We start from the raw sequence: 72,089 nt of genomic DNA on the forward strand, positions 1-72,089 counted from the left end.
GATATTTTCTTTTGTTTTCTCTTAGATGTTGTCACCTTAATGGTTCTTTACTTGAGATTGTTCATCAATAATGGATGATATTTTTCTTGTCTTCTCATAGAAATGAAGTATGATACATTATTTTGTGACACCAAACTATATACATTAGCATTTATATTCAGATAGTGCATTAACACTGATGAAGCACTTAGACATACATTTTTATTATTTGATGTGTATTATTACTCTGTGAGGTAGGCTGGACAGGTATTATTCCTTTCTTTTTTCTTCTTCTTTTTTTTGGTTAATCTATTGGAGAATTCCGAAAGGCTTAGTGACTCATCTAAAGCCACACAGATGCCCAGTGGTAGGTTGAATACCTAGATTCTCTGTTTCCCAGTCCAGTACTTTTCCCACACTTCCTTTCAGTATTTCTACTGTTTTCTGTAGACTCCCACAGCGTGATCTACTGATACTTCACCACCTACAGTCTCAGCCTTAACCCTATTCCCTAACCCATTTGTTCAAAACAGGATGTGGGTGTCCTGCTTCAGTTCCAACTTTTAAGAAAGATCACCCCCTTACTTATGACTGCTGGACTTGCTAATGGATTCCATCATCTCTTTGCTGCCCCACCTGTGTCCTTACTGTGGCTACCTGAGTATTTTTATTTCCCCATTCTTACTGGCTGGCTAAGCCCTTAGGAAGAGGATGCTGCCTTGGTTTCTAGTTCTAGGTTCTGACCAGGTACCCAGCACCCCCACTTGCTCTTGGGATTGAAACTATTTTGGGGGCTCCAGGCTGTTGACCGTAGCCAGTTCTTTTTCCCAGGGGAAATGGTGACTGTTCAAATAATAACTGTGCATTCCAGAAAAACAGCATAAGTTTTTGGAAAATGTGAAAGAATTTACTTTTTAACTAAGTCAGGTGTACTAAAGAAACTGGGTGTACTTATTAATTGCTTTACAGTCCACCTTTTCAGGGATGATATTTGCAGACAAGGTACAGAAATAGCAAAAGGTTGAATAGTGAGACCACATCTCAACTGCTAATCATAACAACTCACACCTTCTTATCCCTGTTTCGTTCAGTGATGCCCAAACTGATCCCATTTTCATTTTTGTAACCTCTTGCATGCTTTTGGAAATATCCCGCATCTTTTAATAATTACCAGCTGAGGTTTTAAGACTTAAAAATGAAAGTTAAACTAAAAGATCTACATGATATACTGCATGGTATATTCTCCTTTCCAATTTCTAAAATAATTAATTGGTAAAATCTTAATTCTGCTTTCAAAAATTTATTTTAATAAGATGTTTTGAATGATATAAGGATCATTTTTAAATTCACTGCACAATTGTGGGTGAACTGACCTTACAAAGTTTAGACACTTAGCATTCTTTCACATCCTGCATTTAAGACTTGGGACTAGGAAGTTATTCTGTCACGTCCAACTTCATTGCTTACTATTCTTAAAAATTGTTAAGAAAGAATTTCATCCCAAAGATGTATAAGTTTAAGAGAAGAAACCATTCATAAGTCATTATATCAGTACACTTTACACATCTGTTTTTGTAGGGAATGGGCTGAAAAGATTTATCAGAAAGAAAAACAAGACTTCCTTCGTTCAAAGAACTTAAGATATAATAGGAGTAATTAGATAATATTCTTACATAATTATAATTATAAATGTAAGGCTAGCCAAAGAATTATAATATAAAGTAAAATGCTTAATGAAGATTGGCTTCAACCTTATTTTTGACCACAACCTTTGTTTTGCTAAATAATTTTAATGTCATTTTTGCTATCACCAACCTTGTTTATTATTAATACGGTGTGATCCACTAGTGGTTTACCACTACATCTACTTAGCATAGTAATAAAATAATGTGAATAAACATTATCATTCAAATCAATTGTTAATTATTGAACAATGATGTTTAAATACAGGTAAAGATTCCATATATAACTTGGAATATAAATTTCTTTTCTCTTTTAATTATGCTTAGAACATTTAACATGAAATTCACCCTCTTAAACATTTTTAAATGTACCTTACAATGTAGTTGGTTTGGGGCACACTCAAGGTTCATGCGTCCCTCAATTAGTTTCTAGATTTCTCACAAAGAGAATTTGTTCGTATATTGTTGAATTCATGTATCCATGGCAAAGGAGGGTCCAGGGCTTTCTATTCATCATCTGGTTCTATACATTTCTTTATGTGCTTTAGGTGGTGAAATTTTATCATTAGGTAAAAGTACAAATGCTATTTATTAGTACAAAGGAAAACTGGTACAAATAGTTACCAATGATTATTAAAGCTATTAAATGTATCTATAAAAACAATTATTAAAAACTGACAAGTTAAATAAATATAAAAATTAATTGACAGCACAAGTGATAAGACAATTTTATGAAAACAATATCATATTTGACACAAAAATTTATGAAAATTTAAGTTATAACATGAGAGAATAATAGAGATCAGATTGTGGTATAATTCAAATCTTATAAAAGTTGTTTGTGTACTTGTATTCATAACATTAAAATAACCTTTAAGAACTGGTTTTGTATTCATAACATTAAAATAACCTTTAAGAACTGGTTTTGATTTTTACTTTTTAATTCCTTTTGGTTATTAGTCATTTAAAAAAAGGTTTTATTTGGCATTGCTTCATATTATTTGAGAATTAGTTAAGAGCTGAATGTCAATATTGCCATCTCAAAACTTTATTAAAAAGAATAACTCAAAATCATGTATAATAATATTCATAATGAATTATCCAGATAAAATATAGAATATAAGGAGGAATATGAAGAAAAGAGAGGAAAAAAAGAGATACTCAAAATACATTTTGTTTCCACTAATCAAAACGCAGACAAAACTTAAGATGCTACAGAAATTCTTTAAGATAATTTTTATTAGTTTTGAATCAATGGTGGTTAAATTTTTAAACAAAGGCCTAGTCAAAATGATTGTTATAGAATGGCAACCAGGAATCATATTAAGCAGGAGCTCTAAAGGTGGAATGAGATCCTTTACCTTGGGAATATTCAGTCTATTAAAAATATAGATGAGGAAACAATCACAGCAAAATGTTAACTGCTATAATAAGGGGAGAGAGAGCATACAGGCATCGTGGAGGAGCTGCTAAGTTATCTGAGTCTACAAAATGGTTTTATAAATTATAAAATTAATATGATTCACAAGAGAAAATTTGGATGAAAATGAAAATTATAGAGAACAAAGTATTAATTACCCTTACTTCCACTACTCTTGCACTGATTCTTAAAGACTTCAAGAGAGTTTCAAGGAGAGAATGCAGCACATGCAAATGTATGCAGGAAGGAAAGCTCCTGATAATGCCAGGAAACTGTAGTATATTAAGAAGATCATAGCCAAGGATACCTGCTGTATAAATTGCTAGACAAGTTTAGAAAGGTATACATGGACCAGATTTTGAAGGAAAGCGAAGATGATGCCAGGAAATTTGAACCTAAACATTTAGTTTATTAGCAGTCATTAAAAATTTTAATCAAAGGAGCAACAAGATACACTTTGCAGTTTAGAACTATTCTTATTTCTGAAACATGAAGTTAGACTCCAGGTCTTTTAAATTTTAGTATGATGCTTAGCTAAAACATATAGTTCATGAGAGAGATTCAGATTGAGAATATACATTTTTAAGTTTAAATACTATGCGTATTTAAGCTAAGGGACTGCTGAGATGACCCATGGAAAGACAAATACAGTGAAGTCTGAAGAATAAGTCCTGGGCATTCCAGCATCGTGAGGCAAGGGAGAAAAGGGAGCAGCAAAAACGATAAAGAGTCTTGGAAATTCTGGCTATTTTCCTTCAATATGTGCATGATGGAATTTTAAGTGTGATTGTAGGTGCAATTTTTTTGATTATAGTAAGAACATTTAACATGTGATCTATCCTTTTAAAATTTTAAGTGCACTATATGTATATATTAGTAGTACCGTTAACTACAGACATGATGTTATACACAGATCTCTAGAAGTTATTCATCTCATGTGACTGAAACTTAGCTATTAAATAAATGTAACAGTTTTATCCAGCTATTATTCAGGTCTTCTTGTATAGAGTTTGGGCTCTTTGCATCTCCTCAATAATAATACTCGCATTTCACACTAGCATCTATGTACATAGTATAATATAAAGACTGAGGGCTGCTACTTTCTCCTAACTCCCTAGCTGTGCCTGGGATGCTGATGCTGCCCTTGCTACCATTAAGTACACACTGTAGCCTCAGGGACACCCTTGATTTTGTCACAGTATTTGACGATCTCAGATTGTTTGGAATTCCCTCATTATCATGTTTATTTCTCCTCATTTTAAGCTTATGCTTCAGGCTTTCTGTTTTTAACCACAAATCTATGTTCCCTGGTTGAAGATATTATATAAATATATGTGTATATATAATCTGTATGTGTATATATGTATAGAAATATGTATACATATATACATGCATATATAAAATCTTTAGGTAACTGGAGAGTGTAAGATCATGAAAACATTTTTATTGTTTGGGGTTATTCTGAAACTTACTGTGGTGGGAAAAAGAATTGAGTGTGTTGCCATAGTTGTGATATAGGGAGCAAGAAGTTGTAATTTGTGGGAATAATTTTTTTCTGTAATGAAAAAATTAAACAAAAATAATAAATTGCATCCTTAAAGTGGCTTTCTCTCTCTCTCTCTTTCCTTCCTTCCTTCTTCTGTTCCTTCCTTCCCTTTTTCCTTCTTTCCTCCCCGCCATCTCCTCTCTCTCTCTCTCTCTCCCTCTCTCTCTCTCTCTGTCTCTCTGTCTCTCTTTCTGTTACTGTATAAGACTGCTAACTGAGAGAAACCATAATGTACACTTTTCTAATTTAGGGACATTTCTAGTTATCCTGCAGCCTAAGGAGGTGTTAGTCAAATCTGATCTTGCTCAAGGAGCAAGTGCTATTCCTACTCGTTGAGCTGTAACGCTAAGAATACTGGGTTGATTTATAACTCAGTGTACCAAATGCTCGAATTATACTCTGCACAGGAAGTTGTTCTGTGGTATTTTAGATGGGAACACAAAATTGAGCAACATAGAATGTAGGAACTTGTTGTCTTTGCCTTGATATTTCTGCAGAAAAAATCTACCAGAGTTTAAAAATTAAATTTTTCCGACTGTTTGATTTTAAATGGAAGTCTATGAAGATGCGCCATATTTTTCTTTGGTTTTGATTTAATAAAGCACCCAACACGTTTCTGTAATGCTCTGGAGTTAAGCACACACATATTGAGAAAGCAGGATTTTCTTAATTCATGCTGTTGGCTGTTAACAGGTACTTTTTAAAGATTTATTTCCAGCTTAAACTCAGGCAGAGTGGCAAAAGCTTTGAAAACATGGGTCCCAGAACCAGACAGCTTTGGGTGCTTTGAATTTAAATCTTGAATGTGCCATTTCAACTGTGGATCCTTCCAACACTACTAAGTTTGTATGTTTTTCATTTAATTTATTTGTAAAATAGGGAGTATATAATAAATTTCATAAAGTTATGGTGTTGGTTAACTAAAATTTTGTTGCCTAGGACATTAGTTACCAGGTAATGTAAGTGCTTAGTAAATGTTTCAGATTTCTTGAGTCCAGACTGTGTCTTCTTGACTTGAGTTCCTTTTTTTTGGTACATTCTTTCAGTCCACCTACAGTTCTACTATTTTATTCCCTTATGATTCATGGTATTTAGTCACAAATACTTGAAAAACTTATTTTTCTTTCTTGAAAGCATGCATTAGCTTTCCTCTCTTAGTTTTTATAATGAAGCCTAAACATCTTAACTCACTGGAAATTGCCCCAATTATTCAGGCTATTAGTAACAGCAATAGATAAAATTATGTAAAATAGGCATATGCTATTTTTGAGATCAATTGGAAAAAAAATGTTAGCTGGTAAATTACTTTTAATTTACCATAGAATAATATCCCAGAGAGGGAAGCTATATTCTCTATTCATAAATTTTCTATGTTAAACTCAGTACATTTAAATATAGTGTTTTGTGATTTAAATTAATTCATTATTTTATGTTTTCCCAAGTGTGGAGTGAAGGACATCATAACGTTTTAGGATTCCTCCTTCCTCGTCATTGGCTCTTTCTCATTGTTTTTTGTTGAGTCCTCTTCTCTCTGACCTCTTCGTTTTGCAATGCTCTAGTCTCAGTTCTTTTGATCTCTTCTCTTCTCTGTCTTCATTCATTATCTTTGTAAACCCATCCAGTCCCTTGGTTTTAAACACCATTTATGTGCTGACAAATCCCAGTATTTTATCTCCAGCCTAGTCTCTGTCTCAAACTCTGGATTTTATATTCAACTGCCCATTTATAACCTCCACTGGATTTTAACAGACATTTCAAATTTAGCACTGAGCTCCTGATCGTCCCTCAAATCCTGCTCCACTAACAGTCCTTCCTTTCTTGGTAAGTGGTAACTCAATCCTTCCAAATTCCTTGGGCTTCATTCTTGATTCTTCTCTCTCAGACTTCACATTCTGTTCATCAGCAAATACTTTTAGCTCTATATTCTAAATATAATCTTGTGACTTCTCATCACTTGCACTATTTCCCTCCTGGTCCACGTCACCTCTTAGCTGGTTTACTGCCATCACCTCTAAGCAGGTTTCTCTGCTTATAGTCTTGCCTTTCTGTTAACTATTATCAACACAGGAATTTTAAGAGTGGATCTTTTAACACTAAAGTCATATAATGTCATTCCTCTCCTCAAAATTGTCAACTGGCTCCACCTTTCAATAAAGTTCTTACAATGGTCTACCACGCCCTTAGCTGTATCAATTCATCTCTTAGCCATCCTCCTGCTTACTCTGCTTCAACCTCACTGCCTATCTTTGTTAACAATTTGTCCTTCTCCTGCATCAGGCCCTTGGCCCTAGCTGTTCCTCTGCCTAGAATCTTGTTTCCCCAGGTATCTTCTTCACTCCCTCTCTAACCTCTTTGAATAATACTAAGCAGTAAGACCTACCTTCACCTGCCATTGAATAGTGCTATCTCCTTCTACTTGCCACACTTCTGACTCCCACGCTCAGCTTCAGCGCCTTCTAACATACTACATAATTTACTTATATTTTTAGTTACATAGTGTATTGTCAGGCTCCTTGTATGAGAATGTAAGTTCTTTGTGGGCGGAATCTTTGTCTATTCTCCCACTGCCAATATATCAAGCCCCTCAAATATTGACTGGTATATAGTAGGCACTCAATAAATATTTGTTGGCTGAATGAATAAAAGATTGCAAATGTTCTTCCTTTTATACAAAAATTCTGACATTCTGTATGTCAAAATACCAATGAAAAATTAGGATCCATATTTTTGCAATAAAACATTTTTATTCAATAGCATTTACTTAATTCCTTTTTCTATGTACTCAGATACTATTTCCCATATATAGGCTCATACAATGACTTCAGTTAAAATAGCAATTTGTTTCACAAACACCTGATATTTACAAATTTGATCAATGAATCAATCAATACAGCACATTCAGAAGCAAAAACTACCTTCAAAGTTGGACATATTCTACTGATCATTGGTGACAATCACCTGTCTCTGTCTCTATCGCTGTCTTTTTTCTGTCTCTGTCTCTATCATCTCTAACTATCATCTCTATCTCTATCTATGTCTTTCATCTCTGTCTCTATCTTTATCTACCTTGCCTACCTACCTCTCTGACGGTACAATAACTTGGTACTTATATCACAACCTAAAAGAGATGAAGTATTGAAAGAGGTGTGTAGCTGGGGGCAGATGTGCACAAATACCCTCCAGCATTATATACAGGTGGGCAAGACAGAGAGAGAGAGCACGAATCCAAATATAAAAACCTGAATGTTTGAAGTTTTATGTGAACTAATATATACCAGTTTGATTACTCAGTTCTTTAATTCTAAATTCTGTGCTGTTTTGTGGCAGCTGTTTAAAACAGGAAGAATACTTTTTTCCTTCAGGCTTTCTCTATAGCTGTGTAATTTAACCTGGATAAGCAGTTTCTGTTTCCCTTTACTTATGTCTAAAGTATCCAGGTAAGTAGAAGAATGACTAATATACCTTCTAAATTGCTCAGATTTGGTAGATGATTTTAAATCCACTGAATTATTCTCAGCTTTACTTTTTGCTAGCAAATTTTCTCTGAATAATATCAATTACACAGAACAATATAAATCATGAATAGCCTTCTAAAGTCCTCTATTCTGTAATGCGAGGATCATTTTCTTTTTAATGTTTTCTAAATAAATCACTTTTTTTCTCAAAAACAGTAGTAGTTCCTAATTTTCTTTTATCTCAATTACTAAGTTCTTAAATAATGCACTGAAGATTAGTTGATTTTCTTTCTAAACTACTCCTTTTACACTTAACTTTCAACTCAGATTTTCTGACATGGCCAAAACATCCTGCTTTCTGTTCTCAGTGCACAAAACAATTCCCCTCAGCATTTACATTCATCTAAGCGCTCCACATGGCATCTAAAGTAAAACCTGGTTACAAAGTTCCATAGGATCCACACCTGCCGAGTCTTGTCTCAGACTGCATCAGCCTTGCCACTGGCCACTCAGATGTGTTTGTTCTTCAAGTACGCCATCCCCATTCTCTCCTTTGGATTTGCTCCAGCATTGTCTTTGCCAGGAAGACCATTTTCTGATCATAATAACACATTTAATAGCTCACATTTATTTAGCCAATACTACACGCCAGGGACTCTTCTAAATTTGGTATATATAATGACATTTAAACTCTAGCAGTCTGGATGTGTAGGTAATATATTCTGATTTTATAGATGAAATTAAAACAACAAACTGAGGCATACATAGATAAGTATCTTTCCAAAGAGACACATTTGGTACAGAGCTGGGAGTGAAATTCAAGCAGATGTTTCCAGCCTGAGAGTTTAACCAATACACTACACTATGTGACATTCACATGCCTAGAAACAATTATTAACATCTCAGCTTAAAAATGACCTTCCTCAAGAAGCCTGCCATAAGCATCCAGTCATTTTGTATCTTCTTATTTAAGTTTAGTTTCTACATAGTTGTTATCATTTATTGTTTTTCTTATTTGTTTATTCATTTACTTATTTATTATTTCTGCCTCTCCCACCAACACATCTGGAACACAGCTTCACAAGAACAATGTTTAGCTTCTCTCCAGAATCATCTGGCATGTTACTGGAGCCCAACAAGCATTTGTTGAATAAATGAATTAATAAACCTTCCTGATTCATGTCTTTTCACTAGATAATGATATATGTTAAAGAATTGGGGTTGATTTTGTTTTGTGGGGTGAGATGAGATGACAGGGAATATTTCCTAATGTGTTGTGTTTACATGTTCTTGATTGTCATAAAAACATAATAGACCTATATGGAACATTTTCACTCTGCCATTTTGACTGAGGATTGTAGAGAATGTATTTTACTTTATGTTAAGGAATATAAGTTTAAACGTCAATCAGAATTGTATAAATACCATGTTTCCTCCAAAATAAGACCGGTTTTATATTCATTTTTGTTCCAAAAGACACATTAGGGCTTATGTTCAAGGGATGTCATCCTGAAAAATCATGCTAGGGCTTATTTTTCTGGTTAGGTCTTATTTTGGAGGAAATACTGTATTAATAAATGTTACTGCAAAAAGTTCTTTCTGGAACTAATTTTATTAAGCATACAGAATTTGGTGAATTTTCTCTAGAGTGTAAACAGTTTTAATTTTTACCACCTGTATAGTTCACTAACATTTTCAGTAGTATCAATTAATGAATTTCTATTTTTTTTTGTTGTCGTTGATATTAAATTGTCCCAATTCTAATTTCTGTCACTGGGAACATTTAAAAAGTTGTTCCCATGAAGTCCATTTTCCCATGAATTGGATTTACAGATAGATTTAAATTATACCAGAGACTTTATTATACCTTATATATTTTGGTCAATAAAAATGTTAATGTCTTCCTCTCTAACCATTGTTAACTGTATTTTGTATTGAATTATTCCTTCCTGTAACATGATCTTTGGATTTAATAAGAAGTCTAATGATGAACAAAGATCCTGGGCAAGGCCATCCTGGAAGAGCTACAGGGATGTAGGGTGAACAGACCAGGAGAATTCAATAGGACTAAACATGCCTTGCCATCGAATTTCAACCAATTTTTCTAAGCAAAAATGGAAAACTGTGAAGTGTTTTAGTAATTACTCATTAATACAATTTTATATTATATAATATACTGAACTTTAGTTATTCCTTTTCCTCTCCTTAAACTAGCATGACTTCATTTATAAACCCTCAAAGACACACTCAACAATTTAAAGGTTTTTTTTTCTTGAAATTACATAGGTGTATTATACCTGTTCCTAGTTTACGTTTTGATAAAGTGACTCAGTATTGCAGTAAAAAAACTAATAACAATAATTAAATGCCATGGCATTTTAGAAAGCATTAATGCCAATATGTGTGATCTATTATTGAAAAACCAATAGGAAGAGGTCAATGACTAAGGGACCAGTCTCATGTGGAATAATGTGAAGTACAAATGAAATCAGGACTTGAATTTTTTATTTCACTGGCTTCCATTAATAGGGCTTCTATTATTAGATGTTTTAAGAGAAACAAATAAGTCTTAATCAATAATCTATTATATAAACTTGAATTTAGAGGAGCAATTTTTTGGAATATAATTAAATTTGGATACTCAACTGAAGTAACCATTTTATTGAACAATCTAAACTGGAGGGTACAAACATGAAGAAGTATTATTTTCCCGCCAGTCTTTACCTTTGCTCATGGGAGGACAAAATTCCTTTTCCTTTCTCTCATTGGTATCTTGAGTAGACCCCATAGCTTTCTGGTCATTTTAAAGTATAAAAAACAAAAAAAACAACAACACCAAAAACAAACAAACAAACAAAAAACACACAAGTGCAGTCTAATTTAACCCAGTTTAAAACTTCAAATTCATATTTTTCCTTTCTAAATTTAAACTTGACCCTGGGCCAATGATGGTGGTGATCACAGTAATGGCTATTCTTTCCTTCATCCTTCTCTTGTTCTTCGGGGTCCATTTTTATCCATACACAGAGAGGAATACTTTAGAGAAAAAAGCACACTCCTCTCTGTTGATTTTCCTGCCCTTTCTTCTAAAACCTCTTTGTGGCAAGCATTTAAATGATGGCCTCTTAAGTGTCTCATGAGTTGGTTCTTTGGAAGCACCTTTGGGAAATTCTTCATTTTATCAAAGTCACAGATGAGGGAGATTGTTTTCTGGCTTGACCTCTTCCAAGCAATTTCTTAGATGGTCTTATTTCTGGTTGTTTATCCCTAAACTCTTGCCAGGATCTCTTAGTGAAATAACAAACAGACAGCTTAATCTCAGTTACCTTCTATATTGTCCATTTGACCATCATGAGGCACATATTTGCTGCCACCCAAAGAAATGAGAGACAGACTGCATCACTGAAGCTTTTTCTTTATACTGCCCTATCTCTCCACTCTGCTGTATTCTCACATTATCTACCCTCCCTACATTCCTCCCCCACTGCAAATGGACAGGTGCAGACTAGCAACTCTGTTGCATAAACAGATGCTCAACTTGGAAATTAGATGATTGTTTTTATTGTAGCTCAATTATATATGTATATAGCACGAGAAATCTCAAATATCTCAAGTCTTTTGTTTATGTGAAATGTTGGGAAGTAAAGGGTAATCGGGACTTCTGCCAATGTTTAGTAGATCTTGTACAAATGTATATGGTGGCTTATCTTAATCTGTCCCAAATTCTACTTGGTTGTTACAATATTTTAAAATGAATTTATTGTTTATAAAATCCTATCCCTGAGCACCTAAACTTTCTATAACTAGAAGAGAGTGGCCAAAGTGTCTTTATATTTGTCTCTTGCCTAAAAGAGACAAATGTGAAAAAGTTCATTTAACTTTGAACTTTTCACCTGAACAATGAGGTAAGAATGTCATTCAATTATTCAATAAATTTTCACTTTTTTTTTGTATCAAGATGGATCTTGAAGGTTTTTATTTTGTTTTGTTTGGTTTGGATTTTTCCTGTTGATAGTTTTTTATTTTTTTTCATTTGGTTTCTACCCCCTTCCCTGCGTCCACCATGCAAAGGCAACATTTGAGATTTGCTGCTTTTCCTATTTAACACCTCTTACTCTGTCTAAACAACTTATTTCCACACTACTTTCAAAACAAACTTGGAACATTCCTTGCATTTCCTAAGATGGCCATCAGTGAGGGATAACAGATCTTACTTATGAGCAATACTTCAGAAAACAAAGAGAGTTTAAAGTGAGATCTAGCAAATTAACAGAAAAGAAAACATTCCTATTGCTTTTAAAATTAATCTTTTGAAAATATTAGCACTCAAAAATTCTTTAAAAATTCTGATATAATAAGAAAAAAAATTCTTTGTAAAGATTTTTTGATTGTGGTTTCCTTCCTAAAATATTCTTTATATGCTCACTAAAATGAGAAATAAGAGTGATTTTTGTAAGAGTGATGACTTACATTGAATAAAATATGTTAATGTTTAAATATAAGCATTTATGTCATTTATATCATATTGGGTACCAACTTTTAGTTAAACATTTGATTGAGTAAGAAAGTAATAATGATTCCTCAATCACTCATATACTTTGTATAATAATTAGTGTAAAGTCTTATATTTTGTACAAGGCTGGGAAACCAAGAAACATTCAGACATTGAAACTGCAATGCCTGTTTGGATTCAAAGTTTGAGGAAGAAATAATCTAGACGTGATTGTCCAAAATGTATTGAGGTCGAAGTAATCTCTATTACACCTTTGAATATTAAATACAACTGCTTACCTGAAAATTGTAAAACAAACTGGGAAATTTGAATGGAGGCATTTTTGAAAAAAAATAGAAAGAGTATATTTGGGGGCATAAGATGGAGTTGTACTTCAGTGTCTGTGACTAAACTTGAATGTACTCTTTATTTGCAATACTTTGGCATTTCTTATTAACAAACTTGACATAATTTTTTTCTTAATAGAGAAAGAGCTTAAATTTTAGTGGAGTACTTTATAAAATGAGTTGTGAAATCTGTCATGATCTAATGATGCAAAGTAAAAACAGTAAGGAATATCTGGCAAGTGCTGGATGCTTTTCCGTATGCTATCTTATTTAACCCATTAATCATCTGTCTGAAGCCACACAGAGATTTTAGGCAACTTGTCCAAAATCATAGAGTTAGTAAGTGGCAAGACCAGGGTTAAAATCAGAGGCTTGTCTTTCTTTCAAGACAGTGCTTTCCCAATAGGCCACATGGCCTCCCAGGAAGTAGAGGGATACTGCTTACAAAATGGGACAGAAAGGAACTCTGAAAGAAGACATGCTCTTCTGGGCCCGTGCAGACAATGACTCTGGACCTCACAGAATGGGTCTTCGGGAGGCCACGGCCAGGGAAAGATCGCTGGAAAAATATTTCAGGACTGAATGTGTTTGATGCCTTTCAAATTATTTTCTTATAATTCTTCAAAGAAGCCTTAAAAATAATTGAAAATGAGCCATTTTAAGAGTATCTAGGACAAAAAGTTTAGGAATATAAGCCAGAAGCAACAGCAAAGTTTCAACATAATGTTGGTCTCATTTGTACTATAGAGTCAATTCACTGCTACTTTGTTTGTTTGTTTATTTTTGTAATTTCTGTAAATCGTCACCTAAAATGCATGAAGAGTTTCTGGTCTTATATATTAGATTTTATAGATTTAAAGAAGGAACAAACTAGTGTGTGTGTGTGTGTGTGTGTGTGTGTGTGTGTGTACCTCCTGTATATATAAAGATTGAGGTCATAAAGGAGTATTTCGTTTAAAGTATTGCACTGTGGTGAGCATCTGTCTCATTCTCTTTACTATTCATATGACCTGGGGGGATGGTGCGTCTTTGATAATTTACTACTTCCCAGGTAGAATACATTTGAAAAAATGCATAATATGACTTTTATCACTTCTTAAATAGAAACTATATTCTGAGTGATAATCTTGCCATTGGAAGATTTGTGAGTTGATCTTTTAAAATCTCATGCTAGTTTTTAAGATATCTTGCCATATATCCACTTAACAAAATAGAAAAAAAATATATAAATTGGTTCTGATGACTGTGTTACTATAGTCATATAGTGAGTATTAGGGAAAGTAGCTCAAACATCTGTATTTAAAAGAAGAAAGGGTTTGTGAAATGAACAGCATTGTAATAGTAAACTGAATTATAACTGTGGTGATAATTAAATGTGAGTGAAATGTTAGTAATAAATTCAGCAGGATTCAATACTAGTGATAAAAAGCTGAGACTTTACAATCTTTAATTTATCTTTTTAGTCTTAAAATATTTCCATTGTGTCACAAACCAGTCTCCAATAATTTTGGGGAAAAAGTTACTATCTTTTTCTATTTCAAATTCAAATTTATGCAAGTAAATTCATTCCAAGAAATCTGTTGTCCTCAATTTTCAGCGCCCTTTAATTCAATAACCCATCACTTACAAGTCTCAGGGATTGTTTCTTTTCCAAATACATTCTTTATTTTCTTCTCTGCCTCCTTCTTCCATTATATATATGTCAACATGCTTCCAAAACAACCACTTCATTCAGCCAATTCAGTGAAAAAAGAAATCAGTCAAGTCAGTTGCTAGGTTCCCAGTAGACAAAACATCTAGCTGATTGACTAGATGTTTCACTTATCAACTGTTTGTTTTGGCATTATTTAGTCATAGCCTTTGTCTCCTTTACTCCCTTTATTGGATCTGCTCTAATTGCTTTTGTATTAACTTTTTTGGCATTCTCCTAGCTTCTTCCTTCCACTTTTGATTGTTTAAACAGTTCTATTTATAAATGCATTCTTCAATCAATCTGTTTGATATGTGTTCTAAGTGGTTTAGCCCAAAGTATATAGGCTATTTATCTTGATATTCAAAGTCTGTGCTCAAATAACTTGAGTCAAAGTTTGAATTGGAATGAGATTCAAGGCCTCATGTACTAACTTGTTTATTTTTTTATATCTGAGCCAGCTTTCTAGTATTTTTAGCAAATAATGTGTGAGAGCAGGAAAAAAAAATAAAGACAATTATCAAATATTCAGGTACTGACACTTTGCTTCTTTATAATCTCACTTTAATCATACTTGTTTTAGATTCCACAGTCCAGACATCATATCCCTCTGACAAAACTTGATGCTGAGGAAACACATTCTTCTGTTTACTTTCTTAGTGCACCTAAGCAGCAAAAGTTGGCTAAAGAAAAGCACACAAGTGCTCAAACGGAGCTCTATTTAGATCTTGAAGGGACACTCAGCACTTGCAGAAAACCACTACCCTTAGTAAATTCACCTTCCAATTCTTTTCTCTTCAAGTCTTTAATAAATGCTTCCCTTGTGATATTCATATGACGATTTCTCAAAACATTCACAGAGAAAACAAGTGTAATCTGATGAAAACAACATCTCGTTTCCACCACCAGTTTTGAAAACTTGCCTGTGTCTACACCTGCTTACTTAGCCCTCCATTGTGTAAGGAAAGAGAAAGTGTCTCTGCTCCTTTGGCCAGCTCTTCCCTTCTGCCCTGGACCTTATCCCCTTTCTTCTCCAGGGCTTTGCTCCTACAATTATACCACCTACCTCTCTTCCCTGGAATCACCAGTGTATCCCTCTCTGCAGGATCCGCCCACACACATCTTAACATCGCTCATCTTTCAAAGCAAAACAAAACCAAACTCATCTTTTAAACCCACAATCTCCCTCAGCTACTGTTTTGATATTCTCTCCTTAACAGCAAAGCTCCTCAAAACGTGAACCCATTCTTGCTCTCTCCAATTTCTTACTTTCCATTTTCTCTTCAATCCATTCCAACAAGATTTTTTTTTGTGGTTGTTTGTTGGTTTGTTTTTCCAAAGGTCTACTAAAGCAGAAACAAGTTGGTCAGATGCTTACTGGAAAAACAAAAAAAAAGTTTGAATGGTATTCAAAATATTGTTTTAAAAGATAATGTAGCACAAGACTCCTTCATAAACTAGATTATGTTGTAAACTTTTTTTCTTCTTAATCTTGTAGGAGTGTTGATTCTTAAGAACTAGAGCCTGTTCTAATTCCAATGTGCTACTGGAAAACTGCATAAAGGCATTTGAAAGCTGTTTCTTTACGATACGGATTTATATTTTATTCTTGCTTGAAATATATTGCTGCACTGAGGGTGCATGATTTTCATTAAGAGCATCATGATGTTGAGAAGTTTTGATGATAACCTATCTCTAGTTTCAACCTTCTTAATCCGAATTGTCCTTTTTGGGTGGCTGTCAACCAGAAGGAGTACCTCCAGAGTGGTTTCCCTCAGATTCAGAGAAGAAAAGTTTGGGAAGAGGCAGAGGAATTCTGTTCTGCTCCTGTCCCAGAGCTTCCTGTAGGTAGATCTGAAAATCAAGGGCCCTGCTGGCATTCCGCAGGTCCTGATATTCACCAAGGTGGCGGCCCATTTCTTCCTACCTCTTCTGATCTCATTCTGCCAATAGTGTTTGATAGTTAGCAGCTTCCACAGGAAAGTTCTCTTCCATCTCACACATCTGGAGCTCCAGAGTCTCGTTAGTTTTCTTAAGCCATTCACTTGGCAGGTGAGGAACTGGTCTCTGGTCATCTTTGAGTCCTGCTTCCCCTGGTGAGGAACTTGTCTCTGATCGTCTTTGAGTCCTGCTTCCCCTGGCACAGGGCATCATTTGTTCCAGTTCCGTTCGTAGACTCGCAGAGATCAACAGATTGGGATCTGCCCCATTCTTCAACCTCCCAAAGTTCTTGGCAGCCACACTTTCATTCTGCTGCCACACAACACACAGGGCAGTCACGAAGTCAGGCTTAGAAACATCCACAGCAATTTGCCCCTGTAGCTGCTGAATCTGGGCCTGCAGCTCATGGACTTCATCATTGCGCAGTTTATCCAAAAGAAGTGCAGTCTTCTTTCATCAAAAGTCAATTAAATGCCCAAATGATCAGTTTCCAATTATTTCCTCTACCTCTAAGGTAAAGAACCAAAGAACGGAATTGTGTATAAGTATATTAAAATGCTTGACATTGTTATAAGTACATCTTTTTGAGTATGAGGTTACTTTGAGATCTAGAATTGGTTTGATCCTCTGAGTCATCAATTGATTCCGTCCTGTTGTGGTAATTTTACTTCCAAAGAGATTCTAAAACTGTTTTTTTTTGTTTTGTTTTGCTTTTTTGAAGCATCAAGCAATTAGAAAACAAGTACGGGTTTGAGTATCCTTTTTATTGAGTTGTCTTAACATAGACTTTTCTCTTTAGTTGTGAAAAATTCTTTAAAATATGCATGACTGGATTTTAAATGGAGTTGTCAGAGTGATGATTTCTTACAGCCATTACTCAATTTTATTCGGTTAAGGTTAATTTGCATGCTGTAAATAAGCAACTATATATATTTGGTTCTTATATTGGCCAGACCCCCTGAATGAGGGGGAGTTGCTGTCATCTTCACTATCATGTTCATTGTGGGGAGTCTCAATAACAACTCTCTTCTATTGCAAACATCAAAGATTTTAAATTTAAAATAGTTTTTCTGTCTTTTGTGCTTATTTCAAACATATACATCAAACTGTTGATAACAAACATACCATGTTCTATTTTAAATATAGTTTTAAGCTACTATCCCATAAAAGTATTACAACAGCCAGCCAGAAAATATATATATATATATATTTGTTTTTATTTTTGTATTATCAAAGAACTTGCTTTTGTAGGAAGTATGTACAATGGTATCAAATTTGTTATTGGATCAGGAAATTAAGGGGCTTTGTAGGAGCCAGTTGTTTACTTTTAGATATTTCAAATAAGTATAGATAGTATTTCAGAAGGTGATACATTGGTTTAAAAATACAGCAGTGGGGGTCTGCTCTGATTCGTGGATAAAACAGATGGATTAGAAATAGCCATGTGGGCAAAAGACTTAGTACAATCTGAATTTACTACAGTCTCTTCATATTGATGTGATTATTGCTGTAATAAAAATAAGCTTCACCATAAATAAAAATATCAAGCAAATATTCTTTATAGTATGCTATAAATTTTTCTTTTTTGAAAAATGGTATTCCTTTGGAAATAATATCTATTTAAAGAAAGACCAACCTGAACATTATCCTGTGTCTTCATAAATAAAAACAAGAATGGAAACACATAGGCTAGTTTGCTTGAACATCAGTTTCTTATTTTAACTTTACAAATCCTACCAATGGTTTTAGCTACATATCTTAATTAGTGGAAACTTGTAAAATCATATCACCATCGGGCAAAATCACTACAAGGACAAAATATTTCAGATGTGCCATTTCAAATGTAGCTTTCATTTTGCTGTTGCTGTTTACCTCAGTTGCCTAACATATAAATGCTGTGCACATTTAAGTAATCTATTTTTGCCAAATGAAAAATGGTCACTGTGACATGATCTGCTAGGCAAAAAACCACTGTTTCTTTTGAAACTATTATTTGGCCCTCTGTGATGTGTTCACAAGTGATATGAAGGTAACTTGAAAGGTCAAAGTAGAATATTAACAATTATCTGTGAACTTCCCAATCAGAAAGTTACTTTTCTGACAAAGGAATTAGAATACAACCCTTTCCATTTCTACATCCTGGCAGAGAACAGGGAAGTAGAGCTGATGTTCCTGGTTATAGAGAAAAAAAACTAGTATGTTTTTAGGGCCTCAAGGAGGAAGTTAGACTCCATGAAAATGAAGTGATAAAACTGTACTTAAGATGAACTTTGCACAAGTTTGTAAACCAGCACGGAAACTGAAGGCTTGATATAAAGCAGTGACTGTCCTTCTATAATTTCATGAAGCACATAGAAGAGGATTAGCTAAACCTTGGAAAAGAGAAATACAACCTGGACCAGATGGAAGAGAGATTATTCACTTAGCCACATTATGTAAAAATTATTCACCTGGTTTGCAGTGAAAAGGAACGGTGAGCTTATTCAGAATTCTACTGTATAGCTTTCAGATTATTATTTTATATATTTGTTCTTTAACAGTACAGTAAAATGTATATTTTCCTGATTTTGTAATTTGGATTTGGTCTTTCTCAATGATTCCTTTTATTTTATTTATAAGGTCCCAAGAGTCACCATCATCTCTAGCATTCTGTACCAATTACATTCTACCTGACCGTTTCAGTCAAGCTTTTAGTATACAAAGTGAATAAACCCACATGAAAATTAATCCTTAAGCAATATTTATTTCTGATCTCATGTGTGTATTAAAATGTGTATGTGAGCTTGTGCGCACGTGTGCACACCCCCTGTCCCCAACACACACATTGACACATAGCAGTGAAGCTTCCATTGAATTCAGTCAGGGTTATCTTAATTCATAGTAGAGGTCCCATCAATATCATCACCTTTACCATTATTTTAGATATTAGGACCTTATGTAATGCTAAAGACATAAACTTGGAGCATAAGATAGCAAGAGTACTAACTATTAATCGTATGAAATTTCAGTTTAGTATATCTAAAACTTCTGGTGTCCTGAAACTTTTAGTAAGGCCTTTGGGTAATACATTTGTTAAGTGAAATTCTTAGAACAGGCCAACTTCTGGGATGAAAGGGCCCCTGCCTGGTGACTTCTGGGAACCCCATTCATGGCAGCACTACCTTGCACACGTTATCCATCTGTACCGCCCTAAGCTAGTAGTTACTTCTTTGAAAGCGGTGTATCTGTAATAGAGAGAAAATTCTTTCTAATGAAGGAGAGGTCAGTTACAGTACAGTAAGTACCATTAACAATAAATAAACATGATTTCACTGTGGAATAAATTCTGCTACCATGTACTAAACATTATGAAAATATTTTTCTTATAAACTTTGTGTCATGGTTGTTTTAAAGAAAGTAGCTTTCCTGCTGTATACAGTTCAGCTTTCAAGAAGGTGAAACCTTTACATCCCTTCTCAAACAAATAAACAGTGAAGTGTTATGTGAGAGTTTTTGGCTAAGAATATCTTTCAGTTGACAGTGAAATTTACTTTAATAAAATGAGTCATTTAATTTCAAAAAGCTTTTACTTGCTGCCTTCTGAGAGGTCTTGTGACATGCATCTGAGAAACAAAAGGACAAAACAATTTCAAATTCCATCTCCCCGCCTGCATTAGTTTTGCAGAAGGATACAAACAATCTCTGGGATGTTTGTAATGGGATTTTTATCTTTTTACTATCAAGCTTACTAAAAGAAGGATCAAGGGCAGCTGAAGCAAAGGAGTATTCTAATTTTCTTTTGAATATGGAATATTTGTCTTTTAATTTCAGAAGTACATGCTAAGAAAGACCAAAATGGCTGCTATCTTGAAAACTGTGTGAAGAGCATGACACATTTAAAATATTTCCATAATTTTATTCAATGTAAATGTAATACTACTTCAAGTATTTTCAGTACTAATTGATCTACAAATGTTTTTGATCCATATACTGTTATGAAGATATGTTGAGATTATTTTAATATTAAATTAAATCTTTGCTTGGATACATAAATTAGAAAGTGAAAGAATGGTACTTCAAGTTCTAAGTTACACTTACAGATGGTTATATTTTTCCAGCTAGATATAATTAATGATGCGTTAGAAACAAGGAATACTGGTGTTTATTTTACTGTCTCACCTTAGAGAAGTTTAGGCTAGTAAAGCTTTTGGAATTCTAAAATGTCCTAGAGTATAACTGAACCAAATGTATGTACCATGTTTGACAGTCATAATCTTCCCATGAGGTTCCCCAGGTTACTTGTTTAGTAATAACCCTTTTAGCTTAATCCACTCCCCACCCACCACCACTTCTACTCCCTGCTCCTCCCCACCCCATAACCATCACCCACACACCGAAAGGCTCCTAGAATGACATTAAATGTGAGAATGCTAAGATTTCTGCTAAAATGTTCATTTCTTTCCGGTTGCATACTATGCATATACATAAAATTCATTAGCATTGGCAAGAAACCAAACTGAATGAGGATGTGAGAGGAGCGGAGGGTGGTGTTCACCATCCTAGAAGCTGGAAATTCAGTATTCTTGATTACAGAGCTATCCTCTGCTTCACGACCAATGCCCACTCCTTAGGGGCTAAGCCCTGTATTAACCATCTGATAATAAATGGCATTATTACAATGGTTCTGATTACAATGGTTCTGATTTCAATGGTTCTTCTACCAAAAATACCACTTTAATTCCCAGAGTCTCTGCTATTTTTCCTTCTTCTGCAAAAATTTCTCAGTGTACCTTCGTTTTGGGGAAGGGGATGGTGATAGGTCAGAAAAAGAGTGACTTGGGTTCTTTGAGGACTTACAGCACCAAGTTGACTGCTCTTTCCGGGCAGTTCTCCCTACTGCCCCACCCTCATTCCCTGCTCGCCTCCATTTCCGGTGCTCTCCTGTTCCCACTTGGTTTAAGTTTGCTTGTTCTCCATTGTGCCATATGCTTTTAGTTTCTTGTAGTTGACACTTTTATATAAATGGGGTTTCTCGGGTTACTTGTTTAGCAATGCCTCTTTTAGCTTAATGCCTTTTATGACATTATAAAAATTTAGATGGTTTTGAAAGTGGCTACCATGGTTCATATATTCTGTAGCAATGAGAGTTATTTTCCGTTGGATGCTCTAAATTGAGGCATTTTATTAACCTTTATTTGTTTAGCTATTCCTAATACAAGTAAAGAATTAAAAAGTAATATGGATTAATTTGGGGGGTAATGTACAAATAAACATTAATGAAAACATATTTGTGATAGATGAAAAATTACATGTCAGTGTCACAATACAGTTACTTGAATTGGTTTGGTTTCTTTTAAGGTCACATGTAAAAATTCTTTTGTTGAGTACATATTGTATGATCACATTTGTATTAGATTGAAGAACCAGCATATCTAAAATATGATAATGGAAATCAGAAAAGTTGTTGTTTATGGGTAATGGAGATTAAGTGTAAGGGCTAGGAGAAAACTTTTAGGTGATGGGGTTGTTCAATATCTTGACTGGTTACACAGATTTTGTTAAGACTTACTGAATTGTACACCTAAGATATATGCATTTCACTCTGTAAATTTTATCCTACTACAGTGTGAAAAAAATGTTTTCTGTAATTGTAATATTAATTCATCAATGTATCAGTTGAGTATCTTCATCACTATGCTATCTTTTAAATTGCTTTAGTTATTTTCAAAACAATGAAAACTTTTCTTGAATTTTCTGCTCTTTATTTGGATTTAAAACAATTTTATTGAATGTAGTATTTTCTCAGTAATTCTTAATTGAATTTAAAATAACAAATTAGTATAATTTTATATATTACTTAATAGGTATTCCAAGTATGACTCTGTTTTTCCAGTAGTGCTTTTTTCCACCTCTCTTTTTGGACAAGCAGATTCATCTTTTACTGTCTTGGCAGCACTTTAAATTCACTCCTTTTCCTTCAACCTTTCTCCCACACATAGAAAATGTGTTCTGTGAATTAGACAGATAAATACTCACTCCTGAATACTCACATTGCAGTCCCCGGCAAATACTAGACCTTCTGGGTACGTGACTTGACATTTTTCTAGGCTATGAAACATTTAATTAAGACCTTCCTGCAATTCTTTTGGAGAGGCATTGCAGAAAATTACATTCTGGATTCATTTGAACACATGATTATGTAAGAAGCATATGGAGGACTCTACATATAGAGGACATTGTTTTGAAACTCATTTTGTGGTGAAGACAGCAGTGGTGTCCTTATGATTTTGTAATGGTGACAGTAATGATGAGGTTGGAGTTGGTGGTGATAATGCTAATTCTGAGCCATTCACTCTGCTGAGCTCTTTTAAATATGTTATTGCATTAATCTTTCCGACACCTGAGAGGGATAGATATTGTTATCATTTTCTTCAAAAATCGGAAACTGAATCTTAGAGGCTAATCATTGTGGCTTGTTCTTGCATAATTCCTCTAGCAGTGCTGTGGTTAGAGTGAAAGCTGTCTAAGGGATCCTCCTGAAAAATGGATCCATGTTCATAGAAAGTAAAGTACAGACATCTAAGAAGTCCTACTCACCTCATCCTGCTGACTGCCCCTTACAGTCATTCTGTTTGGTGAAATGAAATCAAACAGCAAAGGTCCTGCAAAGAATATGCTTGGGGTCAATTGTTGCAGAGAAAGGACACTCCAGAAAGAGATAAAATTATGTTTGAAAAAACTGCAGTGTTGTTGGGAGGCCGTACACCGTCCTTTCCTAATCATTTACATACATAGACTTTTCTTAGCAGAACTTGGATGCTTAGCCAGTGTGTCTGGTACAGTGGAAAGAACAGGGAAGAATCTAATAGCGTCTTACTTATAGGACCCTAGAAGCAAGTTGAAGAGGGAAATCTGAGTAATACTGAAAAGTAACTAATACTTATAATAGAAATTAATTCTGGATTAGTATCATAAAAATTTCAAAAAGGCAGAGAAAGAGAAATACTTTTTAAATGGCCAGTCCACAGAAGGCTGAATTTTAAAGAAATTAAGATACAAATACGAGGACAAGATTATGGTTATAAAAAAGAGTGGACCTAGGGGAAGAGAATATGGAAAGGAGTGGAAAGGAAGATATGAGATTAAAGTACCTGTTTTCCTAGAAACTTTGTAAGTCACCACTGGGTAGCAGTAACAGAAAACTTTCCTTTTCCTAAGATCTGGGAATGTGATTGCTGCTTTAATTCTGCTCAGGGGAATTAGCATGTGTTTGTAAAGCTTATTAGAGGTGCATGTGTGTGGGGAAAACAAAATGAAACACTGTGTTGACAAGAGCTGTCTGTAAATGTCTAGGTTTGGACCAGCTCCACTGCTCTTGGCTTCATACTTCTGGCCTATACAACTCAGGTCGAAAATATTACTGAAAGGTTTAAAATACTAGTTTTTAACTGAAAAAATAAAATATATATTTCATTAAGTAAAATACTAAACATTTTATTTTTAAAATGTTGGTTGTTTCCTTTTCTACTATTTGCAGAATGCTTTTAGAAGACTTGTAATATTTTCATATTAAAAATGTAAAGGTTTTCATTTGACATGGAGGTTGGAGCAGTAGAAAAACAGGGAAAAAAATCACCCAACAGTATTCTTCAAAGATGACCCCTGTTAAGGTTTTCTTTTTCCTTTCTTTCTTTCCTTCTTTCTTCCTTTCTTTCTTTCTTTCCTTCCTTCCTTCCTTCCTTCCTTCCTTCCTTCCTTCCTTCCTTCCTTCCTTCCTTCCTTCTCTCTCTCTCTCTCTTCCCTCCCTCCCTCCCTCCCTCCCTCCCTCCCTCCTTTCTTCCTTTCTTCCTTCCTTCCTTCCTTCCTTCCTTCCTTCCTTCCTTCCTTCCTTCCTTCCTTCCTTCCTTCCTTCCTTCCTTCCTTCCTTCCTAAAAGTTCCTAAAAGAGACTTTTTTCTTTCCAGTCTCTTTTAGCCATGAAGAGAAATTTGGAGTGGTAAGCTGAGAACACATTTAGTTTTGGAATCTACATATCGGAATAGAGTAACCTGTGCACAAGAAAAGCATAAAGACTATTTGAAATATTTCATAATTCTCCTACATGGGAGCTATATGAATACCTATGTCTTTGTGCATAAAAAAAATACTTGGAAAAGTTTGTACCAAACTCTTAACAGTGATTTTCCATAGAACGAAGGCATTTGGAGTAGGGAGAAAAGAAACATGTACATATGCGCGTGCACACGCCCCTCTTGTTGAAAGCAGCATATACGACTTTTGAAGTTAAAAAAGCGAAACAAAACAAAAAGTCAGCCCAGCATCTGAGGCCTTGATTATACATTCTGTTTTGTTTTTTTTGACTTAACAGTTTAATGTGAGAATAAAATTAGTCAATGTTTTTAGTCTCAAAATTAATGAAAAGAAATTCTATCCAAATATCTTAACTAATAGCTGGTTAAAGTACATAGAACATATTCTTCAGTCAAGTTACACTCACCTTCACATCATTCATTGCCTCTCTGCTTTGAAGGATTAGCTTCTATGAACATAGGAAAGGTCATTAATTTTAACAAATTGAGTACAAGGTCAGTTTGGATTAGAAGGTATGCAATCTGGCTAAAAAACATGAGTTTTTTTAGTATTGTCATATACATGTATATTTATTATTTCAAATAAATGTGTTATAAATTATAAACTTTTTAGGTAGAAAGACAACAAGGATAAAATGATTCTTAACTAGGGATGATTTTGCCCCCACAGAGGACATGCGCAATGACAGGAGACATTTTTGGTTGTCACAACTCTGGGTGGGTGCTACTGGCATCTAGTGGGTAGATGTCAGGGGTGATGCTTCACATCTTATAATGCACCAGACAGTGCCCCCGCCCACAACAAAGAATTATCTGTCCATAAAGAATTATCTCCCCATAGCCTAACTTCAATTTAATAATACTTTATTACCCTGATTTTTACATTTTTCTTCTACTTTACTTTTTGTTTAAATTTTTGTTTTAGTGATTTTTGGAATTTCAGGCTTTTAAGTGTGGGTTTTAAATTAGTAATAACTAGGACATGAGAGCACGGCTGTGACAAATGGGAACTCCCCTACACTCTAATGTAGGCTGTAAATTGGCACAACTGTGGAAATGTGTATGGATAGCTTTGAAATATATACATGCCTTTGATCCAGATTTCATCCATTTTTAAATTTAAAAATTTTATTATGTTATATAATCTATTGAATATCCTTTTATTACAAGACCCCTATCTCCCAGATAACTCCATCGACTTGTCCCAGACTGGACTGGTTATTGTCAAGGACTTACGCAATTGTCATCCTGGGAGTAGTTTTGGTAACTTTTATACGCTGAATTTTTTTTCTTCTTTTATCAATTAAAGTTTATTGGGGTGACAATTGTTAGTAAAGTTACATAGATTTCAGGTGTACAATTCTGTATTACATCATCTATAAATTACATTTTGTGTTCACCACCCAGAGTCAGTTCTCTTTCCATCACCATATATTTGATCCCTTTTACCCTCATCTCCCACCCCCCTCCCCCCTTACCCTCTGGTAACCACTAAACTATTGTCTGTGTCTATGAGTTTTTGTTTCTCATTTGTTTGTCATGTGCTTTTGTTTTTGGTTTATATACCACATATCAGTGAAATCATATGGTCTCTGCTTTTTCTGTCTGACTTCTTTCTCTTAGCATTATAATCTCAAGATCCATCCATGTTGTCACAAATGTTCCTATATCATCTTTTCTTACCACCAAATAGTATTCCATTGTGTATATATACCACAACTTCTTTATCCATTCATCTATCAAAGGACATTTTGGTTGTTTCCATGTCTTAGCCACGGTAAATAAAGCTGCAATGAACATTGGAGCACACGTGTCTTTATGTATAAATGTTTTCAGACTTTTTTGGGTAGGTACCCAGGAGAGGGATTGCAGGGTCATATGGTAATTCTATTCATAATTTTTTGAGGAACCTCCACACTGCCTTCCATAACGGCTGCACCAGTCTGCATTCCCACCAACAGTGTATCAGGGTTCCTTTTTCTCCACAGCCTCTCCAACACTTGTTCCTATTTGTCTTGTTGACGATAGCCATTCTAACTGCGGTGAGGTGACATCTCATTGTGGTTTTTATTAGCATTTCTCTGATGATTAGTGATGTTGAGCATTTTTTCATATGTCTATTTGCCATTTGTATGTCCTCTTTGGGGAAACGTCTCTTCAGGTCCTCTGCCCATTTTTCAACTGGGTTGTTTGTTTTTTTGTTGTTGAGTTGCATGAGTTCCTTGTATATTTTGGATATTAGCCCCTTATCAGAGGCACTGTTTGCAAAAATCTCCCATTCAGTTGGTTGCTTCTTTATTTTGTCGATGGTTTCTTTTGCTGTGCAGAAGCTTTTAAGTTTGAAATAGTCCCATTCATTTATTTTAGCTTTTACTTCCCTTGCCTTTGGAGTCATATTCATGAAATGCTCTTTGAACCCAAGGTCCATAAGTTTAGTACCTAGGTTTTCTTCTATGCAATTTATTGTTTCAGGTCTTATGCTTAATTCTTTGATCCATTTTGAATTAATTTTGTTACATGGTGACAGATAGCAACCCAGTTTCATTCTTTTGCTCGTGGCTTTCCAATTTTCCCAGCACCGTTTATTGAAGAGGCTGTCTTTTCTCCATTGTATGTTTTATGCTTCTTTGTCAAAAATTATCTGTCCATATTTATGTGGTTTTATTTCTGGGTTCTCAGTTCTATTCCATTGGTCTATGTGTCTGTTTTTCTGCCAATACCATCCTGTTTTGATTATTGTTGCCTTGTAGTATAGGCTAAAGTCAGGGAGTGTGATACCTCCAGCATTGTTCTTTTTTCTTAAGATTGATTTGGCTATTCAGGGTCTTTTGTGGTTCCAAACAAATCTGATGATTTTTTGTTCTATTTCTTTAAAAAATGTTATTGGGATTTTGATGGGGATTGCATTAAATCTGTATATTGCTTTGGGTAATATGGCCGTTTTAACTATGTTGATTCTTCCAATCCATGAGCATGGAATGTCTTTCCATTTCTTTGTGTCTTCTTCAATTTCTTTTAAAAATGTCTTATAGTTTTCAGCATATAGGTCTCTCACATCCTTGATTAAGTTTATTCCTAGGTATTTTATTATTTTTGCTGCAATTTCAAAAGGAATTTTTTTCTTTATTTCTTTTTTTGAGATTTCATTGTTAGTATACAGGAATGCAATGGACTTCTGTACGTTGATTTTGTGGCCGGCAACTTTACTGTATTCATAGTTTGTTTCTAATAGCTTTTTGGTGGAGTCTTTAGAGTTTTCTATATATAGCATCATGTCATCTGCAAAGAGTGAAAACAACTTCTTCATCCCCAATTTGGATGCCTTTTATTTCTTTCTCTTGCCTGATTGCTCTGGCAGGGACTTCCAACACTATGTTGAAAAGCAGAGGTGATAGGGGACAGCCCTGTCGTGTTCCTGAATGTAGAGCAAAGGGCTTCAGATTTTCACCGTTAATTATGAGATTAGCTAAGGGTTTGTCATATGTGGCCTTTATTATGTTAAGGTATTTTCCTTCTATACCTATTTTATTAAGTGTTTTAATCATAAATGGATGTTGTATCATGTCAAATGCTTTTTCTGCATCAATTGATATAATCATATGATTTCTGTCCTTTATTTTGTTTATGTGATGTATCACATTGATGGATTTGCATATGCTGAACCATCCTTGTGTCACTGGGATGAACCCCACTTGGTCGTGATGAATAATCTTTTTAATGCATTGTTGCATTAGATTTGCTAGAATTTTGTTTCGGATTTTTGCGTCTGTATTCATCAGAGATATTGGTCTGCAGTTTTCTTTTTTTGTGTTGTCCTTACCAGGTTTTGGTATCAGGGTAATGTTAACGTTATAAAATGAGTTAGGGAGTACTGTCTCTTCTTCAATTTTTTGGAAGAGTTTGCGCAGGATTGTTATTAGCTCCTCTTTGAAGGTTTGGTAGAATTCACCAGTGATGCCATCTGGTCTCAGACTTTTGCTTTTGGGAAGGTTTTGGATGACTGATTCTATTTCCTTATTGGTGATCGGTCTGTTTAGATTTTCCAGTTCTTTCCATGGTTCAGCCTAGGAAGGCTATATGTTTCTAAGAACTTGTCCATTTCTTTTAGGTTATTGAATTTGGTGGCATATAGTCCTTCGTAGTATTCTTGCATGATTCTTTGTATTTCTGTGGCATCCGTGATAACTTCCCCTTTTTCATTTCTGATTTTGTTTATTAGTGTCTTCTCTCTTTTTATCTTTGGGAGTCTAATCTAGGCTGCATTTATTGTTCCCTGAATCCTTTGTTATTATTGTTGTTATTATTATTATTATTATTTGGTTAACCCTCTGGTTTTGATAATATGTATCTTCAAGCAACTTGTTAAGAATGGTGATAAATGTTTTGTTTCTTTTTTTGTCCAAAAAAATCTTGATAGTAACTTACTAATTGATGGTACTTTTTTATTTGTCATAGTTATTACTGCACTATTTTAGCATCTTTTATTTCAGATATTCTGAAATGACATAATTCTTCATTTAATTAATTAATCAAAGCTATTAATTATGGGCATTTGATAGCCTTTTCAGTCTGTAGTCTGTATCCTTTAAGTCTTGGAAAGTTTTCCAGAACTTCTTTGATAAAATTACAATCTTCATTTTCTCTGATATGTTTTCTTGGAACCTTTATTGTTTGGATATTGAGCTTTCTGTACTGTGCCTCTTATGTTTAATTTTTTTTTTGTTTGCTCCTACATTTGATCCCCTTATAATTTTTTTCTTCTGTCATCTGCTGAGAAATTTCCTTAATGTTATTTTCCAACTCTTCTATGGACATTTTTATTTTTGTAAATGCTCTGAAATTTTAAAAGTTCATTCTTAATCTCTTTTTATATTATGGTATGTATTTCATTCCTTTCTATGGTTGCAATATTACCCTAATTAGAGGAATTTGTCTTCCAACATCATGTTTTATGCTTTTTATTCTAGGTTTTCTCAAATGTTTGATTATACATTTTCTCTCTTCATTATTTTAAGAGTGAGATTTTAAATGCCAATTATGGGCTCCATATAAGTTAACAGGCATTTCAGTTGGTGGACTTTGTTTGGACATGATTGAGTAGGGTGCTGGCTTTGTGGGGAATCCCTACATGACATAACAGAAAGGACTGTTCTCTCAGGTCACTTACTAGAAGTAAAAATATAGCTGCTGTTGTCTTCATTTAAAGAATTGACAAGGATTATATTTCATATATTCCTCTCTTCTTTGGGGTGGACCCCAAGAAAAGCCAAGACCGGCATCCTACAATTGGTTAAAAAATTACCCAAATCAATGGCTTCCACCCTCTTTTGGGACCAATTGACAGGCATAGTTAAGTGAAATACCCAAATTTCTAGAGGTGCCATAGGTCCTTTGAGCTACCTAACTTTTGTATTTGTTTCAATTTGTGGGTTTGCAACACATGGTATTTTCCTCCTTCTGTCTAATTTTCAGAAGAAGATGATTCATTTTTAACAAGGATAATTTTTAAATGTTGATATAATACAATCAACATTTCTTAAAAGAGCCAGAGAAGGCAAGCTTGAAAGTAATAAAGGAATATAATGGCTAAAAAGAATGGAACATAATGTCATGGTCCCATTCCTAGAGAAAGGATTTGCTGATGTTGAAATGGGAAAAAAGAAGACCCATGTGGCAATGGGAGTATTTATGTCTTTGTAAACTTACTCAGACTTCTCAAATTTTCCTGATAAGGAGATGTGAACAATACATAGTGTCGGTTCCCATTGAAAATGGCAGTCCCTACTAAAGGGTTTTAGGTACTCAGCTAGGGATTCAGGCTGTTTATTTGGAGGCATAAAGGACAGGTTACAGGAACAAGTAGTAGGCAAGTAAGCAAAAGGATTAGGCAAAACCTCGTCAAACATAGTTGAGAAAAATCAGTTTGTTTGTTTGTTTTTACTTAATTGTGTACAGAATAACTATGGCCTTGGAGTGACAGCTGGAATTTAGGAAGTCAAGGTGCAACTGCTACGGAGATTACATTCATAGAGACCTAGGACTCTGGTCTTTTGGGTCAGAGAGAGCTTCAATCCAGTACCCTGGATAGCTCCCAGGGATGCCAGTGTCTCTAAAGTCTAAGGTCTTATTGAGGTTGCCATTGGTTCCTCCTAGTTGATGGAGTTCTCTATTCACACTCCATACTTAGTCACCAAGAAGTAAATTATCACTCCCATTTCACTATGAGATTTTGTTTTTCTCACCAAAGTTTCAGGGCCAGATTTTCAGAAATGACCTGACATAGTGTCTAAATAATCTAGCAGGCTTTTTTGGGGGGGAGAGAAAGAGTACATTTTCCAAATAATGGCATGATTTATCTTCTGGGGGTTACATTATTTTGGGTTATTCTTCTTTTTTGGGGGGTTATTATTTTTTTATTTTGGAAAATGTAGTCAACCTTCCTTCAAATTAAAGAAATGTGAATTAAAGCTAGATTTATATTTTTAATTGTCATCACTTTGGGAGACATACAGATAATATCTAGTGATTAAGTGGATTTGGAAAACAGGCCCTTATATGTAGTAAAGGTAATGATTTCAATTGCTAGAAAGTACTTTGGAAATTCATATTTAAAAACCACTTAAACCAGTATTACAATGCTCTATGTTAAGGAAATGATCAGAGAAATGTAAAAGGAATACAAATGTAAACATTATGTCCCCATTTTTTTATTATATCCCAAAATTTAAACATCCCAAACACATTATATGTATTTATATTACCAATTTAATACCTTTTGAATGTATCATCTTTTATATACATGTACATATGTATGCATATACCATTATATATATACATAAAAAGATACAACAAATAAAACCAATCATGTTTTAAAACAGAATATTTTGTGCAAAAATTATAAAATTCATACATCCACCCATACTATATATTTGTAAATACTAGGACGTCTTAAATGATGTTCATCAAAATCTAAACAGCCATTGCTTCTGTGGTAGGTTCTGCATGATATTTACTTTCTTTCTTTAGCATATATGGTATTTTTCAATTTTTCTGCAACAATCATATTAATTTTGGAATGCATATTTTAACAGTATTTTATTTAAATCAGTGACTTCTTGCTTTTGAAAAAAATGCTTATTAATCATTTACTATGTTCTAGGCACTGGCTCGAGAATTAGCTATAAGAGATATGGTCCCTGACATCATGGAATTTACCATCTAAAAAGAGAGCAAAAAATAGTCAACAAAAATCATGCAGTAAAATATACAATAAAAAAATAATTATAAACTTTATGGTGGAAATGTAATACGAGCAATGAGACCAGTTGGGGAGAAAGGGAGGAAAGAAGCCCTAATTTGTAGTATTTTCCAATTTATGTGATTTAAATACTTCCACATTGGCCAGTTTCAGGCTGCCAGTGTGTGGTTACCGAATGTGAAATTGAAAATAAATATTCATAATTGGGCCTGGCGAGCTAGTATGATCTGGCTCTCGCACACTACTAAATGATAGGCTAAAATAGAGGACACGTACTTTATAGGGCAGGATGTGAGGGAGCAAGTTCAGGAAATTTTAAAGGAGATGACATTGAAGTTGAACCTGAAGGATGAGCTCAGGGAGAGAATGACAGTGGGAAAGTGAGGAGGGGAGAAATTTAATTGAAAGGTGGAAAGAGAGAATAGTCCACGTGAGAGTTAATGGTGGCGTGTACTGAAATTGTACCAACAGCTTTTGAGAGCATTCAAGGCATATTCAAGTTAAATGATGAGAACAACGATATATCATAATATATTCGACCTTTAAGTTTCCTTCCAACTCCATAATGTTATGAATGCCAAAAGTATTTATCAATCTCAGGTAATCTAGATGCATAGGTTTTGTTTGTATTCTATCTTAGCTACACTTAAAATATTCCAAATCTGAGCATTTTAGTTAAATGTTACATGGACACAAATGGGCAAAATAACTGGCAGTAGCTATCCAAATGTGCTCTTTTCCAGATCCACCCAAAGGAACAGTAGTTACAATAACTGAACAAATAAAAAAAGTTAAGGTTATTGTATTTATTACAGCATCTGTGAGAGAGGCCAGCAATATATTGTCAGCAGCAGCAACATCAAAAAGAAATCAAAATACTGAATGCAAGCAACTGGCTGAGCATCTCTCTCTCTCTCTCTCTCTCTCTCTCTCTCTCTCTCTCTCTGTCTCTCTCTTTCTCTCTCTCTTTCTCTGTCTCTCTCTTTCTCTCTCTCTGTCTTTTTTTCTTCATCTCTCCTCCTTCTCCTTCTCCCTCTCCTTTCTTCCTTCCCTCCTCCCTCAGGCATATATCAATAATCTGCCTCTTTAAGAATTCAAGTACTGATATATTAACTCCTTAGATTCTTCACAGATTTAGAATGTAGTCTCCCTGAGGATTTAAATAAAGCTTTCTTTGTCTAACTTGGTGGCAAAGGACAAAATCCTTGCAGAATTGACGTAAAATTTCTCTCCTATTCATGTAATCTTCTTCCAGTGTTCTAATATCTATATTTGTCCCAAAATTAGCTTCAGGGTAGATTGGGAATCAAGATCTTCTATGAGGTATGAGGTTCTCACCCATATCTATTTCTTCAATTCAGAAAGTGACTGGGGATTCCAGAGATACAGTAGCTGTTCATGCTCAGTCTCCTGAACTTTCATCTCCAGAATGATGAGTTCACATCTAAAAAAAAGATCTATTGGTAATGATTGTTCTCAAATCTTAAGCAACTTTAGACTATGATATAAGATTATTTAGTGTCACCATCTTGTTTCACTGTTAGTAGCTGAACCTAAAACGCTAACTCTCAACATTTAAAGAATTTGCTGAATTGAGATTAAGGTTACAAAATGCCTACGGAGGCAATAGTTTGGTGTTCCACCTGCAGCTTTTTTCCCTGTCTTCCATGATTAAAACTCAACTTCTGCTTTTTGTTGGAGCTACATCCACTTTATATACTGGGAAGGAAATAGGGGTGATTGTTTCAGGAGAGAAGTCTATCTAATGCTATGGTTAATAACCCAAACTCAGTTCACCTTATTTTACTGGATGGTGGGCTGACATTCCTTGAGAAAGTATGGCCCACCTGAAGTCCTTTAGCACTGTTTTTTAATGGATAGGATTAAAATTTACCTCTGGGTAGCACAGCCTTTGCAGTCACTTGTGAAGCTTGGTTTCTGCACAAGGGCACTGGGCTGAGGATGACATGGGCAATGAATTCAGTCTGAATTCCTTTAACCAAGGGAGGGGCTTTAACCTCTGGGAGGGGCTGCATCTGCCTGGAGGGAGACTCTCTGTGAGCCAGTGGGTGGTCATGGAGGCCAGAAGATATCTTGGCATTCTCCCAACTTGTTGGCAGAGGTACTCAAATAGGGATCTCAAATGAAGATTGATGAAGATATTGAGTAGTTTATACAGCTTCCTTATTGAAGACTATTCCAGTGAAAGGAACACAAGTATCCCAGGAGAAACAACTCCAACCTTTAGTGAAGTGGAATGAGCTGAGACATATTACACAGCCTGCAGCAGCGCTGGCTTCCTAGAAACACTTAATGGTTTAGACCAGGGGTGTCAAAACTGCAGTCTGTGGGCCAACTGCGGTCCGCAATCCATTGTTACTTGGCCCGCAGCAAATTCCAAAAATATATTTAGTTTACTTAAATAAACCAAGTGAGGCAATGCGTACTTCACCTTCAGTGAGTGGCCCGGCTGTTTGTGTATTTTACCGCATATGGCCCTTGGTAAAAAACGTTGCAAAAAGTTTGGACACCCCTGGTTTAGACGAAGGGTCTGGAAGCTCATATAGTTTCACAATGGATCCATTTGGGGCCTCACTATTGCCTTTAATTATTCTTCTGCATTAATCTTAAAAATTCTTCAGGTTGAGTCAGGAAAAATAGTAGAGGTAAGACTCCTTGGCTGTGTCAGCTTCTGTGGATCTAGATATATGAACTTTTTCTATTTCCACATCCCTGAGTTGAGAGGAGAAGCACTTCTCCCAGGGTACCCCAGGCCCACAGAAATGAGTGAATTTCACTGCACACTACTTTTTAATAATGTTCTACTGCCAACATGAATCTAGTTATAATAGCAAATCCATAAAATTGTCCAGACTTGGGTTTGATGGGGACCTTGGTTGATTAATTTCGAGTGAAAAAAAGGACAATGATATTAATTATTTATGATATTATTTTTATCTGAATCAGATGTTGGGTTATTAACGCCATCAAAGTATTGAGCGAAGCCTTCTGTAGGGCGATGAATTTCAGAAAATTCAGATAAGTTTTTATGTAATGATTTTAATTCTTGTACTGCAACTCAATGGTTTCTTTCTTTTCCTCAAGTCTTCTTTAGCTGTGGAGCTATGATGGCAACAGAATACAGAATTCACATGAAACGCTGTAGCATGAAATGAGAAAATCATAGGAAGACTCAAAATCAGAGTACCCTTAGACACTAACTAGATTGGAATTGGAAACAGGCGTTGGTTTTATCCTTCATTTTGTGCCAAACTTAAATAGGGTAAACTATGTTATAAACATAAATCATACATAAATGATTAGTACTCAGATGGTTAAAACCAAGGTTTGTATAATTCAAAACTCTACTATAAATAAGAGGAATTTTCACTTTATATGCAAGAACATTGTGATTGCTGGACCCTCATTTGTAGAAGTAATAAGGTCATAAGATATGTATCTTACCTCTAGTTTTCCAGCTGTCATATGATATATTTTTGTGTTGGGGGTGGGGAAGAATGTTTTAAAAGAAGGCATGAAAAGTTCAACTCAAGTAGTTTTAACTTGAGCTTTCTGGAAGTTGCTGAAAAAATTCAACTTGAATTAAAAAAATGTAAACCTCTGAAATTTAAGTTTGTTCATTGTTATTGCTCGAGGGTGCCCTTATTATATCTGGCTAGGCTTAAAATAACTAGGAGAGGAAAGGAAGTAGGAGTGTACTTTTGATCTTAATATGAGGGGGAAAAAAGAAGAAAATAAAATTTATGTTCCTAAACTGCCCATAATAGGCAAAATATCATTAGCCTTTTCTGCAAGATAATCTTACTAAGCTTATTTGTCTGATTTTTTTTTCTGGTTGATTTTTAGCTGTTATTTCTTATTTTATACCTCATGCGATACCTCTGTTTTGACTATACATTACCACGGAGCAGATTCCTCAAACTATGCAGAGATGAGTGAGGCCACCATTCGCATGGCTATGTTACATAAGAACAGTTGGTTTAATCATGTCACAATTTAGTATTTACTGTCTGATCTTTTGCTAAAAATATGTTCTTAGGGGTATATATGATATACGATAATCACTGTTTATTACAGCATGATAATTTGTACTTTAAGTTGTGTGGATTTTAAAATGAACTTGTCAGTACTGTAGCTTGGAAAATTCTCCAGCCATATGTTAGGGATGAGATTTGACGTTGAGTTTAGGGACATTTTCATCCAGCAGAGCACCACCAGTGATTTATCCTCCAGCTCTTCAATAAATAATGCCCTCTTTCACTAAATATGAAATGTGTTATGAGAGATGTAGAAGTAAGACACTTTGTCTACAGTCAAGGAGTTCATAATCTCTTGAGGGTGACGAGTGCTACAGTGAAAATTGATTATGATGGTGAGGATGATGACGATGATGACAGAGGAGAAGGAGGAGAAGGATGAGATAGAAAAAGGAGAAGACACAATGGGCACTAACTATATACCAATCACTGAACTAAATACTTCACATGCATTATTTTATTTTTTGCACTTAATACGCATATGAGGGAGGCTCTCTATTTTCTGTTTACAGATGAGGAAACTGAGGTTTCAAAGATTAAAGAAGTTGCTTTGGGTTACTAAATCTGCAGTCTGACTTTGTAGCTTAGATTTAAATTCATGCTATCTAATGCCCCTATCTTTCTCAGGATGACTTAGTGATTAAGAGAACAGAGACTCTGGGGTTAGAACCTTAGGTCTAATTACCAACATATTTGGGAGATCTAGTTTCTATTTTTAAGTTTTATAACTGTCTTACCTAATATGTGCTTTTTTGGTTAATTACAAAAGCTTTCCATACTCTTTAAGTAACAATGATTTTTACATTTCATTAGCTATCCATAGCACTGGAGAAAATTGAGTTAAAATGAGAAAAGAAAAAAACACTGGTGTACATTTTTGGCAGTTGTCCTATTCTTGCTTTAGTTTAATAAGGTAGAAGTTGTTACTTCTGCATTGGCCCTTAACTGGAAGCCTTTATTCAGTCACTGTGCTCTTTAAATTTTCATAAGGGCTGTAGTTTTGGACCCACCCTGTGCTAAAATTTATTAAGCAAAAAACATGACGTTTGGTGTTGAAAGCTATATTAGGACAACCAAGCAGGTCCATGTATGTCCTAGTTATGCCAATAAATCCAGCCAGAAAAAATTTTTTAATAGTTGCATGAGTAACTGGTATTTTAAGAAGACACCCACACAGAGGAGAGAGGTACAGGGAAAAATCAGATTTTCAAGGGCTCAATAGGGGAGTTTGCTTCTTCTGTTAAACTCCACCTGCAGTCTAAGCAAGGAGGCTGGTGCCGAGTCTGCAATAGCACTGCGTGCTTCCTTTATGTATTGTGTGGGATCTGATAAATTTTTCAGGATCCAATCCAGCTGTGCTCTCATCACATTGATTTAATGGCCCTTAAGAGAAACCATAAAAGTGCTTTCTGGTTAGTGGGGCCCAGCTGTTTTTCATAGTATTGCATAAGACAGCAAGCTGAGTTAGCTATAGATTAATGATATTAAAAATTCAACTTTTTCTATATCGCTTTCTTTTCTTACCAAAAAAGACTTAGAGCAAATATGTGATTTGTTAAGTTAGGTTACTGAGCCCAAAGGTAAAGGACCCTGATTTGATCCAAATAAGCTAAATGCGGCCCCCAAATAAAAACTCATTTATATAAATATATATATATATATAGTGTGTGTGTGTGTGTGTGTGTGTGTGTGTGTATGAGTGTTCCCAAAGAGTGTTGTGAAGGCTGATGGCTAGAGGGAGGACTCTGTTTTCATTACTAGGCAACAGTGCTAGAAGCCAACAAAATTATTTGAGGATTATCAGGCTCTCAGATGAGGTTAAGAACACTGAAAATCAGTATGAAATAAATAGCTTTGTAGATTTACAGTGTCATTCATGTCATTTGAGACCTGTAGTTTTTTGCAAGCAACAGGGCAATTGCACTACCAGGCAATCTGTTAAATATTAAGCTGGGGTATGAAAAAAACTGAATTGAAAAAGTTTCTGCTTCAGAAGCAGACATGAAGCACTTAGAGCTTTTGTGCTTCAGGTACTTTCAGTCAAGAGAGTACTCAGAAGTGTAGTAAAATGGTTTCTCACTCCTGTTTAAGCAATGAGAGATATGGGGATTGGAAGAGTTAGGAAAGAAAATTCATTCTGAAACCACGATTTTTGGTACTGTACCAAATTATACTGTCTAAATTCAGGAAGTGCAACATGGACTCACTGAAATTTGAATTTATCACAGAAACAAATGACTGAAGAATTACAATTATTTGACTAATTTTGGGGTGATAAACTCTGATTGCAAAAGCCTCTTTTTAAGTAAGACTACATGGAAGTGATTCATTGTATGCAATTAATTGCAGGATCACAAAAGTGAAATACCCTGCCTAGCAAACTTGCAAATTTGCAATGCTTGCAAGTTTAGATAGGAAATAATTACCTTCACACTATCAGTGAAAAAGAGATTTTGTTAAGCAAAGAACAATATTTTCAGAAGCAGCTCTCTTAAGCAATTTAGAAGCATCCATTTAAATATAGAGCTTGATATATATTCTTATGTACTCATTAATGTGATTACCAGTCATAACACTTTGATAGCTTATTTCAAATTTCAATTGATTTTAAAACATCTACAAAAGTGTGTATTTCAAATTTAATGATTCTTTTTCTCCACAAATTTAAACACTAAAGATAGTTCTGTATCTTTAAAAAGTTGTTCAGGTCTTAAATTAGTTGTTTTAAAATAATACCTGCTGAATATCTATGGGACATCCAATTATAAGGAAATCTGTGGAACTATTCTCCAGATGGAGAGAAAGTAGTTTAAAACTAGGTAATGATTCAAGGTCATACTTACCCATCATGCTTTTCCTGTGGGGTAATTGAACAAAGACTTGAGAGTCCTTAACAGACTCACACAGACGGAACTGGAGCAAGAGAGATGTTAGGGGTGTTTCAAGGTCAGTATTTCAGTAGCTTCTGCTTTTCGTTAAGTATCATGGAGACCGCTTCCTCTCTACTGGATCACAGCAGCTTGAAAAATCAATGGCTTGGTGGCCTAAGTAGACAACAATAACCAATATCTTAACTTTGCCACATACTTCTGTGGGAAATACTAAGCCATGTCAGTGTTGGCCATTGTTGCAATTGTAGCCAAAGCTCTAAGGGCACAGTCGTTTTGCTTGGTCATGAGGTGGGAATGGTGAGAATGTGACATCCCTCTGTTTTATCATTTGCCAACAGAGTTCAGTTTTCCTTTTGCTATCAGGAGCAGGGCAGCTTGGGTTCTCTGTAGTTCTCTGTGGTTTGCATTCGGTCCTGAATTCAGAGCTCAGGATAAGAACGTTGTTGGCAACCACCCGCGCGCAAGTCAGGAAAATGCCAGCTTGACGTAATGCAGGCTTCTATTTTGCTTCAAAATGAAAATTTAATGTTCTTTGAGAGACTGGTATAGAGGAATTCATTATGGCTATCTTATGAATGATGGGTTCTGAAAAATAATATTTGTGCTACATATTTTTGTGGCTATTTCAGAAAATGCATTACAAGAGGCAAACAGCCAGCAACACGAATCATACTTCAGACTAAGACATAGAACTGGTTCAGCACAAACTGTGTTTTTGTTTATTTCTTCAGATCAAAAGTAAAAAGGCTGTGTAGGGCAGAACATGCATTTTTGTGAAGAGTGGCTAGTGAGGCACCATTCTGTAAGGAATTTTCCCTTTCCTCTTTTGCTCACTCTAGGGAACTGAATCATTTTGACATTTTTCTAATTAGTGTTCCTCTACGTGCTCATTTAAGAAAAACTGGGGGGAAAAAAAAGAAAAGAAAAACTGGGAAACAAAATCAAAAGACAGAAGAAAAAATATGAATCTGACCACACAAATGCAGCAATGTTGATGTAGCTCCTTCTAGTAAAGTCCTTTTGTATACCAGGTTTCCCCGAAAACAAGACCTAGCCAGACCATCAGCTCTAATGCGTCTTTTGGAGCAAAAAGTAATATAAGACCGAGTCTCCTATTATACTATGTTATATAAGATCCGGTCTCATATTAAAATAAGATTGGGTCTTATATTAATTTTTGCTCGAAAAGATGCATTAGAACTGATGATCTAGCTAGGTCTTATTTTGGGGGAAACAGTATATAGCGCATAAAAACATAACATGATCATGATGATATCAGATCAATTTAAAAACATGTATGATCATTAATCTCAGATTCATTTTTCATTTAGCACTAAGTCACATGCATATTTTCATATGTAAAATAGATATTTCCAGATTCTCGTTCACACTGATACCCAAATATTAATAGCCTGTAATCTTATTAGGTTGGTGGAAAAGTAATTGGGGTTTAAATAAGGTTAAAAATAATTGCAAAACCCGCAATTACTTTTTCACCAACCTAATACATTATTTGTTTAGCAGAAAGTCTTTTAGCGGGCCCCACTCCTCAAGTATTTCTGAGGTTCTGGAGGAACGCTCATATCCATCCTTATTGTCAATTGTCACGTTAATGCTCTATGCACTCTAGGCCACTGCAAGACTGTTGCACTCTCTCAGTGTTTCTAGCCTGCGTTAGCTCTGTCCTGACTGTCACACCTCAAGAGTGCACACATGCTAAATTTCCCAAATAAGAACTAATACCAGGCAATTCACAGGTAATAAAACTTTGTTAGAATTTGAGGGTTACCACAAAAAATGAAATGTAAAAAAAGGAAAGAAAAATCAGAAATATTTAAAAGGCTACTTAATATTCTATTGAGGAAAACAATCCAGAATTTCTTAATTGTGTGTCTGTTGTTGAACATTTAGATTTTTTCCATTCTTTCTGTCTTTTAAAATTATATATATATAATTTTATATATATAATTTTATAATTTTATATAATTTTTAAAAATTATATATATATATATATATATATGAGCAAAATTTGTATAATTCTCTTTTGCATACCTCCTCTGCAGAAGATATTCCCTTAGGTCTTAAGATCTTTCCCATTTTGTGGGAAAGAAATTCTAGAGGAAGAAAGAAATTCTTCCTCTAGAATTTCTTGATTCATTTACTTTAATGGTTAACAATAGTTTGTGTTTTATATTTCCACTAGAGTCAATTTGATAAATCATATTTTTCTAGGAACTTGACCCTTTTATCCAAGTTTTCAGATATATTGCCATAATCTGTTTATCGTATTCTGTTACCTATTTCTTAGCTGTAGTTAATAGTTTTCATTTTTTATATCTGATGCTATGTGTGTGTGTATATCTTCTTTTTATTTACCTTGATAGGTTTTTCCAGAGTTTTATTATTTTACTATGAAAAAAGTTTATGATTTTTATATTTTATTAATGTGTGCTCTTTATTATTTCCTTCCTTCTACTTCTTTTATTATTTTATTTCTATTTTAAACTTTTTTATTTAAATGCTTAGTTAATTTTCAGCAATTACCCTTTTTTAATAGAAACAAGGTTATACTTTTTGTCCTAAGCACTGCCTTAGCTGCACCCAGATGTTTTTGTTTATAGTGTTTTTATCATTTTATTTATTAAATAAAATATTTTTAGTTCCAAATATTTTCTAATTTCCATGAAAATTTATAATTTCTTCTGTCTTCATATTCAGAAATCTTTTTCTCAGTTTCCAAACTTAGGATTTCCTAGTCATTCTTTTGTGTTTATTTTCTAACTTAATTACACAATGTAGTATATATTAATAGTACTATATATTATGTATTACTTAGTATACAATGTTTGCTACATATTTTAGGTGCTCTGATGTTGGGTGCATATATATTTATAATTGTTATAGCTTCCTGATGAATTGATCATTTTATCATTATATAATGTCCTTTGTCTCTAGTCATAGTTTTGAGTTAAAGTCTATTTTGCTTGATATAAGCATAACCAGCTCTGCTTTCTCTTAGTTACCATTTGCATGAAATATCTTCTTCTATACCTTCACTTTCTGCCTACAAGTGTGTCCTGAAATCTAAAGTGAGTCTCATAGACAGTATATGTTTTGTCTTGTTCTTTTATCCATTCAGCCACTCTATATCTTTTGATTGAGGAGTTTAATCTATTTGTGTTTAAAGTAATTATTCATAAAGGATCACTTACTTTTTCCACCATGTTAATTTTTTTAGTCTATCTTATAGCTCTTGATTTCCCTCTTCTTCTCTTGCTGTCTTTTTTGTTAGTTTCATTGATTTTTTTTTTTTTTTTGTAGTGATATGCTTCGATTCCTTTTCCTTTTCCTTTTGTGTATCTTCTACATGTATTTTCTTTGTGGTTATCAGGAGGCTTGCATAACATATGTTATAGTTATAACAGTCTATCTTAGCTGATAACCACTTAACTCCAATGGCATACAAAAACTCTCTACTTATACAACCCCACATAACTTATGTTGTTAATGTCACAATTTGTATCTTTTATAGTGTATATTCATTTGAAAATATTTGTAGTTGTAGTTATTATTTTATTTTTAACTTTTATACTAAAATTAAATTGATTTACATGCCACCATTACAGGAATACAGTATTCCTTATTTGTCTATATATTTGCTTTTATATGTTAGTTTTATACTTTCAGTATCTTTCATGCTGTTCATTAGGATTCTTTCATTTCAACTTGGATAAGTGGTAATGAACTCCTTCAGCTTTTGTTCATTTGGGAAAGCCTCTTTCCTTCATTTTTGAAGGACAGTTTTGTTGTCCAAGAATATAATGTTCTTGGTTGCCAGGTTTTTGTCTTTCAGAACTTTAAGTATATCATTCCATTTCCTTCTGCAAACTTTCTGCTTTAAAATTCACTGATAGTCTTGTGGGAGTTCCCTTGTATGTGATGAGTCACTTTTGCTGCTTTCAAAATTCTTTGACTTTTGATAGTTTGATTATAATGTGCTTTGGGTGTCAATTTATTTGGGATCATTCTATTTGTAATCCTTTAGGATTCATGTATCTAGCTGTACATTTTCCTCCTCAAATTTGAGAAGTTTTCAGCCATTTCTTTAAATAATTTTTCTGTCCCTTTCTCTCTTGTCCTTCTGGGAGCGCATTGGTTTAACTGGTGCTTCCTGAAAGTTCCATAGGCTTTCTTCAGTCTTTTTCATTCCCCCGCATCCCTCCTTTTTTCTTTTTGTTCTCTATCTGAATAATTTCAAATGAGCTGTCTTTGAGGTAGTTGATTTTTCTTCTGCTTGATCTAGCCTACTGTTGAAGTTCGTGAATCTTTCAGCTCGGTTATTATAATCTTTAGCTCTAGAATATCTTTTCTGTTTTCTATTTCTTTGTCGATATTCCCATTTTGTTCATATACCATTTTCTCATTTAATTTAGTTGTCTGTTGTCCTTTATCTCACTCAGCTTCTTTAAGAATTTTGGATTCTTTGTCAGACTATTCATAGATTCCCATTTCTTGAGGGTTAGTGACTTGAGATTTATTTTGGTCCTTTGGTTGTATCATATTTCCCAGAGTCTTCATGTTTCTCATAGCTTTGTGTTGGTGTCTGCACATATAACAAAACAGCCACCTTTCCTTATCTTAGTGGCTGGCTTCAAAAGAGAAAGATTTTCACCATTCACCTTGGCTAGGGATTCTGAGAGTCCCTCAAACCTTTTCTATGGATGTGCATACTTCTGTCCTCTCTTACTCCTGGGGGAGAAGTTCTAGGGCTGTGTGACTTCTCTTAATCTTTCAGAGCCCTGCTGGCAGCAGCCATCTGCCCTACCCTTTTCTTTGTTCTTAACTGCCCCCAGACATCTGGACTATGCCAATTCTGTTAGTACTCTGTGTGAGGCAAGATAGAAACCAGTCCCTACCCATTTGTCAGAAAGGCCTGGGATGGTGGATACATGCTCCACTCTCTCTTTCCTCAGAGGGAGAAGTTGTGTGCCATAGTGATCTGTCTTAATGCTGAGATGTGCTTGCTTTTGGGAGGGACTGACACAGGTAAAGGGAAATTGCTCTTATCTATTTCAACTCAGCTGTTCTTAGTTTTGTACCAATCTGGGGACCAGCAATTTCTTAACTGAAATCTGTACCTCTCATAAAGGTCTTCTGGTCCTCATATCTTTGTTAAAGCAGTGTATCTGTAGAATATGTAGACTGGGATTTTTTATTCTGCCATCTTGATGATATCACCTCTCACATTCTTCTTGGTGAGACATTTTCTATCTCTGTGTATTTAATCTTTAACCAGATATTTTTACTTGAGGTCAGTAATGTTTTCAAGGTAAAGATTAGCTCAATTACCTAGTTTTATTTAGTTGTTCCACTTTTGTAGAAATTACTCACACATTAGAAGCACAACTTTAAGCAGTTCCTCAAAATACAACTTTAAGCAGTTCCTCAAAATACTAAGCACACAGTATTACACTAGCATTTAAATACTGGTTAACAGAATAGAGAGTCCAGAAATAAATCCATGACTATATGGCCATTTAATCTATGACAATGGAAGCAAGAATGTATGATGGGGTAAAGACAGTCTATTCAATAAATGGTGCTGGGAAACCTGGACAGACACATGCAAAAAAATGAAGCTGGACCACCTCCTTACACCATATACAAAAATAAATTCAAAATGGCTTAAAGACTTAAATGTAAGATCTAAAACCATAAAATACCTGGAAGAAAATATAGGAAGAAACTTCACAGACATTACCCGGAGTAAGATTTTTACTGATATATCCCCTCGCGCGAGGGAAGTAAGAGAAAAAATAAACATGTGGGATTATATCAAACTAAAAAGTTTTTTCACAGCAAAGGAAACCATCAATAAAACAAAAAGGGATCCTACTGAATGGGAAAAGATATTTGCCAATGATTTATCTGATAAGGGATTAATATCACAAATCTATGAAAAACTCACTCAAATCAACTACAAAAAAACAAATGACCCAATTAAAAAATGGGCAGAGGACTTCAAGAGACATTTTTCTAAAAAGGACATACAGATGGCAAATAGACCTGTGAAGAAATGCTCAACCTCACTAACCATCAGAGAAATGCAAATAAAAACCACAATGAGATACCACCTCACCCCAGTCAAAATGGCTATCATCAATAAATCAACAAACAACAAGTGCTGGCGTGGATGTGGAGAGAAGGGAACGCTTGTGCACTGTTGGTGGGATTGCAGATTGGTGCAGCCATTATGGAAAACAGTATGGAGGTATCTCAAAAATCTGAAAATGGAACTCAGTAAATTGAAAGTGGAATCCAGTAATTCCACTCCTAGGTGTCTATCCGGAGAAATCCAAAACTCCAATTCAAAAATCTTTATGCACTCCTATGTTTATTGCAGCACTATACACAATAGCTAAGACATGGAAACAACCGAAATGCCCATCTGTAGATGACTGGATTAAGAAACTGTGGTACATTTATACAATGGAGTATTACGCAGCCAAAAAGAAGAAAGAAATCTTACCATTTGCAACAACATGGATGGACCTAGAGAACATTATGTTAAGTGAAATAAGTCAGACAGAGAAAGATAAGTACCATATGATCTCACTTATATGCGGAATCTAAAGAAAAGAATAAGTGAATGAACTAATCAGAAACAGTTTTGGAGACAAAGAGGAAAAACTGAGGGTTGCTAGATGGGCGGGGGGGGTGGGGGTAAGGGGGAAGATGAGGGGATTAGAAAACAAGCAGTAACTACAAGATGGCCACGGGGTTTGAAAATTAATCTGGGGAACGTAATTTAGTGGTTACCAGAGGGTAAGGGGGTTGGGGGGTGGGAGATGAAGATAAGGGGGATCAAATACGTGGTGATGGAAGGAGAACTGACTCTGGATGGTGAACACATAATGTAATTTATAGATCATGTGATACAGAATTGCACACCTGAAATCTATGTAATTTTACTAACAATTGTCACCCCAATAAATTTAATTAAAAAAATAAATAAATAAATAAATACTGGTTAAGTATGTTGTTGGTATTATGGTAGAAGATTAAATATAAATTATCCATAAATGAATGTGAATTTAAGAAATCTCATAAATATTATAAGTGTTCATTAGCTGACTTAAATTAATGGTTATAAAACTTAAGAATTCATAGATCCTGAGAATATATTTGCATTTCCCTGAGGAATCCACAAACTCCAGTTTGAAAAACACTGGGCTTAAATGTTGATTTCCATTAAAGGCTTCACATTAAAATACTTTATAAAATGTTGTACAGCTGGAGTTGGCTGAATTTCCATATTTTAACAGTTTAGAAAGCTATTGTTAGGGATAATGATGCTTTTGTTCAACTTAATGCTAATTGTATGCAAATTTTAAAATTTGCCACAGGTTTACCATTTGTGGTAAACTTGTGGAAGTAGTTAAATTTTCTTTTTCTTTTCAGGAAAGCTGCCAGTATCAGAAATCACTGTCTGCCTCAAAATTGCAGCTGTGGTTGTCTTCTCAGATTACTAGGAAATTAAGGCAGAGTTTGTAGCAAACCTGAAAATTATTATACAGAAAAGACTTATTACTAAGAAACATAGTTAATGAATAAAGACACAGGAAAAGGAATAAAAAGAAGAGAAAGATCAGGACATTGTTAAATTAACTAGTCCTTAAACAGATAGGAAACAAACAAGCAAACAAACAAACAAAACACCCCACTATCTCTGAAGTTCCTTTTCCAAGATTGGAGTTTGTCCATTCCTCTTCTTTTTTAAAATTTAATCTCTTAGTAGGTAATTGTTTATTCCTACATATGGATAAAATTTAAAGAAAAATTTTAAGCCAAATAGAAACAGATATATAATATGTCTCTATAAATCACTTTAGAATGAACAGAAATTAATAGCTCATAAAATTGAAATACAGCTGAAGGTACTGTTCTGTAAACACTCTAATAGAAGCCATCACTTTACTTCAATTAAATGAAATAATGCATAGGAAAATAAATAAATCTTGATGAATAGGAGTAAAATTTGTAATATTGCTTCTCATAGCCTTCTCAAATATGTGTTTTAATCCAGAACTACACAGTTCATTATATGAAATCTATTAGAAGTTTGAATGATATCTGTTGTCTTTCATTATATTCTCTTTGATATGTGGACAGTTAACTACTCTAGAAAACCCATTCCAACTCTTATAAAGATTTTAAATGTGGAGATTTTATGACTTGTGCTCAAAGCACTCTAAAATAAAATAAAACTATGTTTAGTATTCTGAGATGATCATTAAGTTAAAGTAGTGTTCATTTTATGCTCCAGCCTAACCCTTAATGTAATTATGTAAAGAGGCTACATTAACTTTTACTTATCCAAAAATAAGACATTTCTCTCCATAGTATTACATGCTGAGTCTTCTCAACCATCATCGCCTGAATATGCTCTATCAGGATTTGGCTTGGTTAAATCATAACATCAGTCTCCTTCCTGCTGTCAACACTTCCAAGTGTCAAACTGACTTATTTTTTTACAAACAAATTTTCCTAGATCTGTTGGTCACTTTAAATCATTGAAAAGTCTTGGTAGGTTTTGGGAAAATAAATGGGAATCTAGTTACTTCCTGGTCTATTGTCAGTTATAGGCTCTCATATTTTCTTAAGATAAGACAGACAACTTGCTTTAGACTTAGGCAACTCTTTAAAAGGCCAAAAGTTCTGGTTGGTTATGCCCACAAAATAGTTTCTAAATGTGTAAAGTACATACAGTTTCTAAAATTCAGCAAATGATTTTCCAGGAAGTCATGCAAAGAATAGCTTTTCTTATAAATCATGCATATGGTAGATGTTGAAAAAAATATATGAATTTGCTAACCTCAGATTATTATGGGAGTGCCAAAATAAATGTGATAAAAAAACCCAAAAACTTTTCTGGGTAAATTTAACACCCAAAATTTGGTTATATACTGCTTCTTTAAATAATATTTACGTAAGTTAATTTACCATATCCATATATTATATCCTTTAATATAAATAATAATTTATATTTGCATAATATAAAATGTATAAAATAATTAGCTTTTTTTTCTTACTTAAATATATTAGTATACTACAGATGAAAGAGATAACTGAATTTGGGGAGCCTCCTACAACTCTGATCCAAACTCAAATATCCTAAATTTACTCCTTAACTTATTTAAGGTTAGTTTTAAACTTATGATTCTTCCTGCTAAGTTTTTTATTTAAAAACTTACTAAGAAAACTTGCAGAATGAGAAATTATGATCTATGAGAATTTTAATAAATTTGTAATTGCTTTGATAAAATGTCTGAAAATAATAATAGTATCATAATGATTCGGCTTCTCATGGTATTGTTTAATTTGAAAAATTGTTAGGGTTGCGTTAGAAAAGAAATATAGAACTTATCTGAAAAGACTCTCTCAAATGTTCTGTAAATGCTGAAAAAAACACTATGGAAAAATATTTCACTTGGACTTAAAAGTATTAAATGCCTTGCAAAAATGCCAGTCAGCAAATTTAAGCTATTTCTTTTCATGGTTGGTGAAAGGAACTGAGAGGACATCCTCTATTTTAATATTAAATGTATAGAAAAGTAGTCTAATAACTTGTGGCAAAGAGATTCATTAAGAGTCACACCATGATTTTTTGCCATGCTTCAGTATGTGAATCATATTAATGAACAATTATTTTGTATTAATTGTACAAAAAGGGTAAGAGTCATTGTGTCATTCTAGAGGACTGGATAACAAAATTTGATTTGGTCAGAAAACAACTATGTTGCCATTGAAACTAAGCTAAGGGTAAGCCAACATACTGAGCCAGCACATGTCAGAGATTGGAGCACCATTATTGTAGATGGCATATTAGCATATTAGAATGGAAAATAAAACCTTACAATTAATGCCTGATGGTTAATTGGTGGAACTGGAAAATTCAAAATGCTGAAATAATATAGAAGAGTAGATAAGAGGACATAAAGAAAGAAACTGAGAGTGTGTTTGAGAGATTCGTAGGCTTGACACACCTAGTTTCTTCAATTGAAATTTCTGTCTGACTTTAGAGATTATGAAAAGAGAAAAACCATTGGATTTAACCAAGTTGCTAATAATTTACCATTTTTGACCTACAAATATGACATTTTTATATACTTCAACATAATATAAAGCAGCTGACTTGATCTGACTTTTAATGAGAGTTCAATAAAAGGCGCTTCCTTACTTATTCTCATATAACTCAGTATAGAGTTACTTTTGCCCCTCTCATAATAGCATTCTACAATCTTGCAAAACCTAAGGTTCTATGGTGATGTTGAAAAATGGGAAAAGAACTTCTTGCAGACAAGCGCAGGAGAGTAGAAAAATCCCAGCATTCAACAAATGTTTATTGAACCTTTACAAATGGCAGAGGGAAACACAATAGATATCCTTGTGGAATGTGGCCACAAGTGGTCATTAAGCAAAACAAAACGTCTTCAAAACCGCAGATATTTCTTTAAAAATCATATGATGGTTTCAGTCTACAATATGTCCAAGATTTTTTTCCCATTGTTTTCCTGTCCTCAAAGTCTTAGAGAAAAAATAATTTCCATAAACATATATATGTATGTCCTTATGATTTCTAAAACCTCTAGATTACCAGTTGTATATCTACATGACCAAGTTTGAGAAGCATGGGGCAACTCCAGAAACTATGAGTGGAAAGAGAGTTTCTGAGAATCAAAGACATTGTGAATTGGAGTAATTTGAAGGTTCATAGAAGAGCTAGAACTGAAGTTGCACTTCTGAAGATGGGTAAAATTTAGGTACTAAAGGTAGAAAGCGAGTCTAAATAAGAAGGAGAAACAAAAGGAATATGTGTGGCACATTGGACAAATCCAGCTGAGAGATAAAGAAGAATATACACAAATAAATGCAAAGACAACCTATGTTCTTGGATTGAAAGAATTAATATTGTGAAAATGTCTATATTACCTAAAGCAATCTACAAATTCAATGCAATCCTTATCAAATTCCAATGACATTTTTACAGAAAAAAAAAATCTATCCTATAATTTGTATTGAACCACAAAAGATCTTGAATAGCTAAAGCAACCTTCAGAAGAAGAACAAATATGGAGGCATCACAAGTCCTGATTTTGAACTATATTCCAAAGCCTATAGTAATCAAAACATTTTAGTACTGGCATGAAAGTAGGCACATAGATCACTGGAACAGAATACAGAGCCCAGAAATAAATCCATGCATATACAGTCAACTAATTGTTGATACATGAGCCAAAAACACACGATGAGGAAAGGATAGCTTCTTCAGTAAATGGTAATGGGAAAACTGGATATCCACATGCAAAAGAATCAAACTAGTTCCCTACCTTACACCACTTACAAAACTTAACTTGAAATGGATTAAAGACTTAAATGTAAGACCTGAAACTGTAAAACTCCTGGAAGAAAACTTAAGGAGTAAGTTCCTTGACATCAATCTTAGCAATGATTGTTTTGGATTTGACACCAAAGGTATAGACAACAGAAGCAAAATTAGACAAGTGGGAGGGCATTGAACTAAAACACTTCTGCACAGCAGTGATAACAAGCAACAGAGTAAACAGCCAACCTCAGGAATGGGAGAAATATTTGCAAACCATATATCTAATAAGGAGTTAGTGTCCAAAAAATATAAATAATTCATTCAACTCGATAGCAAAAAAGCAAATAATCCAATTAAAAATGGGCAAAAGACCTAAGTAGATATTTTTCCAAAGAAGACCTGCAAATGGCCAATAGGATCATGCTAATCATCAGAATACTGCAAATCAAAACCACAATGAGACATCACCTCACACATGTTAGGATGGCTATTTTCAAAATAAAGGGACAAAAAATGTTGATGAAGATGTAGAAAAAAGAGAACTCTTATACTCTATTAGTGGAAATGTAAACTGGTACAGCCATTATGGAAACAGTAAGGTAGTTCCTTAAAATAATTAAAAAAAAATAGAACTACCATATGATCCAGTAATCCCACTCATGGGTATATACACAAAGGAAATGAAATCAGTGTCAAAGAAATATCTTCACTCCCATGATTATTACAGAATTATTTACAATAGCCAAGATCTAGAAACAACCTAAATGCCCTTTGATGGATGAATAGATTTTTTTTAAAATGTGGTATATACATACAAGGAATACAGAAGGTGCCAAAACAATGTACACATATTTTAAGAAAACAAAACAAAACTGTATTATAGTTATGCTGATGGTAACCACTTTGGGCACCTCTTATAATTGCAGAAGTCAAACGTGACTTGTATTCATCTTTTGTTATCGGTATATGTTGAATATTACAATTTTAATACAGTTTTTTCCTTTCTTAAAATACGCATATATTTTTTGTCACCCTCTGTATTATTCAGCCATAAAAAAGAAGAAAATCTTATTATTTGCAACCATATGGATGATCTTGGAGGGCATTATGCTAAGTGAAATAAGCCAGATAAAGAAAGACATGTATATTAGCATTTATGAGTCAAATCTTAAAAAAAAACCAAAAAACTGATTTCATAGAAATAGAGAATAGAATGGTGACTGCCATGCTGGGTGGAGGGAGAAATAGGGAAAGGAATGCAGGTGAAAAGGAACAAATTTTCAGTTATGAGTTCTGAGGCTCTGATGTGCATGGTGACTTTAGTTAATATAATATGTTATTATATACTTAAAAATTTTCTGAGTGTTGATCTTAAGTGTTCTCACCACACACACTGACACAGAGTTACTATGTGAGGTGATGGATGTGTTAATTATCTTAATCTTGGTAATCATTCCACAATGTATATGTATATTAAGTCATCATGTTGTATGCTTTAAATATGTACAATTGTACTTGTCAATTACTCCTTAGTAAAGTCATGGCAAAAAGGAGAGTACAACACACAATATGGGTTTTTCCTCAAATGTATCTTATTTACCCATCTTTAAGGGATTCTAGGCTTACAAACTGGATCAAGTCATAAAACTGGGAAAGAGGATATAACCTTCCACTTTGATGACTGAAGGTAGGCTTTATATTTATTCCTAGATTCCCAACGATCAGTTAGCTACTGCCAAACTTCCCTGTAGTTAAAACTTTTCTGATTACTTATCTAGCCATGAAGATTATTATGATAACCGCACTTATTTTTCTCCAATGTTTAAAAGCTGCTTCTAGGTTTTTGCCATTCTTGGATTCCCTTACTTCCATTAAAATCTATTTAAATTTTACTCATAACACTTCATTATCATCCTCTATCCACGGTGTGTAGCAAGTAAAATATTTTCAATATGGCTGTGCTTCCCTCACTATGGATTTTGCAATTCCTTGATAACGACAAAATCTCCTGGAGAGGAGGGCGGAAGAATGCCTTAAGGAGGCATGATGATAAAATACCTGTTAATTCATAATTTATATAATTGTCTTCTTTACAGTTATCCAAGACTTGATGCCAAAATTACATTCTTGTGCATGTATATATTTTTATATGTAAGCTACTACTAAAAAGGATCTTGAAAAGAGGTGCCTATTCTTATGTAGATTGTAGAGTGAGAGTTGGTGCCATCTTTTCACCTTTGATCATCATATCCCAAACTTCAATGCTATTGAAATGCACATTATTAAAATAGTATGAAATTTGAAATACAGCATCATGCTATATGGTCTAAGTACTAATAATAGCAATAAATAATAGCTATGAAAGCCCTTGTCTTTCCTTGTGGATAGAAAAAGAAAGAACAGAAAAATAAGAGAAATTGCATCAAGAACACAGGAGAAGCAAAAGAAATACTAGGATAAAAAGGAGAAGAATAGTATTTAGTGATGAGGGAAGGCATGACATCGGGCTTCTGAGTCAACTGTCCATCCTCAATCTGGTCAATGGGTTCTTCTGAGAGAGAGCTAGGCTGGGATTTAGGCAGTAAAACACATGCCTGACTATAATCTAATCATCTTTACCATTTTCTCAATCCCTGTGTGCATTTAGCTCCCTCTGTTGGATTGGTATTGTTTACACACAGTGATATTTGCTCTTTGAAGATACAGCCAAACAAAATTTCCTTCCAATATTTCACATTCAAAGGATGAGAAAAATAACCTCTTTTTAGTGTTTCTACATTTGTATACATTTTCTAAGTAGTGATCAAGACGAATTGTTTGCACAATTCAAGAGTTTTCCTCCAGGTCTTTATTCTAGTAGAGAAATTTAAGTATTTCATATCTTTGCCACACTGACTCTCTCACACCAAGTATTCAAAATTGCAACCACATAAAGGGAGAAGTTTGGAAATTTTCCTATTACAAGGCAATCACAATCATTTTCAGTAACTACTAGACCTCTTGTGAGTCTATGATTTTAATATAATAACAAAGCCCTCATTCCCAAATGGGTGAAAGGTACATATTTTTCTAATAGCTTAAGGCATGTTTTGGATATAAAATATAAGAACTAGGACCTCCAGAGTTTTGGCAGATTTTGGAGTGGTTGTAATTTAGGATAGAGAATATGTTCATTTATGAATGTTTCATAAATTGCAATAGGTGACATTGAAATTATATTCTTTGTTCATTATTTTATGGAGTCTCTCCCCAATCAACTTTTCTTTAGTTTTTCTACTAGCTTTAGAAAAAATCCTGAAAAAAGTGGACTTATAATTTCATTTTCATGAAATTTATAACCTTTACTCACTATTTGTTTCTCTCATACTTGATTTGTTAGACTGGAGTATGGGTTAAAGAGATTCCAAAGATTCGAACTGACCTAGTCATAAGATTTCTGGGCTGCCCCAAAATTTAAATGCACATTGAATTCTCTTGTGTTGTTTAAAGTGCCAATAAATTGATTGATGAAACCAATAGTTTCTCCCAAGTCCCAAGTGTTTATCTTATTGGGAATGATGATGGCCTACAACATATTGACTTTTCTACGACTCTCACCCTGGGACTACCTAGTTTGAAATTCATATCTCTGGGAATTTCCTAGAACTCTGTGTGTGTGTGTGTGTGTGTGTGTGTGTGTGTGTGTGTGTGTGAGTTTGAGGGAGGAGCTGATAAGGAGATGAGACAGAGAAGGAGAAGTAATGAAAAGTAATGCTTAGAATTTCATATAGATGTATGTCCCTTAAGTAAATTCTAAAATTTTCCCAATGCTGCATTTATTTGCAGTAAACTATAGCATATTAAAAATGGAAGAGCTGGGGGAGGCCGGTTAGCAAAGTTGGTTAGAATGCTCATAACAACAAAGTTGCCGGTTTGATCCCCATATGGAGCACTGTGAGCTGCACCCTCCACAACTAGATTGAAACAACTACTTGACTTGGAGCTGATGGGTCCTGGAAAAACACAGTTAAAATACATAAAAGTTAAAAAAAAAATAAAAAATAAAAATGGAAGAGCTATGAGGCACTGATGGCCTCTATGTTACTCAGCTATCATACGACTATAAGGAAAAAAAAAAGAATCTCTCAAACTACTATAGTACATGAGATTTATTGTAGAAAATCAAGGGAACATCAGGGAATCCAAATGGAAGGAAGTGGAGCAGAGCCCAGAATCATCCTTCAATGAGGGATTGTTGTGTTTTTTAGGAAGTAAAAATGCTAATCTTTTGATTTCTTTCCTTCTGAAGCTACATGAATCTTCATCCATGTGGTCATCTATTTCATGCCTCTCTGTTTACAGAGCTGATTTTACTGCATTCACATGGTCTTTTATAACTGCCCTAAAATCTGCACCAAGTCTCCATAACCTTCCATGCTTTGTTTCTGTGTACTATTTTTACATTCCCAGGGGAAAGAATATAGTTATCTCAGCTTATGTCATGTACACAGTGCAGGTTTAATCAGGGAACTGGGCTTTGCGTCTAGAACAAGGATGTTTCAATATCCACTTAGTGAAAGGTTGGTATCACACTGTCTAACAAGGGGTGTGGAAAAGACATCAGTGGCAGATTTAATATTTTTACTTCAATGTGCAAACAATTCTTTGAAAACAAGAGAAGAATCAACCTAATTCTACCATTGAAAGTTAAATTGAAAATCAAGACATTTCTTTCAATAATATTCAATATAAATTCACTTGAGTAGATGCCAAAAAATGTATCAATTTAGTAAAATTATCCTGCCAGCTTATTTTCTTTTCCCTGGTACTCTGAGATTTCTAAAAATATGAGAGTTGTTGAGAACAACTTTCTTACCTATGATATAGATAGCTCAGCCAATTTCCTATTAATTAAATTCTGTTATTATTTCCACTCCTAGTTAATAAAAGTATAACAATAGAAAGTAATGCTACACAACGATAGTGTAAAAGTTTTGAAATATATTTTGAGTTCTCTTGATGCCATTTGTATGGACAAAAGGAGTTACTAGAAGATTTGGACCATTTTACAATCTGTATTAGGTTTCAGAACTTGCATACACACAAATATTCGTTCAGTTGCATAGAGAGTACTTAGAGCCAACAATAACTTTGGTATTTATTAAAAGCAGGTCACCCTTTAATGGTGAAGTGTTTTGTGCTAAAAGCAGGAATAATTCTCTTTACTAGATCTGTTCAGGCTCAAAGAATACAGGAATGCTTCTTGGAAAGGAAAATATATAGCACTCAAAATATTCATAAAACCAAGTATTGTCATTATGTTTTCTAAAAGGGTGAAAATACTGATCAGATAGCAGCATTCACATAAATGAACTCACTGTTAAGGTTGAACAAGAATTATTTTGTGTTGTTACAGTCAACTTCTGTCTTAGAGACAATGCTAAATTATTAATAATGTCCATTAACCATTGGGAATATCATAATGCTTACCTTTTCTATATTTTTATCTACTGATTACTTCTATTAAATTCAATCTCTAACATTCCCCATTGACTAGTAATTGTCTTAATATTCTAGACTCCAAAACACTCTGCTAAAGGATAAAGTAATAATTATTGTGCATATTAAAATAAGCCAAATGCTTTGCATAAGTAAGCATATGTAATGTTTACAACAATACACTATAGATTTTATTGTCATTTACAGAACAAAATATTGAGCATCAGGGAGATTAGATAAATTGCCCAAAATCAAATCGCTAGTAAATGTCAGAACTGGAAGTTGATCAGGTCTGTATGTCTGTAAAGTCCATGTTGTTTTTTTTCTGCACACCGTATATGCTATGTCAATGTCTCATTTCTTATATCAAGTTGAATCTGCTCAGGCTGGCTTTCACCATTACCCATTACCTCCTGTCTTCTTAGTTAATCAATCTTCCTTTTTACTGCTCCAACATGAAGCTTCATTTTCAGTCATTAGTCTGCTTCTACCCCCAGGCTTTTATTTTATCCATTTTGGAGCCAGGAGGCTCAATGCCTCTTTTACATCAAGGCAAATCCTAAATACTCCATGACAACCCTTTCCCTTGTGATAAATGAAAACATTCCCAGGTACTCACTGTTTTGAACTTATTTTCTGCTTGCTGTTTTCCCGTGTCTCTCCTCTTAATTGTGGTTTAACAAACACCTCTTCAGGCTAATCAGCCTGACCTCTTCTCTTCTACAAGATGTACATGTTACTTTGTGTCTTACTACCTGGTTAGAAGACAGGCTGCTTCTCTCCTAGATCCTTATATGCTACATAATTAGTGACCATATGGCCATACTATTGTGTGCAAGGTAGGGTGTAGAAGTGTATATAATCTAATAGGATTGACTTAGCACCTGCTTTCACGAATGTTTTAATTATCTGAAAAAACAAAACACGCAGTTTTTATGTATATGAAATATATATAAAATCCAACATGAAGCATAAAATCCAACATAAGGCAAATTTTTATGTAATGTGAGAATATAAAGAAAATTTTTTATTTATTTACACACACACACACAATTATGCTATTTTATATCATAATGGATAGTAGAAAAGAAAGAGGAAGGAGAAAAGAGAAGACCTTACACCTGGCAGAGTCTACATCCTTCAAGAACTTTCTTTTTTCTCACTACTTCTAGTATTGTTATCTATCTTCTAACTGTTATATGTGACTGACATATGTGTGATTAATGTGTGAAATATGTGATAAATTTAAAGTTCTGAAAATGAGATTTAATTAAACTGCATTAAGTTCAGGAAAAATCTTGCATGGTAATTTAAGGGAACTGACGACTTTTAACCCTCCTGTCAGTCAGTAATGGTGATCCTCCAAAGGGCCTAGGATCTCATGATTCTGCTGCCAAATTTAAGAATCATCAGATGCTTTGTGGTTTCAGACACCATTTTTTTTCCTCAGTGAATTACATGGGGCAGTGTAATTCATGTTTTCCTATATTTAGCTGCATTCCAAAGAATTTCATAAGCATTTCCCTGAGCTCATTTTCCCATCCTCAATCTGATGGCATGAAGCAAGAGGGGATTTTTGATGAATGTACTAATATTTTGCTTCTTGGAATGTAGATTAGGGGTATTTTCATAGGGAGGTGGAAAGGGATTGGGAGTAGTGGGAATAAAAGTGATTTCTTCTGGTAATCTTCACTGTTGCTGATTACGTTCTTGCACCAAATTAGTGATTTGTGCACAGGAAGAGGGGGTCCTGTACTGACATTCTTCTCCGCTTCCATCTTTCATTTTATCTGAACCTATATGCATAAATTACATATCAGATTTTACCTCTTATGGAGGAAAGGCTGCTTTTCCAACCTGCATGCAAGAATTAAACTGTGAAAGAAGATAAAGGCCACTAGGAGAAAAAAGAAAAGAAAAGGAATAGATTGTTATTTTTTCATAATTAATCTCTTTATCCCCCACAATTAAGGCAGAAAAAAATCCATTCACTACTTGACCTCAAAATCTTTAAACTTGGGGTTCCACAACCTCAAGAAAGGAATGTGCTAGCTTTTTTTCCTTTTGATCTCCAAATTTCTGAGGGTGTTCATAAATATTTGTCATCTTCACTAACAAGTTCAGGAGAGACTTGGGTAGTAGCGCTCACCAGTCTCGGGCCATAAAAGTACTCCACTATTGAAATCTAGTGACGCATCATCTCTGTCTTTTCCCAGGAATCCTTGGTTCTTGTTGCAGTTGAACAATTCAGTCCCGACCCCTCCTCCCCCTTTCCTTTTTTTCTTTGGATTTTTGTTATGGTCCATTTGTATATAAGTCAAAATTGACCCCCTAATGCTCCACACGAATCATCTCATCGAAATCAGACCAAAAGCAGATTTAATCAGCTTGACTGGAAAATTGGCTTCCAAATACCAATATTTGATAACCTGTAGTTGGTATGCACTTATATTTTCTATATCATTTAGATAGAAGAATTCGTGACTAATGTTATTTATCTTTTCCAGTAGAATTTTTGATAGAGCCAAAGGCCTTTACAGTATTTGTATAATTTCTGGTTTTTCCAAATAATTACCTTTCAACTGAATTAAAAACTCTGTGTAGTGACACTATATCTATCTTCTTTAAACTTCTCTTCCCTAAAGTAATATACATTTTTTTGTTTTGTTTTGTTTTATTTTTACATCAGAGGAAGTTAGTACATTTTTGTTGAATGAATAAATCGATGAACTAATTCTGAGTAGGAGTACTTAAGTAATAAGCAACACAATGTGCCCTTTTTTACTGTATCATAACTGGTTATATTATGATATCAATAAATTCCTTCATACATGACTCATATTTAAACATGACTCATAACATAAACATATACTAAGTATTTGGGGCAACACAAGACTATATTAGGTTCAGCCCTTGTCTTCCATCAGCTTTCAATCTAGTCGTGAGTGCCCAGGAAATACTTCAGTTTTGACTAGAGAAACTTCATGCCAGAAATTTCTGCCAGGACCAATTAAAGTTATTTTCTCTCAAGTTTCCTGAGGCCAGAGAATACAAGGCCTGCAAATTACCTGACTAGAGAAATGAGATCTAGAGTAAGTATTGCAAATAAGTCCCAAAATTACCAAACAAAACATTTTAAAAAATTAAACATCCCTTCTTAGTGGCCCCAGGAGATACATACAAAGTCAGAAGACAAAAAAGCAGGATTCTTCACCTGTCTCCATCTATTTCATTGTCATAACTGCTTCACCTTAACTTTCTAGGCAGCCTGTGTGCATGGACTGGAAAAGCAGAAACAATGGCAAAGATCTCAAAATCCAGGCTTTGTTTTCCACATGCAGGAGCCTCAGTGTATCTGTGGGTAGAAGAGAGGCTGGAGATAAACAGGTTTGCATTTTTTAATTTAAAAAAAAAATGACTGTTTCAAATGCTCACCATTAAGAAGTTACTGACAGTGTGACAAGCCTAGAACTTACCAGATTAATGAGAAGGGACTTCTGGCTCCTCGGACAGACAGCGATCAGAGGTTGACCCCTCGAAGGCCACTGAAACCACAAAACATTAATGCTGCCACTGTGCTTCCATCCCTGCTACAGAAGCCGTATGAGCATTTTTCATATGGTTCTCAACTTGTGGGAAGGAATTAAGCCCCAAACAATTTAGTGAACCTTGCATTTTGATTTACTAAGCATTCAAGAATGAACTTTCTTTTTTCCTTTTGTAGATTTCTGTCATGATTTTATTTAAAAAATGCATGCCTGTGTCTCTGCTTACTCGTTCCCAGAAATGGCTACATGTGTACAATACATTCACAGTCCTTTTTTTAATGCTCTGAGGATTGCAGCACACTGAAGGGGGAAGAAAGCAGTGCGAACACCAAACCAAGCAATTGCCGGCATCTGAACAAGGCTTGCTGCTGGGGCCCAGTAAAGATAAATACTCATCCATCCAGCGCCTTCATTTCTGTAATGTCTCACTGTCCAACTTAGTAAATGCTTTCTTGCTGGGTTTTTGGCATCTCTTTGAATGAGGAATGTAAACTGAAAAGGCCTAGGAGACTAAAACTGGCACAAAACACTATGATGAATAATATCAGGAGACACAGAGACTAGCTCAGTAGTCCCATATGCAGTGCCACAGTCTCTACCAGAGGACAGATGGATTTGCTGCCTGGGATGAGGCTATTATATAATTTCCAGATACATGAAAATATAAGAGAAAAAATAAGGGTAAACTAGGTCCAATTTTATGCAAGTGGCCGTTAAGTATAAAACAAGAGAATTAAAGAAAGGCTATTCAAGACAACTTAAAACTTAATAAACAGAACTATTAACATACATTTTATCTATAGATATTGGAAAAAGAAAGGATAATGTGCGTTCTTTTTAAAGAACATTTTAAATTTTGGAGAGAAGTTTAAAGCAAAACTACTCTGAAACTGTTATTTAGTTATCTCTATATTTACACTAAGTCATAAACTATTACTGTTAAAGGCCTAAACAAGCCCATGGAAAATCATACTTATCTTTCCTAAGATGAATCCCACTAAAAGAGAGAACTTTTTCATGGTGGTGCTGAAGAGTCTGACTAGACTTTAGTTCAAATGGTATCATCCAAAAAAAACCCTCAATTATATATTTTTAAAGTTTCTTTTTTCTTTTCACATATGAAACAGTTTTTTCCCAGGCTATCGTGTTTAAATCTTTGATTAGAATATGGAAATCATGTGCCCAGATAACTTGAAATGTGCATCTATTAATTCAGACCCACCCAGTAAGTGGTGAGTTTGGTTACTCACTATCTTTTAGGCCTCTGGAAACCAATTTTGAAGTGTGTTGTTGCAGCTGAAAGTGGGGAACCAGGGGCAGCTTTCCCATGGAAATGGTTCACCACCCAGGCTCACTGGATGGAGGTTAGGATTGGATGTGGTGGCAATCAAGGATATATGACTTACTTTTCTGGATTGTACCAAATTAGTAACATAGAGCCCTAATAACCAGAAAGGTTACCTCATGTTTCAAGACGGTTCTTTGAACTCCACCCTTTATATCAATGGGGAGGAGAAGAGAGCTGAAGGTGGGAACACCCTTTTATTATAAGGACATTCGCTAGTAGTTATTCAGACTTTCTTCTTACACCCATTGGCCAGACTGAGGGTCACATCTACTTGCAAGAGAGGCTGAGAAATGTAGTCATTTCTCTAAATAACTGTGGGCCTTGTACAAAATTGAAAATCTAAGGAATAAAAAGATGGATATTGGGGGACAAATAGCACTGTGTGCCTCAGTAAGAAAAGTCTAGAACCATTGGTTTAAATGGAGAACACACTCATTTTAATGCTCATCACTGTTCTTTAAAAATAGAAATAACTTTCCCTAATTTTGCTGGTATTTTTGAATTATATCAGCTTTAATTCCCTAGGAGGAAGTTATTCTCAGTGAAAATTTTCTCAGGTCTTATGCATTTTTAAAAGTAATGCATTATCTGTTCATATCTCCTACATTACAATGAACAACTTTCTAAATAATAATATTTCAATTAGCACACACATTTGCCCTCTCAAACTATTGACCTCTGTAGCTAATTATAACATATTCTTAAGTTTTAATTAAATTTTAAATTTAGCCTATTATTAATGTGCTCTTTTGTTGTTTATTCTCCAAAACAGGAGTTATGAACCTATGTGAGGACTATGTATTAGTACATGAAAATTGGGAGAAAACCTCCACTTTGGTCGAGACAAGAGCACATGGACACTTATTACAAAATTATTTTGGTCAAAGTGAAGTGTCATTTTCTTATAGCATTGCTTCCCAGAGACAAGGAAAGCAGGAAAGGTACAATTCAATTGTGGTTCATATTTATTAATTTTAATCCTAAACACAATTAATTTGCCAGTAAGATAGTGTTATATATAAATACTCATGTCTATTACATGAGTTAGACTGGAAATGCATTGGTGAATACAAGTCATGACAGCAGCCTTCAAAAAGCTTGTGATCCAGTCTGTTTTTTCTTCTATAAAAAAGGCATCAAAATAATCCAGTTATTAAGATGATACACTTACATTTTAATAGCCACATTTGTAAACAGTAGCCGCAAGGACTATATAAAAATTTACCTTTTTTATCGTGTTTAAGAAAATACAGTTTTGGAACCAGTACAACTCAAGGCATGTATGTGTGTGTGTGTGTGTGTGTGTGTATATATATATATATATATATATATATACAGGGTGCCAAAAACTGTATACACATTTTAAGAAAGGAAAACTGTATTAAAATTGTAATATTCAATATATACTGATAACAAAAGATGAATACAAGTCATGTTTGACTTCTGCAATTACAAGAGGTGCTCAAAGTGGTTACCATCAGCGTCCAGACACTTCTGATTACGGCAAACTACTGCTTGAGCAACGTTGACCAAAGTGTCCACTTATATACATTTTTTTTGCATCCCCAATATATACGAGTAGACGCATTTATCATTTTCAATTTATTTCAAGGGTGCTGGGGGGTCTGTTAGAGACTTTCTACAATCCTGTGAGGCAATCTGACATGTAGGAAAACCCGTGGACTAGCTGCGTGAATTGAGCAAGCCTCCAGTTTCTATTGGGAAGGTAAAATAAATGAATGCTAATATACTCTACCATTCTTCAGTTCAGCATACATAAAATAGGCACACTAATCCATAACTCTCATGGCTGTGGTTAGGATTAAATTGTATAACTGCTGTTTAACATGTAAGAGATATACAACAGATATCCCCCTGTCCCTGGTAATTGTAACAGGTTTGTTTGTAAATTCAAGAAAAACATCTGTCCACTGTGACTGTCCCATGAACTTCTTGGGTTCAACATTGGTGCCTTCTTGCAGAATAACCAACATATTTATATCTTCAGAATTCAGTATAAGTAGTGGTTATTTTGGACCACTTTCTGTCAGAAGCAGAATATTATGACCCAACTGAAAGGAGATATTTTTTCTAAGTATTTTTTTCTGTTCCTGGTACTTGAGTTCAGCCAAGATACAGCAATTTCTCATTATTCCCAGTTAATAGTTAGACCTCTAAATGGTCTACTTTGTGCTTAGCACTGACAACACAAGTGGAGTGTTTTTATAATTTCTAGATGTTACATTTTAGAAGGGGATATGGACAAATGAGAACATGTCCAGAAAAAATGATCAGATTGATGAGTGGGCTTTAACATCATCCACGTGTCATATGAAAGATGAACTACCAAAAAGAGAATATTTAACTTAGAGAAGGAAAGACTATCGTGGTATATGGTAACCACCTTCAAATATTTTAAATTGCTATATTGAAAGAGATTATATACTTGTTTTTGTTATTTTAAAAGCTATACCTGGGACAAATGTGTTGAGAAAGATCGTAGGTTAATATAAAGAAAATTATCAGAGAGGGGTAATGTGGACAGAGCTGGGTTTGAATCTTCATTCTTCCCTCTACTAGCTGAACTTAAGAAATTCACTTACAAGTCTGAGTGTTGGTTTCTGAATCTGTAAACTTATAATGATGATTATATATTATGAATCTATCGTGTGCCATTCACTGAACAAGTTGCTTTGTATATGGAATTAATAATGCTTAAGGTTGTTATTATTATTTTTCTTTTAACATATAAGGGGGGCACAATAAGTTCAACCCCCTGTTGAAGAGTTTCTCTGCAATATTTGTGTTGGCACCTGATGGAAACTGGTGCAGAATATTTTTCTGTAAGTGAAGTTACTGCCTATGTTAATGTTCAAACATGTCAGTATCTTACTTTTATTTGCCTCATCATCTATTCAAAATAGAAATTGAAAATGAGGACCTGGAGTAGGCTTTTAAAGTCCCAAGATAATAGACAGTATGATTTGTAAAACTCATGTGTTTATCTTTACATAATTTTAGCTAGTTAAAAGAGCAGAGGAAAAATAAAATTCATATTAGGGGTGCTGAAAAAACATCAGGTGTCAGTTTTTTTATGGCCAGTAATAGACAACTATGAGAACTTAGATTCTTCTTCAGCAGAATTTTGAAAAAGTCACTTGATCTCTTTGAATATCAAGAAGTATTTCCTGTGAAATGAGGAAATTACAGTAGGTAATTCCCCTTAGTTTCACACATCTGGAGCTCTGTAACTGACTAAAAATTGTACATGAATTGGTAACGATGAATTAATAGACTGCCTTAGATTTTAGTTCTTGAATTCACATATCATAATTTAAGTGAAATGAAATGTTACCTTTTATACTTATCAAGTGTAGTGTTCTCCTAACATTTCTTAGGTTGCATAGTTTATTCCATCAGGACTTGAGTGGCAAACAACAAATATATCTATATTTATATCTATCTATCTATACATAAACATATGCCAAAAAATGTATACACATAACTTGTATTCATCTTTTGTTATTGGTATATATTGAGTATTGCAATTTTAATATTATACAAATTTTTTCCTTTTTTAAAATGTGTATACATTTTTTGGCACCCTCTGTGTGTGTGTGTGTGTGTGTGTGTGTGTGTGTGTATAGTTTCCAAATACAGTAACTTTGGCCATAAATATGACTACAAAGTTTAAAATTTAAAACATTGTAGAACATTTGCTATATTAACAGGGATTTTAACTTTATTTATATATTACAAAGAAGCAGTGAGGTGGGGCTACATCAATCAAAGGAAAGTGAAGAGCAAAAGGATTAGAGAGAACATGATAAATATAGAAGACAAAGAGATCCAACCCATTCATAATTGAAGTCCTTAATAAAGAAAACTAAAATTTAGGAAGATATCTCATGATTACACTTATAATTCAAGATAATTTTTTTAAGACGTAAAATAATACTTAAGCATAAATGTTAAAAATACACATGCATATGAAAGTGATCCAGGCTGACATTATTGGACTTGAAACGTAAAGAAAAAAATTCTTCATGCAGCAGTAAAATAAATAAAGATTACCTACAGTGGGAGAGCATCAGACTGGCTCAGATTTCCCCCAGAGCTATCAGTTGGAGAACAACAATACTATCTGTTGGATAACATCTAAGACATTCAATATGAGAATATGTCCCCCAAGGATTTCATATCCAGCCAAACTAACCTCCAAGTAGTAAAACACTTTACAATTGTTAACATGCAAAAATTCCCTTGAGCTTTGTTGATAAAACTACCAGAGGGTAAAGTGCAGCCTACCAAGTGATGAATAAAGAAACTATAGCAAAAGGATGGTATAAGTACTATATGTATTAAATGTTGAACTACAACAAAAATATATAGCAAAACTGTTATATAGTACTTCCTTTTTACTAGGCATTGTTCTAAATTGTTGGCATATTAACTGTGGATATTAGGGTGAGAGAAGAAAATGTAAATTTGTCATGCCATCACAATTTACACAGAAGCCTCACAATTTAAAAGTGGCGTTCAGAAAAAGTTTGTGGTTTATTTCATGGAAATGTTGGGGATCAGATGACTACATTTCAAACTGAAATAAATCAAACAACAGAAGCATAAATTGACTTACTCATATAAAAGTAAACAAAAATAATATTGATGACATTTGAATGAGGGAGAGAGGGGAAGAGAATGAAAGATAGGATAATGTTATATTGATTTTGATAGAGGCATAATTGATAGCTTTTTAAATGCAGGGCTGACAGTAAGACAAAGTTATGGAAGTAATCTCTATAACAAAATGTAAAATACATATTTTAATAATTATAAATATACACCTATGAGTGAAAAAAGGCTACAACATACTGAAAGACTTTTTCAATACTATAAAAACAGAAAACACAACATAAAATATAATCAGAGCTAAGACCATAAATATTTTCATATTAATGACTATAAATAGTTTAAAAGGAAAGCCAAAGATTTATTAAAAGAAAAAGACTTTCATATTGGGTTACAAATCAAAAGCTAACTCTATGCTATTCACGTGAGACACACCTAAATCCTAAAAGAAGTGTATAAAATACATACTAATAACCAATGTATATCAAACAAATGTAAACAAACCAAAGCAAGGATTTTATGCTATCAGAAATGGCAGTGTCGCTTGTTGTAAAATACTTTGCTTTGGGAATAACTATGAAAACAATCTCTGTCTCTGTGTTTCTCTCTCTCTCTCTCTCTCTCTCTCTCTCTCTCTCTCTCTCTCTCTCACACACACACACACACACACACACACACACACACACACACACACACACACACACTGGAGAACTATGCATAGAGATCTCAGAAAGGGTATAACGTACCAGAAAGAAAGGTGTTAAAGACAGAAAATCAAAAATTCAGCACCACTTTTCCACTTGACATTTGTCAGTTTGTAAAATGAAGATGAAAGGCTGAGAAACTTAGCAGTTTCCAGCAGTCCTTTCAGAATATAGAAACAAAAATTAAACTCAGGGCCTTCCAAATAGAAGGACCTGACATGAAATCTAGGTTTTCAGATGAGAATTCTAATGGGCTACACTTTAAGAGGAAGGGAAAAAGAAATAGACCAACCTTCCTAAAGGATGAAGACTGATTTAGAAAAGATTCAAACCCTGGTTGGTTTAAGGTGATCTGCCTTCAGTCTGTTTGCCTAAAACAAAGTGAATCCTGTCTTGAGGACGATAACGGCGTCTAGAACTTCAGGTTGTCTCTATAACTTTTCACTTGAAATATCTGTCATGCAGTCAAAAAATTAGTAGGCAGGTATGGAAACAGACTACGTACAAAAAAGAGGGAAAACAGCCAATAGAAACAGGAGATGAAGATATTGGAGTTTTCAGATGCAAATATGAATTGATTGTTCTTGGACTTCTGAGTAAGATTTAAAAGTTTATTTTATGCCTACAGACTCACAGCTAGGAAAAATATATAAATTACAGAAAATATTTTTGAAAGGCATCATAGAGTTGTGGAAGCTATGAGGACTAAATGGCCTAAACTACCTAGAGGAAAAACATTTAGAGGTGAATATATAAACAACAGCTGTTTTTCACATGGGGGAATTTGCCAATTCTTGGTGTGAGCTGAAGTTTTTATCTTGGCCCAGAGAGAGAGCAACAGCTAAAGGAAGGAGAAAACAATGTAGCTTTTAACAGTTACTTGGGGATAGAAAGACAAAATGAAGGCTTGAGGTCTACAGATACATAGTCATTTTTCTTTTTTTCTTTTCTTTTCTTTTTTTTTCTTTTCTTTTCTTTTCTTTTCTTTCTATTTTATTTCTCTCTTTCTTTTTTTCTACTAAGTTTATTGAGGTGACAATGGTTTGTAAAATTATATAGATTTCAAGTGTTCATTTCAATAGTATGTCATCTGGGTTTTCTCCTTCCATTACTGTATATTTGACCCCCTTTTCCCTCTTATACCACTCCCTCTCCCCATTTACTTGCTGGTAACCACTAAGCTGTCATCTGTGTCTGTGAGTTTTTGTTTCTTTGTTTGTCTTGTTCCTTTGTTGCTTTTAGTTTTATGTCTCACATATGAGTGAAATCATATGGTTCTTGACTTATTCTGTCTGACTTATTTCGCTTAGCCTGATAAACTCAAGATCCATCCACGTGATCACAAATGGCAGCATTTCATCTTTTCTTATGGCCGAGTAGTATTCCATTGTATATATGTGCCACATCTTCTTTATCCAATCATCTATCAAAGGACTCTTAAATTGTTTCCATGTCTTGGCCACCATGAATAATTCTCAGTGAAAATCTGGTTACATATATCTTTACAAATAAATGTTTTCAGATTTTTTTGATAGATACCCAGAAGAGGGATTGCTGGTCATATGGTAACTACATTCTTAATTTGGGGGAGGATCTCCATACTGTTTTCCATAGTGGCTGTACCAATTTACATTTTCATCAACAGTATATGAGGGTTCCTTTTTCTCCACCAAAAAACTATTAGAAACAATAACCAACACAGTAAAGTTGCCAAACACAAATTCCGTGTACATAGTCATTTTCACACAAGACATTTGCTATGTTCTAAGACTATGTAGGAGGCTAAAATGTAAACTAAAACCTTTTGAAAAATTCAAAGTGAAATCTATTGCAATCCCATAGTATTTAGGAAACAAAGACCTAAAAACAGAAAAGGCACGAAACAAAAGCACAAGATTGTATGGTATTTTGATGCTCAGGACCTACAGCTGTTTTTTACTACAGTTCTGAAGTTCTGAGTGTAATAAATTTTGTGTTATGCCTAAAGACTCAGGCCTCTACAAATCACTAAAGTAAAATCATTGCACAAATATAATTGGAGAATAGAATATGTATACAGTCTCAAAAAAAAAAAACCCAAAAACAAACAAACAAAAAACCTCCCCACATATTGTTTTGTAGTTACAAAGGGAAAAAATTCATTTACACAGTAAAAAAAAAAAAAAAAAAAAAAATCTGAAAGACCCCATATTAACAAAGTGACTAGTTAATATTGCCAACAGTGGGGCAAATGAATATTGCGTGCCTTTTGAAATAATATGCTAAGAAGTACACAGCATCACTTATACAGTATTCCTGCCAGAATAGTCATACTCTGAATTTAATCATGAAAAAAATTAGCAGATGATCCAAATTGAGGGACTTTCTACAAAATATCTGGCATGTACTCTTTAAATAAGTAATTTCATGAAAGAGTGTGTGTCAGTTCTAACCTGGTGACAGTAGTAATCTTCTTAGGTAGGATTGCATAAAGCACTTACACAGGCCTGTATTTACTTGTAGCAAGTTCCACAGACATCTCTCCACTTCTTCCCCAACCCACCAGAGCCAATGTCGTGGCTAGACTGGCCTTGTAGTTCTTATTATGATTGCAGGATGCACCTCAGCAAAACCATCAGGAAATTTTTTGAAGAAAAATATTTATTATTCCAAGGTTTAGGAGGGTAGAAGTCAAGCTCCAGGATCAGGACAACACAACGAGTTCACAGGCAGAGAGAGAGAGGGAGCCTGGATCTAGGACTCTGCCTTTCTTTAGGTCCTAGGGTAGAGTGCCTGGAGTTTCACAGTTCATTCCTTATCAGTGAATTTAAAGCATAAGAGCAGGATTTAGGGTGCAGGGAGAGAAACATGGGTCAGTTATCTAGGTTATGCAGAGATTTCTAAAAAGGGAAATCCTTGAGGGGTGGCAACCTGGTTCCTTACCTAGTTACTTGCTGGTAGCTATGTCATACAACTGGCAAGGTATTTATTCAAGATGGATGTCTATGAAATAGATGAGTTGACAATCAAAACCTTAATGTCAGGCACTTACACTACTCAAAGGAAGACTGAGAAACTTCCAGTTTGAAAGAGATTCAAGACATAAGACAAATAAATGCGTACATGTTTCTGTACTGGATATTTGAGCAGAAAAAGTATGCTGTAAAGGAAAACATTGAGAAAATAAGTGAAATAGTGGTGCATTAAGTTTTAATTTTCTGAACTTAATAGTTCTGAACTATTCTTAGTAGTAAGAATATGTCCTTTTTCTTAGGAAATGTACATTGAAATAGTTTGGGGTAAAAGATCATGATGTCTGACAATCAAATATTTCAGCCGATGATGTGTATGTGCGTGTGTGTGTGTGTGTGTGTGTGTGTGTGTGTGTGTTGAGAAGAAGGTTTGGCAAAATATCAATGTCCACTCTACGTGAGTGTATATGGCAGTTCATTGTACTATTCATCCAGGTAAATATTTTTTAAATAAAAGTGTTTTTTTGTTGTTTGTTTTTTTTAAAGAGTATGAGAAAACTCTGGAGAGAGCTATAAGAACAGAAGCAAAACAGAAATAGACTTAATCATGCCATTTAAGTGAGACTATGTTCATTTTGGTAACCCAGACAATATAGATTGAAGAGTAATGATCTAGCAGATTTTCACTACAAGGCATCTTAAAGATCTTCAGGCAACAGGGATATGATAGTCAACAAAATTTGGACATACGTAAAGAAATAACGAGTGCTGGGAATGAGATAAAGGAGGGTAAAAATAAAGTTGTCTTTTAATTGCTCTAAAACTTAATCGACTTTCTAAAATAGGGGTTGACAAATGTTTTATATGAAGGATCAGATAAATACTTTCAGCTTTGTGGGCCAAATGGACTTTGTTGTAATTACTCAATTCTGCCTTCGTAGTGCAGACAATAGGTATCGCTATGTTCTGATACAACATTGCTGTTTCATCAATACAGTCTATATTGCTGTCATATATATCTCTTTGTGGCTGCCCTAAGGTGCCATACTCCATCATCCTCCACGTGTTGGCCTTTTGTTCTGGCAGACATTGTCTTGCCCTTTATTAACATTGTCCACCTTGACTTAGTCTTCTGGACTCAATTCAGTTATCACCTCTTTAAGCAATCTTTTACAAAACTTATATTCCTAACAGGGAGAATAGGTTTTCCTGTCTGTATGATTCCTTAGGAACTTACACCTTCTGGCTTTACCTCTGGCTTAGTTTGTGACTTTTGGAAGGTATGTAATATCCCTAAGTCTCATTTTCTCATCTGTAATGTAAGAATAGTACCTATATTGTAGAACTGTTGTGAGAAAACCTGGGATGTACTTGACATAGGGATGAGCCCATAGAAAGCATTTAAACCATATAAAATGCTACGTAATAATGTTGTGATGGTGAGTAATATTTCTCTGTTATACTATTTAGTAATGCATAATATTGGACAAAAATAATTTTATCTTGTTTTGCAATACTTTTATAAAATATGCTTGGTTAGAGATTCTGTAAAAGAAAATTATAATACTGTGATTAGGCATATTTGGATTTTTTTGTTATTTTAATCGCAATAAAATGTACTAAATCAGAAGAACATGTCTTAGTCAGTAAGATATATGAAGATGCAGGTAAGATAAGGAAGGATAAATATTATGGTCCCTGTAATTTCTCAACCACCAAAGTGAAGTAAGCCAAGAACATAGCTGGAAAGGAACCAAGTGAAGCAGGGTCCAAATGAACCCTTCAGCTGTAAGTCCTGATTACAGTGAACATAGAACCCTGTTTACACTGAAACTAGTGATGGAACAGCATATGGCTCGACTAATTCTACCATAAGGGAGCAATGAGATTAAAGTTTAGAAAGAATATTGAGTAGAGATGGTAGAGTTGGGTGGTGAATAAAAATAAACCACAAAATGCATACTTGGGAATATTTTGGATGTTGCATGTGTCTCTACATTTCATTGTTTTTTTTAAGAACAGCATAAATAAAATGAATACAGAGATACATGTTCCCTCATCTCTTACTAGCTCAGCTTTTTAAAAAGTCCCTCTTCCAAAAGACAGCAGAGAAACTTACATGAGTTGGCTTGGCTAAAATCAAAGGCAGCTGCCCTTTGGGCCTTTCTATCTCCAAAGAGGGTTAAGCCTGCCCCAAGGACACAGAATACTGAATTAATATGTTGTATATTTTTTGAAAATATGTAACTTTTATATCTTAATTTTAATCAAATTAATGTACATAATCGGTACTGAAGAATTTTTTTGAAATCAGCGTCCTTTGCGTTGCCCTTCCCAAGATGACTGTAAGAAGCAATAATTCTTTTAGTTATATAGTCTAGTATTAGACTTCATTGTGCCATTTTCCAAAACCTAAATAGCATACTATATTTCTTCCCCTTGATTAATCAATTCTAACATCTCTAATAAATTTCTCATTACTTTGACAAAGGATATAAATCTCTTTCATGCCAACTGTCACCCCCCAATGTAGTATCTCATAATTATTAGTTAATATGTAGTTTCATTAGTATGAATATGTAAATATTGTTTATTAGATAGGAAAGAAGTGTACTAGGATTACATTTTTTCTCTATAGCAACCTCTTCTCCCTAAAATTAATGAAGGTCTCACTTTTTTCACTTATATAATTTTCTTCTATTGATAAATGTTTCCAAACATTTCCTCAGATTCCACATTATCCTCTAGTATAAAATGTTGCTATGGAAAAAAATTATTATTCTCCTATTTCTTTTATATAAACATTTTTCTCTCTAGAAATTATTAGATCTTCTATTTATCACTGTTGTGATATTGTATAATAATGTGCATTAGTGTATTATTATTTTTTTTAATTTACTGAGCCAAACCATTACAAATTAGATAATCCCCTTATATACAGTATTTTTTGTACTATGTATTTGATCATTTATTTCCTTATATTTTCTTTTTGTTTCTTTCTATAATATATACTAATCTCATGGTGGATCATAGATTGATTTTTCAAAATATGATTATTATCTTAGTCTATTTCATATCTCTGCTTGTTATGTTTTCTGAAAAATGTATTTGATTTTGTTTTCTAGCTGTTCTACTAAAATTTAAAAATGTAGTGATTATATTTTAAATTTAATCATTGTTCCTTTTGTTTAGCCGTTTTGTGGATATATTATATT

General features: G+C 34.2%; 1 pseudogene; it reads right to left on the reverse strand.

Moving 5' to 3' along the window:
* Window positions 1-16,207: 16,207 nt before the first annotated feature.
* LOC117020689 (vimentin-like) lies at window positions 16,208-23,158 on the reverse strand (annotated as a pseudogene).
* Between the last annotated feature and the right edge of the window lie 48,931 nt (window positions 23,159-72,089).

The sequence above is a fragment of the Rhinolophus ferrumequinum genome, chromosome 3, assembly GCF_004115265.2.
Source record: "Rhinolophus ferrumequinum isolate MPI-CBG mRhiFer1 chromosome 3, mRhiFer1_v1.p, whole genome shotgun sequence".
Taxonomy (NCBI): Eukaryota; Metazoa; Chordata; class Mammalia; order Chiroptera; family Rhinolophidae; genus Rhinolophus; species Rhinolophus ferrumequinum.